Raw genomic sequence first — 72,089 nt, forward strand, 5'->3', positions numbered from 1 at the left:
TGTCATGAGGGAACTTCAAAGGCCCCCTCCCCCATGTCTACAGTTTGCCTATCTTGACGTCTGCTTTTATTGTGCACCTCCAACTTAGCTTAGATGCTCCTCCATCTGGTGTAAAGGCCAGTTCCAACATGAAGCTGTCCCTGCTCTTTATCAGGAAAGATCTTTTCTTAGATAAAATACAGCATTTTGCTCATTCTTTATCTTGATCAATTTGACATTACAATAATGATTGTGTTGCTGTGAAATTATAAAATATTTGTTTCACACAATCACATAATCAGCATTACAAAGGGTTTCAGAGACCATCTAAACTAGCCTGTACCTGCACAATGATGGTTCTCCAGCATTGCTGCCATGTGGTCATTGAGCCTTTGTCTAAAGACCTCAGCGAGGGGAAATCCATTAACTCCTGAGGTACTCTATTCTACTTTGTGATTTCTCTAAATATTAGACAGTTTCCCCTAATATCAAGACTATATTTATCTCTTTGGAAATTCTACCCCATTATTCCCTGGATAAGACTTCATACTTTTTCACAGAACAGTCCTTCAAGTGATTGCAAGCAGCTCTCATGTTCTCCCGAAGGCCTTTTCTTTTCCACACTAAAATCTTCATTTCTTTTCTCTGAGCCCAATGGGACCTCAACTCCAGGCTCTTCACCATGTTGGTTTTCTCTGTTCTCACAATGCCGTACCCAGAATTAAATGCAAAATATTCCAGGTCTGGACTGAACAGGATAGAGTATTGCAGCACCATGACCTGCTTTGTTCTGGGATTATTCCTCCGGACATTTTACCTTTGATTATGCCTTGTGTCTCTCACACAAAATTGTCACCTTAATGAATACAGAGGTCACTTGCAGTTATTGAATAGCCTTGCTCCACATCTCTCCCTCACACAACATAATTCTTAGTATAAGGTCAGTTCTATAACATCACGTGCATGATACCCTCTTCTCTATTACCACTATTACCAATCAGCCAATAAACATTTATAAAGTGCCTACGATGTGCTGGGCACTGTGATAAAAGCAGAGGGCATACAAAGAAAGACTAAAAAAACCAAAACAAAACAGTCCCTGCTATGAAGGAGCTCACAGTCTACCAGCACCTTAGGTCCTTATTACTGTCTCCCTGGACTACTTCAATTTTAATTCAACAAGAAATTATCAAGTATCTACTATAGTACTAGGCACCAGGATAGGTGCTAGGGATAACAAAGCCAGGAACATAACAGTCGTTGTCCTCAAAGCTTACAGTTGGCTAGAATTCTACTGCTAAGAGTCTTGCATTCTGTCTCTGATGCATCTGTCATACTTTTGCCAATAATGCAGCATTGTGGGGAAAAGCGTTGGAATCAGGAGAGAATAAGTTTCAAATCTTGCCCTAGGTTGCTAGATTATTCATTTATCTGATCCTCAATTTTACTATCTATAAAATGGGGACAACATTTCTTATAATATGTGATTCATAGGATTATTATGAAGATCAGTTAAGATTACAGAGACAGCTAGATGGTACCAGCCCTGGATACAAAAGGACCAGAGTTCAAATCTGGCCTCAGACACTTAGTAGTTGTGTTACCCTGTGCAATTCACTTGACCCTGTTTGCCTTAGTTTCCGCAGCTGTCAAATAAGCTGGCAAAGGAAATGGCAAAAACCACTCCTCCAACATCTTTGCTAAGAAAACCCCAAATGGGGTCATGAAGAGTTAGATGCTACCACTCGACAGAACAACAACAAAACTGAGATTACGCATTCCAATGTTTTGCAAACTACAAAATGTTATATAGACATCCACTGCTGGGTTTTTTTTTTTTAAATGAAAGTTAGTGGGGCACTGTGGAGAGAATGCCAGCCTTAGACTTAGGAAGACCTGGGTTCAAGTCCATAGTCCAACATACCATCTTTGTCACCATCAACTTCACTCAATGCTTCAGTGCCACAGGCAGCTTTCTTACACTACTGATTAGATGCTGGTGTGTTGATTTGACTTGGGTCAGGGTATTTAGGCTTGGGAATCAGTGTTAAAAACAAACAGCAACAAAAATCTTCTTAACAATTAGAGATGTCTCAAAGTAGAGGAAGAATTTTCTCAAGATGTGATGGTTTTCTTCTCCTTGGAGCTCTTTGAGCAAAGACTGGATGACTCCTTGTGAGTTATGTCAGAGTGGAAAGTCCTGTTGAGTTCCCTTGCAACTCTAACATTCTGTGCTAATTGTTTCCTCAGTGTGATTCCTCTACAAAAATCGATCTCTCTCTCTCTCTCTCTCTCTCTCTCTCTCTCTCTCTCTCTCTCTCTTTCTGTCTCTCTGTCTCTCTCTCTCTCTTCTCTGTCTCTCTCTCTTCATCTGTGAAATATCTTGGTCATAGCACCATACCATTTGTTTTGTGTCAGAGCAGGCGGCAGATTTCATCTTGGGGTTTCAGTTAAAGAATCTGGAAGTCAGGAGAATGGAAATGAGTTTTGTAGCACAACTTGAGAAACTCAGTAAAGTCTAAGTCAAATCCTATTGCCTCCAAGAGTCCTTTCCCTAGTTTCCTTGGTTAGTAAACACTTTCCCCTTTGGAAGTGACATATCATTCTGCTTTGTACCTCTTATGTGTGATAATCTTGTAATACCAAGTTGGTCTTATCTGTTCTACCTGACTGTAAAGTGCATGAGGATGCATGCATGGGAGCATGATGTAGGGATGGTAAAAAGCAGCATGGAGGCCTGGTTCCTGGCAAGATGAGGCTCTCCTATGAGAGTTGGTCAATCCAGGGAACATGCCTTATCCAAACTTTATACTTTGCCCAGCTATTAGAACAATGCGCTATAAACAGTGGATGCTTAATATGTTGTCAGGGAAAAATGGAAAACCTGGTATTCATATGAGTCAATAAAAGGTAAACATGTATTTCCTTTTGTGCTCAACACCCCCAGGAAATAGAGAGCTCTCCAAAAATGTCACCTAGAGTTGGCCTCTACACTGGTCCTAACTGTTCAGCAGCCACTTAACCGTAGTCTGTTTTTACACTTCTTCTTGGACACCTTTTAAACTAGACCAGGGAAAAATAAAGTGAGAAATAGAAATCACAGGGTAAAGTATCCTTCCAAATAGACTGAGAAAACAGACAAGAATGAAGAAAATCATGCAACGTTCCTTTAGCCATCTCATTTTTCTCAGACACTATTCTTTTCTGAGGTTGATGGACTCTTGACTTCAAAACTTCTGGGTATTTACTGTGGCCATATGATCAGACTGTTTCAGTCCTGGATTTTTGAGACAGTTTTTGCCAACTGTTGTTCACTGTCTTCTGTCTTTCCCAACTGAGGAACAACCCCTCAGTAGTGAGGGGTTTTGGTTTGTTTGTTTTTGTTGTTGTTATTGTTTTACCTCCACAAAAAGAGCTGCCATATTTTTATGCATATGGGACACATTCCTCTTTCTTCAAGGACTCTGGGCCATTGGTGGTATAGCAGGGAAAAAGGCATGTACTGTTTAATGACTGTTTCATGTATGATTCTAAACTGCCTTCCAGAATGATCCAGAATGATCCATTCACAGCTCTACCAACAAAGGATCAAAATGCCTTCCCCACTCCCACCCCTGGCTTTTCAAACATGTCATTTCCCTTTGTTGTCATCTTTTTTTTTTAGATCTATAGATTAAATAAGGCTGAGAACTGTGTTGAGTTGTTAGTCCTGGTCTCTTACTAATTTTAACTTTTTTCTAATTGATCATTAGAGCATTATCAAACACCTTCAATGCAATAAGCACAATGTTAGGTGCTGGGAATATAAATACAATAAATGAATAACTCTTACAGGTGGGACTTTTAAAATTTTATAAATGCAAAAGTGATAGCAGATAATAGGTGTGATTTTCATGGACAAAAATAATATTCTAATTTCTTCCAAAAAAAAATCCAGTTTTCTAAAGGTTGTAGCTTATTTCTGCCAAAGTGGGGGGAAAAAGTCATTCTGGTGTTATCTAGATATCCAAATGACGAGGCCACAGAATCATATAATTTCTCAATTGGAAGGGACTTCAGCCACTATCTAACTCAACTTATAGACAAGCACCTATGTATACTACAAAATACTCATACAGGTCAACACTGAGTCTTTTGTTGAAATCCTTCAACGAAAGAGAATGAACACCCTTCTGAGTATGGGTTCCAATTCTAGGGATCCCATTCCACTTAGAGATAATTCTGTTAGGAATTTTTTTTTCTCTATCATCAACCACAAACGTGTAATTTCTTTATTTCCATTCAGCTGATTTGATCTCACAAAATCCTAGAGTTGGAAGAGACCATGGACACCATCTAGTTGTGGCCATTCTTGTAGAAGGAAGCCCCTCTACAACACGCCCTTCAAATGGCCAATCCAGTCTTTGCTTGAAGATGTGAAGTAAAAGGGGTAAGAAAATGCCATGCTCTACTTCTCAACACAGCTTATTACAATTAGGCAAGACTCTAATTACAAGGTAGGTTTTTCCTTGCCTTAAGTTTGCATCTGCCTTTCTGTACCTTCTGCCTGTCATTCTTAGTTGTATTCTCTTATCCTGCTCAGAGCAGATATAATCTCCTTCAATTTATTATTTCATTTTTATAACATATATTAAAAAAAGACACATTTATTAAGTACTTACTATTGGCAAGGTATTATACAAGGGTCCACGGACACAAAACCAAATAGTCCCTGTCCTTAGGGAGTTTGTATTTCTCACGATCATCTATTGAATGTTTGAAAATAGCTATCATGTCCTCCATAAGTATACTTTTCTTCAAATGAAATAGCTCTGTTTGCTTCAACTAATCATCAGAAGACATGATCTCGAGCCCCTTCAACTGCCTAGTTTTTTACATTTAAACATTCTTCAACTTATAATGGCCACCTTAAAAAAAATACACATCCTGAAGGTCACACTCTAAATGTTGTATAGCCACAGTCCTGAATGGTACATTGTGTCACTATAGTGTATCACAAGGATCAGCATAGTTTTGCTTCTTAATATTTCAGAACAATGGTCAGAGTCATAATAGTTAGAAGTGGATCCAAAGAGGGAGGGAGGGAAGGTGAAAGAGAGAGATATTGTACTTTCACCTCAGAATGAGAGCACACCAATCTATTTATCAAAGCAAATAACCTTTTTTACTGCTTCCCCAACTTCTGAAACATATGTATATATATACATATATATATTATATATATATACATATATATATAATATGTATATATATACATATATATATTATATATATACATATATATATTATATATATATACATATATATATTATATATATATACATATATATATTATATATATATATATATATACATATATATATACACACACACACATATATATATATATATATAGACCCTGCTCGCACTGTCAACCAGTTAAGAAATCATGGATAAAATATGAATGAGAAAATAGCCAAATTCATGGGACTGAAAGTAGAATTAATCTTCTTTTATCCTACAACGATTCAGAAGGTTTTGTGGTCTGTGCAGTTCATTTTAAAAGGTCCACTATCAGAATAATTTTGGGAGAAGCCATATTCCTTATTTGCCCTGCGTAAACATGTCAAACTATCTCACTTTCTTCTTGCACACCATTTAGTTCTTTTTTTTTAGTGGCTTTGTGTCCAAATTCTATTAAGGATGGCTGACATCACATTAGGTGCCCTTTGCATCACTTTAGAAAACAAAGTGACAAAGACCATTGCACATGTTAGGAAAATGTTTCACTCTCATTTCTAAAGCTGGCCCTGAGTTGACAGCAGGTTGTCAAAAATCTTCAAGAAGAGTTTCAGAGCCAGATGGATTTTCATCTGTATTGTAATGCAGTGGATGGAATGGAAAAAGCTACAGCTGGTTACTCTCTAAAGTAGAGTTTTCAGGAATTAAAATTCATCGTTAGCAAGCAAAACATAATGTATCTGGACTTCCAGTGCCTAGCATAGCACCAGAGGCATGATAAATGCTAGCTGACTTACTAGCTTCCGGAGAAATGGTGATTCCTGCATGTTACTTTTCCTTGGGAGCAGCTTGAAAATTGAATTTACAGCTTATCCGTCCTAGGAAAGGCCAGCTGACAGTACTTGAGGGAACTGTTTCCATGCAACATTTACTCAGGATTATAATGTCCACAGAATTTCTACATCTGGAAGTGTTCTCAAAAAATATCTAGTTCAACTAATACATGAACAAGAATCTTTTGTACAGTATTCCTAATAAAAACTTATTAAGTGTTTAGAAATGATAAATATTTATAAAGATCTGACCACCTCATGCTTCGAGTTGTAGAGAATACAACTCAGAAAAGTAACATAATTTAGTATAAAGAATGTTAGATCTAGGGCTCCAGAAATCATAGTTCGGTACTGCATATATACTGTGACAGAAGCAGAAAGACACATATATAGCATGCCATGCACACACACATATACACATGGGTTGCATCTGGGACAGTCAAAGACTGTGTTGACTTCAGCATAAAAAAGATACTTGCTATTTCTGGACCTAGAAACCAGGTTGCCAAAAGAAAACACCATTTGGAAAGTGCAGGGCTTCATGTTTTCTCATTATATTCATGAGGAATCTCTGCTTCTCTTACCTATCCAAACCACTCAGTAAAATACACTGAAAGAAAATGGCAGCCAAGTAACTTCAGTAAATATGTGATTTCCAGGGTCCCTGAGGGCTCCCTCTGCATACACTTTTATGTTTCAGAACAAGCCATTTTAAAGCAATCTTTGATGCTTTTTTATTTCTGCTTCATTTTCCTCTTTTTTCAGTAGCATCAAAGTTGGACTTCCAGTTCTGTGGATTTCATATAATAATGTCTTATTCCACTTACTATTATTTTGCTTTTGAATAATATGATACAGAGGACAGCTCTTCGACCAACCTCAAAGAGGGGAGGACAGGATGAGAAGACAGAGTTTGAGGGGCATTGTGGCATAGCAGATGTAGTGCTGGATTCAGGGTCAAGACGGTATAGATTTCAGTCTTCTGGCATTTATAAACTGTGTGGCCACTGACAAGTTACCTAATTTCTCCAGGCCCTCATTTTCTCAGTTGTATAATGGAGATAATGACAATCATGACTCTACATGTAATACCTACCATCCTTGTAATGAGACTCAAAAGAAGGAATGTATGTCAGTTTGTAAATCTTAAAGTGCTATATGCATGTCTATTATTATTCTTAACAGTGAAATCACTGAGTAACTCACAGCCCTTATACTTCATTACTTTTCCACCTCCACATCTAAAATGATCGTTTTGCTTTTTCAAGGAATGTCAGGATTACAGATATTCATGCAGATGAGTAAAAAACGCAACAGAGGCTCATGCTAAGCCTGACTTTTGGATATCCTTGTAGGGGCCACACAACGGATGAGGACATATTATTACAAAACCCCCTTCTTTTTTGAAAAGGGAGATGAAACTCATTTGCACAGGGTCAGACTGTGGGAGAGTAGTGGATTGTGATGCTTCAAGGTTCCAGTGTATAAATACCACACTGAAAGATATATCCTTTCAGAACCCTGGCAGTCCTTTCATCCAACAGTGATAACAAATATAGCACTTTGCAGGAGAAATTGACTACAGTAATCATTTGATACTCCAGCTTTTGGTTCACGACCAAAAGGGCATGTTTGATTAGGTTCAGTATTTTTGAGTTTTGCTTCCTCCATGAACTTAGATGGAAAGAGGCCATACTTGCATACTGGCCCAGTTACTATTCCACAAATTCTGTGCTCCATCTCCAACATCTGGGCCTTTGAAGACGCTTTTCTATGTCTACAATGTACTGTCTTCCCCACTGCCTCTTGGAATGGGGCCAAAGCCTCTATCTAAGGCTTAACTCAAGGGCCACCTCCTGTGAAAAGCCTTTCCTGACCCAACCTTAGTCGTTAGTAAGTGTTCTCTTCCTCCTCCAATTATCATGCTTATATTGACATCCCACAGAATATAATATGAGCTCCTAGGGGACTATTTTTTCTCTTTGTCTTTGTAGCTTGACACCTCACATAATACCTTGTACATACAACATGTTTAAAAGAAAATGTGTTTTAGATTAGTTTGCATTTTACTGAACTGTAGAACATGCAGACAGGACTTTCATTCTGTTGGAGGAGAATAACCAACGCACATTTGTATCATAAGGAAAGCAGCCTGCAAAATTGAAGGTGCTTTACAAATATAGTTATTATTAACATTACTATAATTATTAGTAGTGTTATGGGTTGGTGGGGGAGGGTCTCTAAAACTTGGAAGTGGGTCTACTGAAATAGGCACAGACTAATAATGAGACTAAACATTTAAAATTTCATTAGTGGCTTAGCAGCTTAGATTTAATAATAATCCATTCAACTACGAGCTCCTTCAGAGCTGAAACTTCTCCCTGTCTTTCTTTGTACTCTTATGGCGTAGCACAGTTTCTGGCACATGGCAGGCACTTTCAATGCTCTTGGCCTTAACATTCAAACCTGAAAAGGACATTAGAGATCCATCAATTCGAACCCCTCGTTTTACAGGGGAGGTGCTGAAGGAAGCCCAGAGAGATTAAACATCTTACCCAAGATCACACAGGTAGGTAGTCATTGACGGAACCAGGATTCTAAACCAGATCCATTGATTCTAGGGCCTTTTCCACTGCAACACAACATGTGTATATGTGTGTGTGTGTGTGTGTGTGTGTGTGTGTGTGTGTGTGTGAGAGAGAGAGAGAGAGAGAGAGAGAGAGAGAGAGAGAGAGAGAAAGTATATACACGGAAAGGCCTAGACTTTTCCATTTAAAATTTTGTAGCAAGAACATTTTATAAAAAAAACAAAAAAAAACTTCAAAGATTATATAGAATACACACACACACACATACACGTATATACACATATACATATATACACACAAACATATATATACACATATATACACATATATACATATACATACACATAAACATATATACATACACACACATACACACACACACACACATATATATATATATATATATATATATATATATATATATATGTATGTATGTATGTATGTATATAGTTAAGCTTGGCTTCTGTCCACTTTGGACCAATAATGATTCACTGCTATCCATGGCCTTTTCTTCCTTTAATATATTTGGTAATTCATTCTCAATATTCTAAGGGATATACTGCATGTAACTTTGCATGTAGCTGATCCCTAAGGTAATTTTTTTTCAGGTCAGTTTCTACTCTCTCAATGCCTTATAACTTATCTGTCTGCTTATCTCCCCTAACTGCTAAAGGGAATTTATGCGTTTAGAATAAGTTCCTTGAAGAAAGGGAAAGACATATTTTGAACATGTCCAGAATGAAAGGAAAATGGAGAACCTGCAAAAACAATAAGAACTAGTCTTAGAGGTACCCCTCTCCTCTGACCCCCACTCTTCACACTGAAACTTGCCTGCTATTTTTTGAGACAGATTTTGGCGTTTTTCTCTGATACATAGCTTTGGAATATATTCGGTGCACAGGACATTTGAATGCATTGACAATATATAGCAAGGCTAATAAGTGCATTTTTTTCCCCTGCAGAGCAGCAGATACGTTTGCTGTTTCTCCTCAATAATGCCCAGCAATTAAAGAAAAGGAAGGGGATCGGAGTGGGAGAAGCTTTTCCCAAAAGTCAGGGAGAGGAAAAAGAAGCAGAATCCTTGTTCAGGTACACTCCTTTGCAATGCCTTACTTATATCTCCTCTAGATGACCTTCCAGCTAAGTGCCACTATAAGTGATGCTCTTACCAACTCAGAGTCCAGGCTTCCTTCTCAGCACAAGGACATGGGATCAAAGATGTGGAGATGGGAAGGACTTCAGAGATCAACCTGCTTATCTGAGATTAGGAAGTCAGAAGAATTTTTAAGCAAACCTTAGGCATCCGAAAAGTTCACCAATTGCTCAGTCACAGAGGTGTTAAGTGCTGAAGGCAGAATGTAGCCCTTAGTCCTTTGACTCCAGAACTAGTACTTTTTCTATTCTGCTGTGCTCAATGGAACATGCCTGGCCATTTATGAAGTGAAGATCCCTCAAAACCTACTAAGTATATATTCCATTATAGTGAGGTGATGGAACATTTTAGTTGTAATATTGGGCTGGGAAAAGGATCTGCTTTGTTTTTTTTCTTAGACTGCCCATGAACTACTTAATCTAGAACTCAATTCTTTGGTGGAGTAGATGTCAGAGGGGCTGGATTGTACTGCTTCCTCTTCTCCAATATCTTTGCTGGGCTCTAGAGAGATAGCTAGAAGAGAGATAGGAGGATTACAGATTTAGAGCTAGAAGGGACTTTAGAGATAATACAGTCCAACCAAGTGAGGAAATCAAATCCTAAAGGGCATATAGCTGGCTACACATGTGTGTGTATACACATGTATATGTATATGTATATGTATATGTATATGTATATGTATATGTGTATGTGTGTGTTCAGTTGGCAAGTTGTGGAATCAGGATTTGAACATAGGTTCTATGGCTCTAAATATATGATCTTTGGATTTTAAGTTTAGCTCTTGCTACAGCAGCATATCATATCCCCAGGGATAAGATTAATCTAAGAAATACTTCCAGCATTTTGGGTAGATCCCTGGTTACAATTTAAATAAACATGGATGAGACATGAATGGCTAGAGATCTATATTTTTGGAGAGAAAACCTACATCTACAAAATGTAAACTCCGTAAAGTCAGGACCTTTGTCTTCCCAGCATCTGGCATAGTGCCTGGTATACATTAATACGTGCTTGTTAAATTGTACTGAGAAGGCACAGGTCCACTGTGATACTTGAGTACACCATTCATTCATTCCTCGAACATTTATTATGGGCTATTCACCACAAGAATGTAAGCTCCCTGAAGTCAGGGATTGTTCAATTTTTGCCTTTGTATCCCCAGTGTCAAGTACTGTGTCTATTTCATTGATAAATATTTGTTGAATGAATAAATGAACTTTCTTCAGAAAGAGGGGTAATTAGGATATATTTTTAAAAAAGTGTAACCTCAGGTTGTTACATTTTCACCTATTTCCCAGAGCCCCCTCATTTTTCCTGAGTCATCCTTTTCTCATTTGCCACACTGATTTTCTATCGTCAACAAAAACAACGACGATAATGAGGTATTAGAGTTTTAACATTATCTCCAAGTGTGATGCATTTGTCATAAGTCATCCTCAACTCACAAAAACCAAACATTTGGAAACACATGAGTTGTCCTTCCAACGCAATGTAGACTAAGAGGATTGGAGGTGTGAGGGGAAGAAGGGCAGCATAAATGAAAGGCATTCTGGTGGCAACAACTACCTTGCAATTTTCCAACAGTGGTTTTAATAATGCACCTTCTCTATTACATTCAAATTACCTTCAACTAAGTCACTGTAGATCATACTGCCAGCCTATGTTTCTAGGCTGATTAACACATTATTCCCTGTCATTCAGTCTATACTCCTGTCAAATTGGCTTTCTTGCTACTTTTTATACACGGAATTTCATCTTCTGTTTCCATGTCTCTGTACATTCTTTCCCTGATGGATGGGATGCTATGCCTCTACTCCTCCTATTTCCAAGATCCTTAGCTCTTTTTAAGGTTCAACTCAAGCACCATCTCTTATGAGAGCCCTTTCTTTATCCCCCCAATGTGTATCTTACCTCAAGAAATTTTCTTGTACATATTAATTTGTATATATTATGCATTTGCTTATTTATGTTGTTTCTCCTAAGTAGAATGTAATTGCCTTGATGGCAGGGATTATGACATTTTTCTCTTTGTATCCCCAACACCAAAGACATTGCCTGTTTCATAGCAAGGGTTCAATAAATGTTTGTTAAATTGCCAAATTCTGATGAATTTTAAGTGGTCTGTATCAGTTATCATTTAAAGACCTCTGAGACCCAGACCTTAGGTCCAACTTGGACTTTTCAATGCCCAACCAAATCCTGCCATATCCCTTCATCCAACAGGGTGAATTTTACATTGGCTCTGAGGAATTTCCTTGAAGTTGTTCATACAGAGTGGACTTCAATTGAACTCCATGTGTTTTTTGGCACCTTAATGCTTACCAAAGCCTACTGATGGCCCTAATGAAAAGTAAAAATACCACAGCCTCCCCCCTAAAGGTTCCCCGGCTCTAGGAGGAGTCAGCAGCACCAGTCCCAGATACTGAGGAAAATAAGATAGCATGGCCGAAGAATACTGTAATATTTCTTTTCCAAGGGCATGAGGAGACACTCTAAACATCTTCCAGTATTTGAGCCACACTTCAAATAAGCTCTGTCCAGGTACAGAAAAAAACCAACAATATTTTATTTATAACCTTATTTTAGTTTTTTTTTTTAAACTACAAATTCTGGTTCTAGAGTCATTAAAAGATCATGGGATTTATAGATTCTGACATGTAAATTAATCTCTTATTTGTTTTTTTTTTCTTTTTTCTTTTCCACAGAAGGGTCCTCCTGGTAAATACAGAACAGGTCATTACATGAAAAATATAAGATTTTGCATTGTTTTCCTCTTTCTCTCTTATAAATCTATGTCTAATACTGCATTTCCCTGTTGGAGTATTTCATAAGGGCATGAGAAGAAGAAGAAAAAAAAAAAAACAGAAGAGACAAAATAGACTGAACCTCACCACTAGAATTCACCATAAAAATCCCAAAGTATAACAGAATTCTTACAAAATTTCCTAGACCAGTTCTTTAGGGAACTGAGATCTCTTATGAAAAATATGGCAAAGAGGGAGGGAGAGGAGCAAGGGAAGGGAGGGTAAATAAATGCAGCAAAACAGGTTCTGAGGAATACACATCATTTTGTCTGCTTTAGATCACAATAGAATTTTTAATAAATAAATTTCTTTTCTTTTTTGTTTTTTTTGTAAAGACACTTTTTTTGAAACAGTAGATTTAGCCCAGTCATTTGTGTCATTTTTTTTTTATAAACCGTCTGTTGTTTTTTTTTTTTCTCTGTAACTTTTGTAAATGTTTTAGATTTGAGTCTCTTGTACATTGTCTTTCGAGTTCATTCGAATCAACAACGGTTCATGCACTGAACTGTGTATTGAGTTTATTGTGTTAACTGTTGTGTGGTTGAAGGGAGATTTGTAAGAGTTATAGTGATTTAGGTGCTCATGTTCTATAGCAGGCATGGGCAAGTGGCTCTCTATGGGCGTGTCCCCTGTAATCTCATCATCCACATTAATGATCTCAACAGTCCGCGTGGGGGCGTGGTGGTTTTGCCGATGGTGCTGTTTCCTCATCTTGTAGAAGATGACCAGCATCACCGCTGCCATGAGAGTGATGGCCACAAAGCAACCAATGATAATCTTAGTGGTTTTCATCACCTCGTCGATTCCCGGGATGCCATTGTTTATATCGGTCACAGGGATGGTAAATGTTTTTTCGGTTGACCTTGTGCTCTGGGGCGTGAGAGAGGTGGTCACATTGGTGGTCTCCCAGTCGACGACTGGTGTGGGCCCCACATTGTTCTCTGTGGTTCGGGCCTCGTCCTGAGAAGGTTCCATAGTCTCTACGGTGACAGTGGAAAAATAGGAGAATGGGGTAGTGGTTGCTGCGGTCACATTCAGGGTGGCTGAAGCTGTGGTATTCCCGACAGAGTTACTCACCATGCATGTATACATGCCTGTATCTTGTATAGTTACATTAGTAAAATTTAATGTGCCATCACTGAGCACAGCAATCCGGACCTTGTATGCCCCATGTGTCATGACCGTCCCATTGGGAGTAATCCAAGATACAGAGGTCAGTGAGGTGGAGGCCCGACACTTGAGCTCTGCAGCCATGCCCTCTGTGACATTGAGGTCCGCGGGAGGCTCAACAATCACAGGAGCATAACAGGTAAAATAATTCTGGTCCAATTCCCCAATGTACCTGCCTTTCAGGTTTGAGGGTGTATTACAGCGGGCACAGCATGGCAGTATTGGAGGGCGCCATGTCCTTTATCCACCAGCTGAGCCACAGAATATCACAGTTGCAGTTCCAAGGGTTGTGATGCAGATGGATCCGCTCGAGGTGATGGAGGGGCGTGAAGAGGTCATGGGGCAGTAAGGTCAGATTATTGTGTGCCAGGTTGATCTCTACCAGTGACTGAAGGTTATCAAATGCATTCCTTTCAATCACTTGTATCTGTGACTGGATCATCCACAATTTCTGAAGGTGCATCAAGCCCTGGAAAGAGCCCGGCCTAATGGCGGACAAATGGTTCCCAGAAAGATCCAGCTCATCCAGCTTGATGAGCGGTGTGAGGTTGGGGATCTCCCGCAGATTGCACATGGCAAGGTTCAGATACCTCAAGTTGGAGAGACCTTCAAAGGCCCCTTCCGAGATGTACGAAAGCCTCTTCAACTCTCCCAAGTCCAAGCGGCGCAAAGACGGGATTCGGTTAAAAGCATAAGAAGGGATGCTCTCGATGGGATTATTTCGCAGCCAGAGTTCCTTCAGTTTCGACAGGTATACAAAAGCTCCATTGGGGATGGTGGTCAACCGATTGTCAAAGAGCTCCAAAGTGTTGAGGTTTGCCAAACCATTGAAGGCCCCGATTTCAATGGTGCGGATGTGATTCCTGCTCAGCTGGAGGATCTCCAGGTGTCTGAGGTGTTTGAAGCTGTTCACCTTGATAATCTGAATCTGATTCTCGTGGAGATTCAGGAGCCGTGTGTTGGTAGAGATGCCGTCAGGGACCTCTCTGAGGTTCTTCCGCACACAGATGACCTTGCTGAACTGGTTACTGCAGGAACACACAGAAGGACAGGTTTGGGCCCTCACCAGACCAGCCACCACGAGAAGTTGGAGAGCCAAGAGCACCACAAGCAGGGGGTCAAATAGGGCCCTGTTAAACCTAGGACCTATCATTATCTGCTGTGGATGTAAGATCATCTTGTTCAACATTCATAATTTATCTGGGGTCGGGCCTTCTGGAGTTCAAATAATCTGAAAAAAAATGGAAACAATGAACATGTTAGATCTCTGACAGATATTCTTCTTGTGATACTGTCATTGGCAGAGGTTTTATGTTCAGACTCTCCATTCCCAAAATGAAGAGAATAAATAACCAGTTATCCTTATGGTGAGCTATACTATTTGCAACTGGTTGTGAAACGTGCTCTGACCCAATCAGCACATAGTAGCAGTTCAAGTAGGAGCATAAGAGAAAAGCGCAAAGAAATGGAAGAGAAGAGTGATGGGCCTGCACACAATACCTCAGCAGCCACCTCAAGAAGTGAAGGGACCGTGATATTTATCAGAAATGCCTCAATGTCATCTTAAATGTCTGGATCATTGGATTATAGATTGAGAGCAGCAAGTTGGTTTTAGGTCATCTAGTCTAAATCCCACCTGCTATAGATGAGGAAAATAAGGCCCATGCAGAGGGAGTGGACTTTCCCAAAGGCACACAGCTAGTGACCGGCAGAGTCAGATTCTCTGCTTTAAAGCTAATCCAATTTAAATTACGCCAATTCTTATGAAGCAGCTACGATGTGCCAAGCATTGTGCTTGCTACTCATTAGGGACACAAAGAAACACAGACTAAACTTGATCTGATTTGTTTTGTTGTTTTTTTTTTCTCCAGAAGATTTTTTTTCCAACTAGGAAGCTGAAAAGAGGCAAGTTCATGTCTGATTTCTAGAAAAGCTCCATTACACTCAGATGACTCCCAAAGTGGAAGGGGACCTCTGCAGGTACCAATATTGGCTCTGGAGGCAGTGGATTCCCCCTTACTGAGAGTCTTTAGGAAGATCAGGTGATTGTTTGCTGGGGATATTGTAGAGTTAAGGACTGGGCTGTGCACCCAAAGAGTTCCCTTGAAAATCGTGAAATTTTATGATCTTTTTTTTTTTTGGTTGGGCAATGGGGATTAAGTGACTTGCCCAGTGTCACACAGCTAGCAAGTGTTATGTGTCTGAGACCAGATTTGAACTCAGGTCCTCCTGAATCCAGGGCCGGTGCTCTATCTACTGCGCCATCTAGCTGCCCCCAAATTTTATGATCTTGAGTGACATTTTGCTTCAACATTGGACAGACTGGACTCAGGTCCACTTATTATTTAAGCATCTTTTATGTGAACTTGCCAACAACCCCTTAATTTTTTTCCTCATAAAACAGCCTCTCTTTTTTTTTGTGGGAGGGAGGGTGATCCCACATGCAAATACTGACAAGTTAATATCTAATAATGAAGTCTTTAATAACATTTGCTTCACTATGACAACTGAATATAATAGTCCTGATATAAAATGGATACCTTAGAAGACAGGTCATAGGGGCTTAGATTTAGATTTGGAAGGAACCTTAGAGACTAGCTGTAGTTTCCTTTTAAGAATGAGATAACAGAGGCTCAGAGAAGTTGTGATATGCACAAGGCCACGTCGGGTGGTGGTCCTCTGAGGCCAAAGCAGCATCATTTTTTTACTACGGCAAACTGTTCTGTAATAGAGAAAAAAGGAAGGGCACAGGACTAAGGTAAAAGCGTGATACATGCATTAACCATCAGCTTTAATTCACTTGTGGAATTCTTTTCTAGGAAAAAAACTGTTTCTCAAATAGGCTTTGGAATCAGAGAAATTGAGCCGAAAACTACATCTGATGCATAGTACTTTAAGTCACCCTGAGTAAGTAATTTATCCTTTCTGGGACTCCGTCTGCACATCTATAAAATGACCTCTAGGGTACCTTCCAGCCCTCCAACCCATGTTGCTATGACTATGACCTTGTGTATGGAGTAGATATCTCACTTCCCTGTAGGCTGCTTTTATTACTAGCTGTAAGAGCTTTCCAAACCTTGAAGCCTCATCTACTTTAAGGCATTATTATCTTTGCCAGCAATGTCCAAAGTACTACAATCTTCTAGGTATTATAAGTTTCAATAGCTCCACTACCTGTAGGTAATTAGGATGTAATCATCTTTTGCTTGACATTTCAGGCCTTGACAATCTAGGTCTGTTGTGCTGGAATTAATGAACCTTGCTTGTTCTCACGTCCTTTAAGTTTTAGCCCAACTAGTTCTATGTCTCATCTCTGAGTCTTTGTGTAGACTCTTTTCTAATAATGTAATACTATCCTTCTCCTTACCCTGTGAAAGCCCTGCCTTTTAGGATCAGCTCAGGTGCTGCATATGGCAAGAGGTCTTTCCTGGTTCCTCAGTCACCCCTGTCTCCCACTCCCTCCCTCCCTTCCCCATGAAAAATACTTTTTAAAAACAATTTAAATGCTTTTTGTATTCAGAGATAGCTGGTATAGTGGATAGAGAAACAACTTTAGAATTGGGAAGATGTAGCTACAATTTTGACTCTGGTGGATTCTACTGACCTTGAGCAAATAATTTAACCTTGTACTTCCTCCCAGAAATTTTTTCAAACTATAAGTAACAAAGCATGAGCAGATCTGTAATGGTAGGAGGAGTTTCCTCAATGTTAATTCCTGACACCAATAAACCTTGCTCTCTCGCTCTCTCTCTCTCTGTCTCTCTCTCTCTTTCTCTCTCTGTATTCTAGACCTGTGATCCATCCATTTTTGGTTATGTGTGTAGATTTTGTTTCTACTAGCAGAATGTAAGCATGTATGCTCCTAAAGAGACAGGTTTCCAGTTTTCTCTTTTTTTATCCCCATTGCCTTGTAAGGCCTCATTAGTAATAAGTGCCTAAGAAATATTCATTGAATTTAACTTAATTGAGTAATCCTACCCACTGTAGTTCTGGAGGGGCATGGGGCACCAGAAATGCAACGGAACCATCCTTTCTAACACCTCTCAGGCCATGAAGTCACCAAATAAAGATCAGAACATGGCGATTTAAAGTCATTTACTTTTTTTCCACATCTCATATCATATTTATTCTCATTTCTGTCCTTGTGATGACAAAGAACCTTGCTTAATATGTTGAGAGTCAAAATAGCAAATGACTACTTAAATCTAACTCTGCATAGAGATCTGTTTATAAATAATAATCTCACAGCAGCAGGGCTAGTGTTGATCATTACTGCCCTAATGATGAGGCTGTAATGTTGACCAAATGCCAACAATGCGTCTGGCATTCTTCAGATACCATATTCCTTACAGTCCCTTCCCAGGGTAAATGTCACCGACGCTCAAATGCGCTGATTTGTGTGTGTGTAGCTCCATCCACTCAGCTTCTTCAAGGAAGATGGGGAGGAAAGGACTGTCTGGGCTTCCCCATGATCATTGCCCGTTACTATTTTTCCCTGTTGGGCCACAGTGCCCTGCCTTCCTGGTGACTTTTTTCTTCCTTCCTTTCCAGGCTGTGGTGCATTTTCTATCTATTGCTTTACTGCAAGGTCTCTCTGGAGTAGCGATTAATGAAATTCCCTATAAATCAGCCATAAGTGAAGTCTTATGAATTACAGCTGGCTCAGAGCACATTTATAACATAGAGCAACTGAATGCATAATGAATGGATCGACTGGAGCAAACTACCCTCCCAGACAGGTTTCCCACTCTAAGTTCCAAATGGTTTCATTTGGCATCAAAATGCCACGTTACGATATATGAGTGTATAAAAATTTATTTCTCACATCAAAGTGAAATCCATTTAAATATATTCAATCTTCAAAATGATATTGTCAGACAATGTATACTTATGAATTTATTTTGGGAGGTTTTATATTTAACTGCTCCTACACTTAGAGTCGCTTCCCAAAGGATGCCCTGTTTTCCTCAATACAGCTTTCTCTTTTCTTTGTCTACCAGTGTTTCTGGGACGCTGATAAATGGTACATGGGTAGAAGAATCAGAAAGGTATAGCCAGAAGGGTCACTAACAGAATGTGTGACTACGTAGTATCATTTCACAATTTCCTACGTATCCTGTACATAGCTTGTTTTGCATCGACTTCTTTGTATGCTGTCTTTCCTATTAGATTGCGGGTTCCTTGAGGGAAAGGACTGTGTTTTGCCTTTTTTGTATCCCCAGCACTTAAACATAGTAACTACTTCATAAATGTTTATTGATTAAAATGGTTCTATGGTTGTGCTGCAAAGAACTCTAGGCTTGAGGTTGGACAAACTGTTCAAATCATGCTTCTGAAACTTATTAGATATCTGACATTGGGCTGTCCCTATGGCAGTACCTCTGAGATTAATATGAGTTCCCTTACCAGGCACATGCAATGGACACAGAATAAAACTGTTTGCTGAAAGGAACCAATCAGGAGCGGGCAGTGAGCCAAAGTCTTGCTCACTCCCAGAAGCCTTTGCTGATGATCCCTGGCTTACCTTGCGGAGTTGTTTCCTTACCTCCCTCCCCCCAAAGTGGCCCAAACCAGCCTTGCTGTCACCTGTTCTTGCAAACCATCCTGCTTCTGTGTCTATCTGTTCCTGGGAAACACTGTCCACTCTTTTCCCCAACCCCTCCCTGAACCTCCCTCTTCTGGTTTTCCAGCATAAATCTCCCCTGCCTCTCCAGGGCTTTGTACTTTGTACTAGGGGCCTCAGTCCTAGGGTTTGACTTTCCCTTTAACAAAACTTTTCTGTTTTCAACTCCGTTAGAACTCTTCTGTATTTTTAGAGGTAGGCTTCCCCTGGTTGACATCATTGAATACATATGTGTCATTAAAAACTTCCTAGAACTTGCCATACATACAAACTGGTGATATGCATGGTTGGAAAAGATGAAATTCAGTCAATAATTGGGTTATCTTGCAACAAATTTGGTAGCAAAATCCTGTATGTCCTACTTGGACATCTCGAACTGCATACCTCATCATTTAAACTCAATGTGTCAAAACTAAACTCATTATTTTTCCCTCCCAAACTCTCCTAGCTTTCCTCTTACTGAGGAGGGCACCACCTTCCTCCCAGTCATCCATTCGTGGTGTGTCATCCTCAACTCCTCACTCTCTCTCACCCCTCATATCCAATCAGTTGCCAAATCCTATTTATTTTCCCTTGGTAATATCTTTCTTCTTTCCTCTGACACTCCCACCACCCTGGTGCAGGTCTGCACTAATTCATAGCTGGACTATTTCAAGAGTTTTCTGGATGGTCTCCCTTCTTCTAAACCTCTCCCTTCTCCAATCTATCCCTCACTCATCCATGAAATTGATTTGACCATGGCACTATAGTATTCAATAAATTGCAGTGGCTCCCTATTACCTCCAGGATCAAATATAAAATCCTCTCTTTCTCTTTCAACATTTTTCATAACCTGACCCCGCCTCCATTTCCAGTGTTCTCACGCTTTACTCTCTCCACTTACTCTGCAGTCTAGTGATATTGGTCTCCCTGTTTTTCTTCATGAAAAACACTCCTCCTGAGTCAGGGCATTTCCCCTCACTGTCTCCTATGTTTCCTCATCTCTACCTCCTGGCTTTTTTCCAAGTGTCAAGCAAAGTTCTATCTTCTGCAAGAAACCTTTTCTGTTCCCTTTTAATGCTTGTGTTTTCCCTCTGTTGATTATTTTCCATTTAACCTGTAGATGTCTAGTTTGTATGTTCTGTCCCTCATTAGACTGTGAACTCCCTGAGAACAAAGACTGTCCCTCCCTTTCTTAGTATTCCCAGACCTTAGCACAGAGTAGGTACTTAATAAATGCTTACTGATTTGATCTATTGAGCTCAATGGGGAAGACTGAATCAACAGAGGGGAAGTTCTTCTTCAAGGTCATAAGGAGTCTGTTAACACTATGGATGTGATCAATTTAAACTGGCTAGACTCGTAGAGTGGACAGACGAGAGCAGGATACACAGGTGGCTCCTGAGAGTGATCTAGAATCAATGATTCAAGGTAGGGAATAAAATCAAAGTCTAAAGATTGACTACAAGGTCATGTACAGCAGAGGGGAAAAGATTAAGTCCCCCTTGGGAAAGGCATTATGGTAGTCAAGCGTCCTCTCTGGTATTGTAACAGAAAGTCTTCAGGCCTACTTAACCAAAAGTTATGGTGGAGGGAAGTGGGGCCATAGCCATGGTATCACTCTCAGAGGGCAAAATGACTTTTTACAATTCATGAAAACCTCAGGGTCTTTCCCTCAGCCATTAAAGAATTCTACAATACTAACATAAGAAATCATCAAAGCCCAAATACTCTCCTCTCATACTGGACCAAAAGCAGATCAATACTGTCATTACTCTTGCAAATGGTGTATCAATCTACTCAACATGGTTCTAACTCCACCCCTATTATTTGTTGTTTCCCCCTATATAAGCTCCTTCTGGGGAGGAACTCTCTTCCCCCCCCCCTTTTTTCAATTTATACGCTTAGCAAATTTCTTCTTCATTCATTTATGACCATCACACTTTTATGGAGATAATCCTAGTAGAATTTAGGTTCTCTTTATGTATGGAGAAGAGGCGGTTGGATTTAAAGGTCTCTTCCTATATATTTGCCTCTAAAGACTTTTTTGTTTGTTTTTTCATGGGAGGAAGAAGAAGTTGTGACTTAAGATTCCAACAGTGTAAGATTCCAACAGTCTGTTGGTTTTCTCCACAGGCGTGCTTCTGTAACTCATCAGAAATATCAATGAGTTGCTTGGGAGGCTGAGGGGCTAGGACTTGATCATATCTCACTGTTAATAAAAGTCAGAATCCACATCTTCAGGGCTCCAAGGTTGGCCCCCCATTTATTACACCTTGCTGTCTGTTTCTCACAAAGATACAAACCAGTTATCTTAAATGGTTCCTTCTTGTCAACTTCCTCCTTTGCATTTACTTACATTATTAAAAATAACAACCTTGTTTCAAGTCTAGGCTTAACAACATCCTCTACTAAATGTCTTAAAAGAAAGAAAAATCCGCAGTTGGCACAGTAATCTTCATGTAGACCACATACAAATGACTGTTTCCATTCATTCATTCTTTCATTAGCAATTTTAAGTGAGTATTGTGTGCAAAGCACTGTGCAGTGAAGGAGGACTAGAGATGAAAAGATAATTAAGACATGGTCCCTGTCTTTTATATGCACACACATATATATATTTACATGCATCATCTATATTTTTCCTTCCTAGACCTATGATTCAGATGAGGAAAAAAGCCTGGACCAAAATACATTGGCAACTTTTCTACATTTTGCAATGTAAACTATTATTACGCTTAAAACTACACTAAGACTTTGGGGACACCTTGTCTTAGAGAAATTGCCAAGAGACATTGAGAGGTTCAGTGACTTTCCCATGATGAACAATACTGAGGACACAAATGAAAAAATGTGGAATAAAATGAGCAAAACCAATAGAACAGTTTCTACAAAAACAATAACATTGTTAAGACAGTCATGAAATCTGTAAGAACTGTGATCAATGCAATGGCCATCCATAGTGATGAAATAAGCTAAGTAACTCTTAACAGGGAGTGAGTTGTTGGATTCAAGATGCAGCATGAAAGGTATGGTCATTTTGAGCATGGCCAATTAAGGAATTTGTTTGCTTTATTATAAACATTTTTTACAAAGAATTTTTTCTCTCAGTCTCTCTCTGTCTCTATCTCTCCCCAACCACTTTTCTGTTCCCTATACTCTTCTCTCTTTTTAACTCCTCCTCCCCCTCTCACTCTTGCTCCCTTCCCCGCATTGGGGTAATGTGGGAGAGAAAATACATTTCTGTCAATTTAAAAAAAAAGGGTTTTGTTTAATATTTCTGTTAGTACAAATGCTTGATATTTTTGCTAATTAAAAAATACTTTAAAATGGAGAGGGTTGGGGGGAGCTTCAGGTATGTAATGTTACATAACACTTTCAGATGAGGTCCCTGTACTGTTAGTTTTGCTTACTTGTTTTCCTGTTACCAGAGGTGGAAATAACCTGGAAATATTTGTAATGTTAAAACACAAAACATACTAATAAAATTTTTTTTTAAAGTAGGGGATGGGGAAAACAAATAAACAAAGGAGTTGCCCTATCCCAGGGGCTTTATTTTATCCTGCAATTTCTCAGTAGCACAGATGAGTAAACATTCACATGGCATGTATGGATACCTTCCTAAAACCAACTAAAAGTTCTATTTCTTCTAATATTTGGTTAGGGATTAAATCAATTTGATTTCCATGAGACTGCATTCAACACAATTAAAGCCAACAAGCTTTCACTAAATATCTGCTATGTGCCTTAATATACTGTGCTTGCATTATTAAACACCAACTACATGTTGTGCATTGTGGTAGGAGGGGAAAGATACAAAGGACAAAAGAACTAAGCAAGTCATTACAGGGGAAGGGTGGATGGGTGGGTGGGTGGGTAGGCAGGCAATGGGACAAGAACAGCAACAGTTATACATAAAATACCTATTATGTGTATTTAAAGTAATGGGGGAAGAGGTGAGGAGAAGGCGGAGCCTGTTGCTTAAGGATCCCCAGATTAAGGTGCTTTACCCCAATAGAATATAAGCTCACTGAGGGCAGGGGCTGATTCATTATTGTGTTTCTCTCCCCCCTAGTGCTTGATGCATAGAAGGTGGTTAATATACGCTTTTTGATTGCTTGATTAATCAATGCAGGTGGTAGCACTGAAGCTGATACTAGAAGAAGCTGGCAGAGCTGCAACTTCTTAGGGAAATAGAACCACGGAAGATCACCCCTAATTCTCCCAGCCACAATCCACAGGAATGCAATATTATGGTAGAGAGAAAGAAATAGGAAAAAAATATAAATAAAATACCACTTTATAAACTGAAACTCAGATCCAGAGGATCTTAAAAACCCAGCTCTAAAATGCAGCCACAACTTGGCGAGGCTAAAAATAAAATTAATTTGTTTTTCTTGCTGTTTGCCTTCACATCATGCATCAAAAATAAGCAGACTTCGTGGAGGGCTCTCACGGTGCCTGCCTGCTTTTGATCAGTCACTTTTCCAGGTTGATTATTTATGAAGTTATGAAATATACATGGCCAACTTGTTACCTGAATGAAAGGGTGGCGCTGGGAGTTTTCTGGGTCTGTGTTTGTTATGTGATGCTGGGTGCTTGTCATCCCTGCATCTTAGCATCCCTAGCTTCTTTCAAAGCTCAATTCAAGCCTCCACCTCCAAGAAGCTTTTTCTGATGTCCTCCTGTGGCTAATTCTTCTTACTCCTACAAGAGATCTCATATGAACTGTGACCATCTTTTGTACTGATTCAGTCGCCTCCTAGCTGTGTGACCCTGGGCAAGTCGCTTAACCTCCGTTTGCCTTAATCCATGGGAAAAGGAAATGGAAAACCACTCCAGTATCTTTACCAAGAAAACCCCATGGACAATATGCTCCATGGAGTCACAAGGAGACGGATAAGACTGAAATGACTCAATAGTACATCTTTGGGATACATATTCTTTCTGCCATAGAATGTAAGCTCCTTAAGGGGAGGGGTTGCTTCTTTTACTTTTTTTGTTTTGCATTTTTACCCTCAGGACCTCAGTGCAGGGCCTGGCACATGACAGATGCCTAAAAAATATTTGAATGACTGGTTGGTTAGTAGTAGAGGTGTCCTGGAGCTGACTGTTAAATTTTCAGGACGAGCATTTACACCTCAGAAATCAGAAAAAAAGCAACAAATCAAGCCTTGATAACATTGTTTTGCTGATTGTCTAGTCTTAAGGAAATGATTGAGAAAACGTTAATGCAGATTTAAATTAAAAGTGCATCATCATATAAGCATATACATGCACATGCATGCATACACACATCTATATATACATGTATATGCCTATATGCATATTTACACACACATATTCTGGAGAGCTTGTTGTTAAACATTTACCAGCATGCTCCTGGTTAGTTGTCATGAAACACTGAAAATGGGAAATAGCTTATGATACCCTATTTCATATGTGTTGCTGAACTTTTAATACAAAAAAAATCTTGAGATAAAGTTAAGATTCTTGATGACCAGAAATGGAAAGGTTGTTTTTAATCCTGGAGTCTAATGCATGTAGCCCTGTGCATCCAGGTGGCTCAGTACACAGAGCGCTAGGCCTAGAGTCAGAAATACCCAAGTTCAAACCTGGCCTCAGATATTGGCTAGCTGTGACTCTGGGCAAGTGACTTAATACTGTGTGCTCCAGTCTCCTCATCTGTTAACTGAGCTGGAGAAGAAAATGGCAAACCATGCCAGCAGTTTTTCCAAGAAAACACCAAATGGGGTCACAAAGAGTTGGACACAACTGAAAAAGAGACTTATCAACCTACTATTCAGGGCAACTTGACCTTCAGGCTCCAGTTGAATTCCTCAAGTGGTAGGGTACCCACAACATCACGGGGTATACCATTTAATTTTTGTGTAATTTTGATCTTTGGTAGGATATGTAATATAGTATATAGATTCCTGGACTTGGAGCCAGGAAGCCCTGGGTTCAAATCCTGACTCATATACTCATTTTCCACTGTCGGCCTCAGTTTACCAATCTGTAAAATGAAGACAGTGATAGCACCCTGCCTCATAGAGTTGTGTAGATCAAATGAGATAATATACAAATTAATATGCAAATTTTATGCACTCTATAAATAATATTAATAATAATATTACATAGCTTTTATAAAGAAGGTTTTTTTTTTGGTAAAACACTTTGTGTATATTATCTAAATGTAGCTATTATTATATTAAGACGTTATTCCTTATATGGAGCTGGAATAAGCTTTCTTGTGGCTTCCAGATCTTGTTTTTGTCTCACTTCAGGTTCCAAAGAGAATAATGCCATCCTTCTTTCATCTGGCAACTCTTCAAGTATTTGAACGCAGCTATTAGGCAGTCCAGGTCTTCATCTGCTTCAACTGATCCTTCCTGATATATTTTCTAGTTCCCTGGACATCCCAGTCTCCTTCCACTGATCGTATTTTGATTTCCATCATCTGGACATGTTTCAGGTTCTCCTTTCTAGAACGTGATGCCCAGAACTAAATAAAATATGCCATGTGTCATCTGATTAGCACTGACCTCTCTGTTGGTATCTATCAGTTATCTATCCAAACACATTTGATCAAGTGCTTACTTCTGTGAGGCACTGCACTTGGAAAGCCACTCGCAATGGCTACTAAGAGAAGTAATACACCTAGAAGAAATAACGCAAAGGGATTGAATTCAGGTCAAAAGTAGCCATACTGGACACCGGGCTTCATCCCATCTTTTCTCAAGTGTAGGTTCTGCAGCATTAAATACAAGGAGAAAGAGTTGGCTTTACTGAAAACAAAGTGTCTTTAATAATTCTAAAGTTCTCCCCAGTGAGGCAGCACTGGGCCTAGAGTCAGGAAGACTCAACTTTCTGTATTCAAACTTGACCTCCGACACTTACTATCTGTGTGACCCTAGGCAAGTCACTTAACCCTGTTTGCTTCATCTATAAAATGAGCTGGAGAAGAAAATGGCAAACCACTTCAGTATCTCTGCCCAAAAAACCCCAAGTAATATTGATATCTACCAATGGAGTAGAACCAGGAGTCATGGAATGGTAAAGGCTCTAAAAAATCAGAAATGATTGTCAGTCAGAGTATAATGGAGAAGCAAATGGTGGGCATGAGCAGGCTGCAACACATAATGAATAAGGGGCTATAAAAAAACAAATGGAGTAAAGGATGTCATCAATAATAATATTAATAATAAATATACTGCTACTACTACTACTACTAATGATGATGATGACAAAAGCCAGCATTTATATATCATGCTAAGGTTTGCAAAGCACCCTGCATATATTATCTCATTTTATCTTCACAACTCTGGGAGGCAGGTGCTATTACTATCCCCATTTGATGGATGGGGAAACTGAGGCACAGAAAAGTTAAGTGATTTGCTTAAGGTCACAAAGCTACGGTAGTATTTGAACTCAGGTCTTCCTCATTTGAGGGCCGTACATACTGTACTATGTACCCCTTGAGTGAAAGTGAGGCATACCAGTTAGCCCAAGTGATATCTTTTTGATGTTCCAAGAAAGCAAAGAAGGTCCTCATATTGTGAAAATGAGCCAGGCATCCACCAGGTAAGAATGAAGGCAGGGATGGTTTTTATATCCATCTCTCTATCCATTAGCATGTCATTTAGCATGATGCTTGGCCCATAAACACATAATAAATGCTTATTGATAGTAGATTGAGTAGGCCATGGATCAGAGTTGAACCAGAGAGCAGATATGGATGGGCTGCAATCTGCAGCACTGGAAGGAATTTCTACATAATGGAGATCACATGGGAGGTCCCTAGAGTCTGCCAAGGCCAGATTTGTCAAAATCTTTCTCTTTTTATTTTTGTCCAAATTTCAAGCCAAATGATCCTAACTTAGTAGAATAACATAAACCTGAACTGTAAAAGGTTTGCATACTACCTACAGAACCCTGAGTGATGAGTGTTGAAGGGCAAAATGCTGATCTGGGGAATGAAACCTGAGAACAACTGGAATCAGGTGGAATACAGGATTATAAGTTAATATACACACAGACAAAAATATACACAGGCACATACACATATGTGCAGACATAGATATATTATATGCACACATACACGTGTACAGACACATATATACATACATGTAAATGTTGCCAATATATACATGCATGCATACACATAGGTTTGTAGACATATACATGCATGTGTTTCTTCACATCCTTGGGCACAAGCACAATATAAAGTGGTCATACAATTTGGCAATTCAGAATGTACAATGAGATATTCTTTGAGTCTAACAAAGGGGAGAAGAGAGTTCAGGTACACAGGCCTGAACATCTCAAATGAGGTATTACCAGGCATTCAGAATATGCAAAATCATATTCCTACTTGCTCCATTATTCTCTCATCCTGTGAAAATCATGCTCAGTTATTTATTTTTTTCTTCGGGCCCTGATATTGCTTCCCTTCTCCTGCCTGTAAGGGTAAAAGAAAGGATAAGCTACCATTGAAAATCATAGGATAAGAGATTTAGTGGGGGGAAGAATTTTCAATGGCCTACTAATCCAACTCCTTCATTTGGCAGAAAAGGAAACTGAGGCCCATAGAGGTGATGCAACTTGCTCAAGGTAGTAGAGATAATAAGTGGCTGAGTCAAAATTTGAATTCAGTTCCTTCAAATGCAAACAGGGCACCACCTTTCTCTGTTGTCATTGCTTCCAGGGATAACATTCAGGAAATGTACAAACAGAAAAGGAAATGGACAAATCAATGAGTAAAAGAAAAGGACAAGCTACACATAAGCCATCATGGATCAGGTCTCACAAATCAAATCCAATTATATCAATTAGGCTCTATGAGGCAGGTTTTAAATACTGTGGAGTCAAAGAATAAGCAAAAAAGCAGCTGGCCAAGATGGGATTTGAACTCACGTCTTCCAATAACAAATTCAACATTCTTTCCACTGCTCCTGATCCAATAGGCCTCTCTGAACCTCCAGGCAGGCAAAGAAAGGGATGCTTTGAAAAGGTTGGCAGTGCTGTTAATGACCTTGGGGCCCAGTGTTTTCTCTGGATTGATGACTGGCTGGGAGGAGCTGATGGTCATTAACCTCCAACTGCTCATTAATCCCGGGAAGGGCTCTGTGCCAAGGTCATCATTGCTGTTATAGGGTGAAAACCAACACACCAGCGATAAACCAAAACAAACCCTATGGATTTTCACTTAAATGAGCGATGACATTTCAATGGACATGTTCGAGGGTGCCTGAGAGAATGAGTGCCTTGCATACGGCCAGTCCTATTTGTCAGATCCCTGCTAGAGGGGCTATCAAGCGCTTGCCTCCCCCATCACGTATGGTCAGTACACAGGCCTGAGTTCCCAGGCCAAAGGAAAATTCACAAACATCTTTGTTCTCTCAATTCAGGTTCCCCCACCCCCAATCAGTCGGTCAACTGATGAAGAGATAGACATTGAGAACCCTCACTATATGCTGCATGATGAGAGGTAAAGCAGCCAAGCTGATGTGGTTGGGATGAGAAGCAATGTGGTACAGCAGGAGACCTGGCCTCAAGGCAGCCTCTCAGTGCTTTAGCTGTTCTTCAGTCAGTGCAGGCGTGCCAGACTCTTCATGACCCCAGTTAGGGTCTTCTTGGCAAAGATCCTGGAGTGGTGTGCCATTTCCTTCTCCAGCTAATCTTACAGATGAGGAAACTGAGGCAAGTAGAGCTAAGTGACTTGCCCAGAGTTATACAGCTAGTAAGTGAATGAGGCTGGATTTGAACTCAGGAAGACGACTCTAGGCCTGAGGCTTTATGCACTATGGCACTATGGCACCACCTAGTTGCTGTAGGAAGCTCTCTAAGATGATACATTTAATAGAAAGTGCCAACCTGAACTGGTAGAGGGAGTTTCCTTACTTGGTCAGTGGTGTTTCTCTGTACTGTTATTCATCACTTGTTTGTATTCCCTGACCTAGTAGAAACACCCTAGTCTGCTTAGACCTTCCCTATTTTAGAGGCCCTCAAATTGTGTCTAACCTCTTAAGAGACCTCACTTTCTTCCTGCTTTGACTTTGTATAGCTTTCTGATCCTTCAAGGTTATATCAATCCCTTCTTAGGTCATACTACCTTCCAATCTGGTATAAACCGATTTGCCTTAGAGTCTGAAGCCATTACTAGAAATGGGCGGAGAAGAATCCAATACGAAAACCCCCTAATTGAGCTTGTGTTTATGAGGACTTGAGAAAGAGAAAGGAAAAAAAAATGAGGCCTATTAGTGTGATTTCTAGTCACCCTCACATAATCAGAACACAGATAACAGGAAGAGCCTCCTAATTGGGATTGGAAGAGAGCTTCAAGTAATATATCAATGATGCTAAAATTGCTTAATGAGGAAACCTTACTGAGGACATGCCAGATAATAGAAATCAATGGAATCACCAATTTGCCATCTCTTGTCACCTTCCTCTTCAAACCATAACCTGAATGACTTTCTATAAAACAAACTAACCAAAAATCAACCACCTTTTCTTACCTACATGCCATAACTTCCTAGAGCATGCTATCAATAAGTCTCTAGATTTTATATGACATCACAGGTGGGCTAATGGGCTTTCTTACTATTCTTCGCCACCAGCATTCCATGTCCCATTCTATGCTGGGAATATTCTTCCACATCCTATCTCTTTGAATATTTAGTTTTCTTCAAAGGTAAGTTCTAGTACCACCTCATTACCCCCCTACTGCTATAGCTTTACCCCCACAATGACTTCATTATTTATTTTGTTTATATATTGTCTATATCAATATGGGTACATGTTATATCTCTCTATGGTATGTAAACTGAGACTGTCCATTTCTATAATCTAGTATCAGAGCAGCTGTAATATAATTGTTTACCAAATGCTTCTTGATTGGTTTATTATGGCAGGTGGCACAATGGATGGATTGATGGACCTCTGGAGTTGGGAAGACCTGGGTTCAAATCCAGCCTTAGATGTTTGCTAGCTGTGTGACTCTGGGCAAGTCATTTAATCTCTGTTTACTTCTTTTCCTTATATATATGAAATGGGGATAATAATAGCACTAGCCTCACAGGGTAGAGGTGAGGATTAAACAAGATAGTACTCTAAAGGTCTTTGCAAAGCTTCTAAGTAATATGTTCATTTTCTTCAAATTTTCTGGTAACATCTCTCTTTATATCTAGGTCACGTATCCATTTTGACCTTATCTTGGTAAATGGTGTAAGATACTGGTCTGTGCCCAATTTCTGCCAGACTGCTTTCCAGTTTTTTCAACAATTTTTACCAAGTAATGAATTCTTATCCCCAAAACTTAAGTCTTTACACTTGTCAAATACAAGGTTACTATATTTATTTGCTGTTGTAAATTGTATGTCTACTCCATTCCACTTAAATGCTAGCTACTGCTAGTATTACCTAAAATAACAATTATTATTTCTTCCATGGGTACCCACATTCACAGGACAAGCTGCCCCAGGGCTAGAACCAGAGACATACTTTGCCAAGATGATTCATTTCTTCACCTCCTCCTCAACCCACTGCAATTAAGCAACTCTATGATTAAATCAAAACAGGTTAATCCAAGATTACAAATGATTTCTTTACTGCTATATCAGATAGCCTATTTCTCAGATCTCATCTTTCATGACCTTTCTCCAGCTTTTGAAACTGTCAGTCTCCTCTTCTTCCTGGACACCAGCCTCTCTTGACTTCTGTGATCCTACTCTCTTAATTCCCCTCCTCCTGCCTCTCAGTCCACGTTTTTACAGTTGCCTTTACTGGATCATCACTCATCTTAAATGTCCCTTAACCGCTGCACCTACTTCCTGAGCATTCTACACAACTCTGCCTCACTGAAATCCAATTCATGCATAAGTCAAGACCTCATCCTTGTGATGTCACAGATTTCAAAAATGAAGGATGGAATGTATATATAGAGCCTATATCAGATTGCACGCCATCTTGGGGAGAGAGGCAGAGAAAATTTAAAACTCAAAAGCTTATGGAAGTGATTGTTGAAAACTAAAAATAAATTAACTAATAAAAAAGAAAATGAAGGATGAACAATGACAACAACAAGAAGTTATGACAGATGAGTTTAAAAAAAAACTTTTTTTTTTCTCGCCTAGCTTGTTGACTTTAGTAAGGCTGATTTTCTGTGCTGCAATATTCCAATCAGTAAAATGGAAACATATCTATATCACAAGATTCTTGAGGGGGATCAAGTAAGAGAACGGATATAGAAATGGTATGAGAAATTTAAAACATTTACTCTGTAAAGGTAAATTGGTGTGACTGTTCCTTTTCCCACCCCTAGAACTAGGGACTTTAGGGTAAACTGAATGAGATGAATGAAATCGAAAGAATTGTATTAGAAGCCCTTTCCTGACTGGTTCGGCCATTCTAGGCTCTCAGGTAAGCTAGGTAGGGAACGAATTCTCATCTCAATTAGCAAGAGCGTGACCCACAGACAGGGCAGAATAAACAGTCAGTGATGGTACCATGACGTTGCATCATATTGCAGTGAAAGTAACCTTTGAGTTCTAATCCCACCTTTTACATATGAAGGGACTTTAGAGGCCATCCAAAGAGGAAGCTGATGCAAAAAGAGGTGAGATCATTTACCCTGGGTTACAAAACTAGAAAGTATCAGAGACAGGATTTACCCTGTTCAATGGTCCATGCTATTTCTTACTGGCTGCATGCTAATGGGCAAGTCATTTTTTAATCTCTATTGGTCCTAGTTTTTTTTCCTTCCCATCTGTATAATGGGCATAATAATCCCTATAGTATTCCTCCCAGGGTTGTTACATGCATCATATTAAAATGTAAACCTCAAAATACTACATAAATGTCAGTTATGGTTCAAATCAAAGTCTTCTAGCCAATAGCTCCCCACTCTAACCATTCAACAATGTGATTTCTCTTATTTTTGGCTCATAAAATTAGGAATAAATGTCACACAATAATGATGAGAATAGAAAATAATTAGGTCACACACTTTGCCGTGTTGTTTCCTTGTTCATCAAATTGTAGCCTGAGTATGTTTTAAAGATATATGAGAGCCAGCATAGAATGATGGACAGGGAGTAAGCCAGCTTCAAAGACAGAAAAAAAAAAAAGGCTTAACCCCCTGATCTAACATATACACTGGCTGTAGGAGCCTACACTCAACCTCTCAGTGTCCTTGGCCTATAAGTTGGAGAGAGGATTCCATCATGCAGTGGGACAGGGAGTTGCCAAATTTGATAGTTCACAATAATTCAATTTAAGCTCTCTGTCTGTCTGTCTGTCTCTCTCTCATTTTCGTCCTATGTAGAATAATTCATTTGGTTTCGATAACCACGAAGGTTTCTCCCAGTCCTAAATTATAGGGTCCTATCCCATCAAGCTTTAGGGATACGCCTATTTCCCTAATTTTATAGCTAATCCTAGAGACTAGATGGTATAATGAACAGATAGGGTGTAGATTTGGCATCAGGAAGACCTGAGGGCAAGTGCTGCCTCAGAAGCATTTCCTAGTTGTGGGACGTCAGCCCCATCATTTAAATTTGGTGTGCTTCAGTTTCTTCATTGGTAAGATGAGAGGGCTGGCCTTGATGGTCTTTTCTATCCCTCCTAGCTCCAAATCTGTCAACTATGATACATTCGGGCCAAAAAGACCTAGAGTCACACTTGTACCTGAACGTAATAATAAGTGGTCATCAAGAATTTGCTTAAAGACCTCAAGTGAAAGAGAGCTCACTACCTCTTCAGCCAGCTGATACCTCTCATGGATCATTTCAGTTGTTAGAAAGTTATTGGCTTTGTTTGTTGGTTTTCCCCCCTTACATCAAGGTTAAGAATGCCTCTTTGCGGGGCAGTTAGCTGGCACAGTGGATAGAGTACCAGCCCTGGATTCAGGAAGATCTGAGTTCAAATCTGGCCTCAGACACTTGACACTTACTAGCTGTGTGATCCTGGGCAAGTCACTTCACCCTGATCGCACCACCAAAAAAAAAAAAAATCAAAATCAATCAATAAATAAAAGAATGCTTCTTTGCAATTCCCCCCATTTCTCCTTGTTCTTCCCTTTGGAGCCAAGAAGAACAAATGAAATCCCTCTTCCACTTCATGATCTTTCAAACTCTTTGTTTGTTTGTTTTGTTTTTGGCTAGGCAATGGGGTTAAGTGACTTGCCCAAAGTCACACAGCTAGTTAAGTTTCAAATGTCTGAGGCCACCTTTGAACTCAGCTCCTCCTGAATCCAGGCCAGTGCTCTATCCACTGTGCCACTTAGCTGCCCCAATCCCTCAAATTCTTAAAGACAAACAGCTGTCTTATCTTCCCTAAGCCTTCTCTTCTCGAGGTTAAATTTCCCAGTGCTTTTAATTGATTCTCATATGACGTGGACTCTGGACCTGCCACCATCCTCCCCGCCGTCCTCTGAACGCTCTATTATTGGCACCATCCTATAGCACGGCACCCAAACCCCAGCAGAGGAGTTATTAATGCTGACTATAATGACCACAATGGCATCATTCCAATGGGTGACCACAGTTCCCTCCTCATTCACTTGGACTAGTTTATTCAACTTCACTCCCTATTCTTTTGTTTTTGAAAATAACCATTTCCAGCTAATAACACAATTACACTTAAGTATCCGAGCCCATTTGAGTATTATTGCATTCGTGGAAGCTGAGTCCAAATTACTTCCTCATTGTTAAAAAGAGAAGGCAGGAGGGGAGGGGGAGGGGAGGAGGGAGCAGGGCAGAATGGGGAGGAAGGGAGGGAGCTAATGCTGCAGATAGCCTCAAGTCCAGTAAATGACAGTTAAACTTCCTGTCCATGGTTACTATGGAAACCTCTTAAGGTAAGAGTGAACACAGACATTCTGTGGGCCTGCAATTTACAAGCTGTTTATTTAATTATGATGGAACATGAGACAGTTAGGGACAATACAATTATCATACTGATAGCATTTTGGATACAACAAATAGGTACAGAGGAAGAAGTTATTTTTCTTTGGGGAAAATTGTTTGCATGATGGGAATTGCTTGCAAATACAATGCATGCCTTAAAAAAAAAATTCCGGGATTCCATATTCTCCCTGCCCCCATCGGTGCACCCCAAATGTGCAAAATGACGTCCTTTAAAGAAAACCCTCGAACAGTTTCTCGCCAATTACCTCCCTTCCTTGCCTGGCGAACAAAACCAAGGTCACGGTGTATTTTCAATTAAACCTGCAGCAGCCCAGCGCAAGCACAGCTGGAAAGCCAGTCCATTATTGCTCGATAGATCACTTCTGAGCCATGAATAGGTCTCCAGTGTTTTTCTGCTTTGTCGACATTTGAATATAAAAATAAAGAAAATCGCTTCAAATGAGCTCTTGGCTTCCTTTTGGGGAGCTACTGGGGGTGTCCAGAGGGAGAACAATTGGCCCCTTTTTCTTCCCCTTAGTATACAGGCTTCTTTGGGGTGGGGGTGGGGGTGTTGCAGACGTTCTTTCAGAGGCTACTAGCAAACCATTGCATCTGAGGCTCGCCTGGATTTATTAATGTTCTCCCTCTAGACACTCGAGTGATTGTCCAAGGTTGATTCAGATACTACGTAGGTCCAAACAGCCTCTATGGAACCAAAAGTCACCGAGAAAGAGAAAAAAGTCAGGATTCAGCATGGCTGAGTTATAACTCCAATTCATAAAATTATGAGTCTAGAATTGGAAGAGACCTAAGGCAGAGTGGGATAGTGAAAAGAGTACTGAACTTAAAGTTATTAATTTGGGATGCAAATGCCAACTCTGCTGTTTATTACCTGTGAGACCTTGGGTAAGCATCTTTACCTCCCTGGGCCTTAATTTTCTCTTCCATAAAATGGGGGGATGGGGCTAGATGCCCTTTAAGGGCCCCACCACTTCTAGACCTATGATCCTATTAATCTAGGATTTTAACTCAGTTCCTCGTTTTTTAGATTCAGGATTCCTTCTCATGTACCATGTCGCTCCAATTCTATAAGCAGTAAGAATCACTATCAGGTGCTGTCCTAGGTGCTGGGGACACACACACACACACACACACACACACACACACACACACAGTCCCTACAAACATTAGCTCTAGCTAGGTTCTGATAAAAACATAGGACATTAATAAAGACCTCCAGAGTTCAACAAGATCCCATTTGTGAACTATTCACTTCAGCTAAAACTTCTAAAATTATAGACTCATAGAGTTACCTATTTTCTGAGGATAATTTATTCAGTTTAGCGAGAGTTAATTATTCATTATATTTTGTTTTGTACTAGGAAAAGTACAAAAGATAATAAAGAGCAAGTTAGACTAAAAGGAAATGGTGCCTTTAAGCTGTGTGTGTGTTTTTTCACTGTCTCTCCATAGGTGGTAGTATAAGCTGTAACCTTTGTATGATTCAAAGTCAGGCAATCTATTTATTGTTCAATTAAATAAGAGTGCGTCTGTGTGTGCGTGGGGGGGCACTCTCAGCATCTAGGACACTGACTTGCATTCAGTACATACTTAACAAATATTTGTTTAGTTCAATTGGAATTTTCAGGTAACTCTAAACTTCTCTCTACACCACTGATGCTCATCCTATTCTTAAAATATCTTTGATCCATTAATTATATTTTTTGGGGAGGGGTTGTAATACTGATCTCACTGATTTAGGAAACTCCCTTTATCAGTGTAAATCAATCAACCTCTTCTACTGAACTCAAAACTTAATTGTTACTTGGAAGGAAAAGAAAGGAAAGGAAAGGAAAAAAAGGGGAAGGAAGGAGGGAAGGAAGGAAGATGAAGGAAGGAGGATGGAGGAAAAGAAGGAAGGGAGGATGGAAGGAAGGTAGGAAAGAAAGAAAGGAAGGAGGATGGAGGAATAAGGAAGGAAGGAAAGGAAAGAGGAAGCAAGCATTTATTTGGCATTTGCTATGTGCCAGACAATGTGCTAAGTGCTGGGATTTAAAATAAAACCAAAATTAAAAACAGTTTCTGCTTTCAAGGAATTTGCAATATAATTGGTGCATATTCATTGATCACAAGAGAGCTTAATTAACACTGAAACCTCTTTGGAGACCTGCTAGTAAGGCGGTGACTGCTGATGCAAGGACAAAGGGAACCATATACATACAAGTTACAATTGTATTTGTTATGTATTCTACCATACCTTTTCTAAGAGAGACTCAGTATGGTATAGAGGATAGAGTATGCAACTTGGAACCAGAGCAGCAAGATGCATAACCACTCTAGTTCCAATGCTTACTAGCTATGACCTAGAGGCTAGGTGAACAAGCCACTTGGCCTCACTTTGATCACCTGGATTTTAAGAGGTAAATACCTCCTGTGATCATTTCAGGTGTTCCTTTGTTCACCACTGACCTCTGTGTAACTCTAACATGTTTTATGAGGCTCGGCTGAAGGAACTGGAGAGGAAATTAGCTTGAACAAGAGGGAAAAAAGTATAAGGATATGAGTGCCATCTTCAAGTCTTTGGTACTGATACCATGAAGTGGGGAATAGACTTGGGTTGCTTTTGGTTGTGTGGTGGGTAGTATTTGGTCCGAAAGGGCAGAACCAAAAGTGATAGTAGAAACTGGACCAAAAGGCAGATTTAAGATTTATATCCGGAAACCAAACCGAACTAAACAAACAAAAGGCTCACCTCTGAATAACTGGGGCAAACTGAAAGTGAGATTAGGATAGAATGGTTCCTTCACTCACAAGTAAAGCCTAGAGAACCAATTTGAGGGATGTCATAAATGAGATGTCAGTTCCTTCTGCCCCTACTCTTGAATTTGCCTGGTATTCAGGATCATTGAATTATAAATTTGGTTCCAGAAGGACCTCAGAGGTCACGTGGTCTATTCATCTCATTTTAGAGGTAAGGAACCAAGCTCAGGGAAGTGACTTGCCTAAGGTCACACAAGTCATAAGTGCCAGAAGTGGAATTCAAGCTAAGTTTTCATGACTCACTTTAGTACTTTCTCCATTTCACCAGAACATTGTGTGTGCATATGTTTATACATGCATGCATGTATCTGCACATGAACACACATGCTAAGTAGCTGTTTGCCCTCATACGCTGTAAGCTTCTTGAGGACAGAAACTGCTTCATTTATGGCTTTTTATCTCTAGTGCCTGGTATACAGTAGACATTTAATAAATGCTTGTGGGTTGGTGCTACTCATTTTCCAGATAAGATTTAAACTTCCAACGTTCAAATTCTATGCTCTTGTGTTCTTTTAAATGGGGATTAAAAAAATATTTGAGGCAGCTATGTGGTACAGTGGATAGAACCCTGGGCCTGGAGTCAGGAAATCCTGAGTTCAAATCTGGCCACTTACTAGCTATGTGACCCTGGGCAAGTCACTTCACCCTATTTGCCTCAGTTTCCTCATCTATAAAATGAGCTGGAGAATAAAATGGCAAAGCACGCAAATATCTTTGCTAAGAAAACCCCAAATGGGATCACAAAGAGTTAAATGTGGCTGAAAAAAATGAATAACAACAAAATGCTTTCATGATTTACATAATCAGGTTACTCTAGGACAGTCCTTTAGTAAGCTGGGGAAAAAAAACAGAATATGGAAGTGAACATTTATTATTGTTTTCTCAGAATCAGTGGTGTCTTACAGCAGCAGGTGCTGTCACAAAGTCACTGGTGCTACCACGTCTGTTAGCTGCCATTACTGAGTTTGACAGGGAGCCATTCTGAGTTCATTGCTGCCAAAACATTCAACATACTGAGGAAAGGACTTATCGTGAATCATTCACCACTTAGTTCCCCATTGTGGTCAGTACAGCACAAGGAATCACCGGATTTTCCCATGTAAAACAGCCCCCATGGAGAATTCAGGGAAGAGCTCGGGGCATTTCTCTGTTTGCTGCCACCACCGCCATCATCATCGATGACAATATTTATTGGATGCCCACTGGGTGCTTAGCACTGTACCAGGCAGAAAGCCAAAGTAGCTCTTTTAGCCACTGGTGGTTTTTAATAATACACTGGCTGTTGCCAATATAGAAATGCACTAATTGTTGCCGAATGAACTCAGTGAAATCTATTCTTAACAGAACTTAATGACTTGGATGGACACACTGGGACTTGCTACAGCAGGAATCTTTCTTGTTCCCCTAACATAAAAAATTAAATAGTGCTCAGTGGAGGTTGTACCATGTATTATGTAAATCCACAACCTTTTGCCACTACATGGGCGCAATGATTTAGGGACATGGGAAGGAAAGTAGAATGAGTGAGGGAAGAGCTTGAAATTTGGAGTTAAAAGACAGAAAAACTAGGTTCAATCCTGGGTTCTTCGCCTAGTGCCGCTGTATGACTGATCAAGTCATTTCTTGATATGACTTTTTTTTTTTATATAGAAAAAGGAAGACTTGGAAAGTTGGCCTAGAACAGAGCCTTTTTGTGTGTGTCTTGGACTTTTCAGAATCATGTGTATAAATGTATATAATAATATACATAGGATTACAAAGGAAACCAATCACATTGAAATGCAGTCTATATCTATATATAGTACAGGCATATGGATATATGCATATATATGAATTTTGTTGTTGTTCAGCTATTCTTCAATTGTGCCCAACTCTCTGTGACCCCATCTGGGGTTTTCTTGGCACAGACACTAAAGTGGTTTGCCATTTCCTTCTCCATTCATATCTGAACTCAGGAAGACTCATCTTCCTGACTCCAAGCCTGGCATTCTAACCATTGTGCCACCCAGCTGCTCTTCATATGAATATATTATATTACACACATATAAACATACACATATGTGTGTATACCAATCTACATGCATGCATCTTCATGGAACCCTTGGACTAGATGTCTAAAATACTTTTCTGAGCCTGAGGAAATATAACTAGAAATCTGAGTACCCCAAGTAAAACTCAGAGGCCTGTGGCATGAGGGGCTACCTTTATCTTTTATCTCAATATAGAGAGGTGCGCTTACTTATTCTGATGTGGCCTTCATGCTATCTGAAAGCCCAAGGTGGCCCAGACCCACAGACTGGCCACTGCTATAATCAACATAGTACCTGACTAGGGCAAAGGTCATCTCTGAATCTCCGTTTTCTAATCTTTAAAATGAAAATGTACAAATAGATGATTTCTAAGGTCCTTTCTAGATCTCAGTTCAGGTAAGGGACCAAAGGGCAAACAGTTTTAACCTTTACTGTATCATAAATCCCTCTGGCAGTTTTGTAACTGCCATGGGCCACTTCTCAGTACATTTTTTTAAACTCATAATAGAAGGAAATGCTAAATTTGAGTTAGAAATTTGTGCAAATAAAGATTTTTTTTTTCTTATCCAAGTTCACAGACCCCCTGAAAACTCCTAAGGAGCCCTTGGGAATCTGTGGGTCACAAGTCAAGAGCCTGGTCTAGGAACACAGAGAGAGACGGAGAAGGCTGAGACCAGATAGGCAGGGCTGGGAATTCAGTGTTAAAAAATGAATTCGGCCAAGGACCTAGGCAGACAGGTTGTGATCTGGAGCCAGGTGAAGAACATAAGGCTATGTAGCCATGATAGGTGAGAGCTGAACTGTGGGATTTTTCAGAGAAACAAGGTGTAACTGATCAAATCACTGAATGTGAGTCAAAAAAACCTTGGCTCAGGAGCAGCTAGGTGGCACAGTGAATAGTTCTCTGGCCTTGGAGTAAGGAGGACCTGAGCTCATAATCCAGCCTCAGACACTTAACCCTTACGAGCTGTGTGACCTTGGGCAAGTCACTTAACCCCCACTGCCTCACCAAAAATTAAAAAAAAAAATTTAACAAAAGAAAACCTGGGCTCAAATCCTATAGTCACTAACTATGTGACCATCTCTTTCGGGCTCAGTTTGCTCATCTGTAAAATGAGGATAATGCCTAACATGTTTACCTTCCTAGGTTCCTGTAAGACTCAAGTACAAGTATGTCTAATAGGTACATACAGGACTTTAGTGATATCACTAAATATCACAAAATTTGTATCATGCTTTAAAGTAGATGCTATTACGAATATAGCCATATTTAAGAAGAAAGAAGTGAAGTGTGTTGTCCATGGTCACAAAGTGTGTAAGTGTTAGGAATGGGATTTGATCTAAGGTCTTCCTGACTCTAGTTCATTAATTCTCTCATTAAGTATTATCACTTGCATAGGGGAGTTAACAGATAAAGCCCTGGGGCCTGGAGTCAGGAAAACTTGAGTTCAAATCCAATCTCAGACACTTACTAACTGTATGACACCAGATAAGTCCCTTCACTTCTATTTGCCTCAGTTTCCTCACATGTAAAATGGGGAGAATACTAGTATCTACCTCTCAGGCTTGCTGTAAAGATAAAATGAGGTAATACAGGTAAAGCATTTAGCACAATGACTGGCACACAAGAAGTGCTATATAATTAGTTGTTACTGTTGCTACTGTTGCTGCTGTTATTACTCATGACAAAAGACTTTTCTTGCTCCAACAGTAAGTTTCTGAGGTAGGATTACAACCAAGGTCTTCCTGACTCAAAGTCCAATTATCTATGCACTGTGCTAGGTTGTTTCATTCATGCCAATTACTATGATTTTACTCGTGTTCCCAAATAGAATTTCAGTGTCTAAAGTTCTGGGGTATCCAGCAATTAGGTTGGCTATCTAGATCAGTCTTCACATTTTATCGAAAGGTGAAAGAGCTGTATTCGTTAAAAATCTGATCATTTGCATTCTCTGATTTGTTTGTAGTTGCCAGTACTTAGAAGAACACAGTGAGAACATGCAGTTCTGAATTAGGGAAAGAAAAGGCCTTTCCCTCTCCAAATTCAAAAGTATGTCTCCCACCTCAATCTCGTTACTGCACTTTGTCTGGATATATACCTTGCAATTCTTTCAGTAAGCCTTCTTCCTCCCCTGTGGCTCTACTTGCATTATATGTGTAATTTGTAATTTTCCAAATCAAAAATTTAGAATTTTCAAATTATAAAATTTTGAATTTTCCAAATTTAAACCCTACCATTCTCTTATATGTGTCTTCATTCCTCTATGAGAATGTTGGCTCCTTCCCAAAAGGCAGGGGTTTTCTATACCTTTATAATTTTATCTTCATCTCTCCATCCCTTAGCACACTTCTTATAACATAACAGGCATTTAATAATTTTCTTTTATTCATTCATCCAGCCAGCTATCTATCCATCCATCCATCAATTCATTCACTCATTTATTGTACATATGTCCAAATGATCATAGTACCCTTGTTTTAAACCAGGAAAGGACCTTAGAGCTCAGGTTCAACCACTTCATTTTATAGATGAGGAAAATGAGGCCCAGAAATGAAGAGTCACTTGTCTAAGGCCATAAAGAGAGCAAATAGCATAGCTAGGAACAGATGACTTGCTTAGGCTCATAGAGATCAATCAATCAATCAGTAAATGTGTATTAAGTTGTTACGGTGTGCCTAACACTGTGCTAGGTCCTGGGAACATGGGAACACAACAATAAAACAATTACTAGTTGCATGGACCTTCCATAGTAGGCTCCCCAAAAGTAAGGACTCTTCTCTGTGGATCCCCATTGCTCAGCACCTAGCTCAGAGAAGTTATTTAACAATGCTTTGAGAATTAAGTTGACATCCTATGATCCTATAAGAGCACTATGTTTTAGGATGATCAAAGACCTCCACCCCTGAAGGTCTAATTATTGACTGGTGCACCTAACACATTCACCATAAATGACTAAAACACTAATACTTGAATACATTTGCTGTCTTTACCCTTTATTTAGCTTTTCATGGCACTCCCAGGTTTCCCAATGGATCACTAAACCAGACACTCTCATAACGTGAGAGAGAAAGAGACCAGGACATCTCATGACTATATCTAGAAAAGTCACTGCAACCTTACTTCAGAGGACCATGGGGCCAGCACACTGTTCTCATCGATTGCTATCTTCAGTCAGAGAGGATACATGATAGCTGTGGTCTCTGTTAATGTGACATTTATCTCCATGAGCTTGGTGATGAAGGATGGCTTGTGAATGGTACAGTCACGAATGACTTATCCCATCTCTCTTCACAAGAGAAGATAAATGACACACAAAAAGCAGCTATTGTGTATTCTATGTATTTATCCCACAGAGACGCCTACAGATGCAAGCACGGAGTAGGCCCTGGTCTTCACTTGGGTTGTTTTTATTCTTGGAAATTTATTCCCCCCTAGTCAGTAATCACAGAAAAAAAAAATGTTAACGAAAAGACAGATGAGGTGTACAATGCTGACGCAACTTTTAAGGGACAAAGTTTTCTCTGTGAGGTAACAATGGCAAAAACATCCAAGTAGTCCCAAATAGAGTCACTTAAGCTGTGCAACCTGGGGCAAATTACTCAACCTTTCTGAACCTAATGTCAGAAAGGTTCTTGGAATATATCCCTCATAAAGTATTAAGAGTTAGGCGATACTGAGTAGTTAGGTAGAAGCCTGACTCTGTTGGCAGCAGAATAAGTGATGAGCTACATTATTGTGGCACATATTCCAAAGTGTCAAGTGTCTGAGGACACATTTGAACTCGGGTCCTCCTGACTCCAGGGCCAGTGCTCTAACCACTGTGCCACCCAGTTGCCCCTGAAGATTTCTATCTAAAGGAAAGATCAGATTCTCATCCTAAGAGAGTCACCTCATCCACTCCCTGCCTGGAAATTTCTAAAATACTCCAATCAATCAACTGACATTTGCCTCCTCACTGTGCCAAGTGTATGGGATACCCCCCCCCCAAATAATGGCAAATGATAGTCCCTGCTCTAAATAACAGAAGTTGGGGGTGGGGAGGAGGCTGTTGGTGGATTTAAGTTAAATAAAACCAGCCTACTATGTGTTAAGCACCATGGTAATTTCTGGGAATATGAGATGAAGATAATACAATCTCTTCCCTCGAATAGTTTACATTCTCCTGGACACCTCACTACTTGGATGGCACCCTTGGAAAGATCCAAAGTCTATACAGGATATAAGGTCAAAGATTTAGAGCTGGGGGGGGGCATTCTGAGATGGATAGATGATGAAAGATATGCCAGAAGATCCTTGATTATCATTCACTGTCATAGGGCTATGATCATATGAGCTCTTCCTCTAAGACACCTGAGTGAAGGAGGTAGCTTCAGGTGTCTCTCAAGCTTTTCTTACATTTAAGAGCTCAGGTCTTCAAAATGGTTTTAATTCTCAAACCTCTCTTCATGCAAAATGGTTTTCATTTGGTTTGATTGTTTTTAACACAGGCTAAATCAAGGTTACTAATTCTTCATTTTCCAAAAAAGTAGGAATGACTAATAGCAACAGAAGTAGAACTATGTTTAAAGTGTCAACCAAGGAATATACACCTTTATGCGCGGGATCATTTGTGGGAAGCTTTGTGCCTCCGTGATTAAAGTTATTTGTTAACTAAGAGTTATTAACACTCTCCAACCAGCAGAGGCCTCAGGTCAACTGTCTGGATTCCTGACATTCACAGTCTATTGCCCATAAACAGTCAACAAATTATCCTCTTGGTCCAAATATGGCTTGCCCTTTTCTTCCAATTTCAGCTTGTAGAAAATCTGAGTGCAGCCTATAAATGTTCTCTTTGTTTTCATTCATTTTTATCATCACTGTTCTCTTTGTGAAAGCATGATATAAAACATCTTTATTTGAACTGAAAGAAATGCTGAAAAAAAATCAGGAAGACTATTTTGTAAGCAAATGTGAGAGACGCCTTGGATTAGTGGACAGAAAATTGACCTTGGGGTCAAGAAGACCTGCGTTCAAGTTCTGACTGATGCATCCTGGCTACATGACCGCTACTAAGTCTTTTAGAACCCTTAACGCTCCAGGCAAGTCTGTTAGACTTGCATGGCCTGCTGGTATGCAGCCTACAACATTTTGGTGTGTGGCCTGCACCAGAATAAAATGTAATGTGGAAATATTTAACGAAATAAATCAAAATACAATAAAACATAGATAACATTATATTTGTTAATATGTGGCCCACAGGGATCCTTATGTATGAATTAATAGCCCCTGTTTCTGTTTGACTTTAACACCTCTGATTTAGACTATATGTTAGTGGTGAATCATTGACCGGCATCAATGGAGGAAGTTTCCACACAAGGAGTGACTAACACCAGTGAAGTCACAGATCCACTCCCTCACCTCCCCTCCCCTCTGGAAAAAACAAAAACAAAAAAAAAAAAGAAAAGTAATTAGTTTATTGTATTTGGGTATCTTTATCTGGGTATGTACAAACACACACAATACTGAAATGGGTATAGATTCTAACAGGCACGATGAGCATTCAATAAATGCCAAAATAAAAACAGGGGAGAAAGATAGAAGATACTCATTGAAGAAATACTGAATCTGGTGATAAGAAGGCATCATGAAGAAAGCGAGATTTTAGAATTTGGAAAGCAAATGAAAAAAAGACATCTTGTGAAAGATGTCTGAAAGATGTCTCCAAAACCAGGAATGTGGGTGAGTATGGAGGAGCTTACAGAAAGAAGAGCAGTGGGTACATACGTGAGAAATGTATAAGGAAGAGAGCAGGGTTCAAGATCAAGTGAAGATATATGTTTGACTCAACACATTCTCTATTTCTTTCCCTTCTTTCCTTCTTCCTTCCTTTTCTTTCTTCCCTCTTCCAACCTCCCCCCATCCCTGTCCACCCTTTCAAACTTCAATTGACCATCTTCTGTGTGCTGTGCTAGCTGGGGATCCGACAGAAAGTTTACATAAAACCCAATCCCTTTCCCTAAGGAGGTTAGAGACTAGGAGATTTGGACATGATATTTAAAAATAAATTTGAATATTCATAATGAATAATTGTGTAGCTATTGTATCTAACATATAATTGTATCCACGCATTTCTCTCCCAAACATCCGACTAACATGTCCAATCAAAAATCCATTTATTTGAACACAATATCCCTATTTGTTCTGCTATGATCTGTTCAGAATGAGAGACGGAGACCTCAGAGGCAGCCTGGACTACAACACAGCCACTTCCTCTTTCTCCAACCTTCATTCACCACCTATAGCACCTTTTGCTGTTGTATAAAGGGAAGCTGAACGCCTATGAATACAGATTCTGGAAAGTCATCCATTTCTCCTGACACTTCTCCCCTGAGTTCTACACAGAGAGGGAAGATCCCATCAGGGTCAGAGAGGCCATGCTCTCCTGCTGTTTTAAACATTCATGAATACAAATGGTCAGGACATTGCTTACCCAGCTCAGAGAATGCCACTATTTATTCACTAGTTAAACCTTTGCAGTGATTCAGAAAGGAATCAAAGAAGAAATTGAGGGATCAGTGATATCCCAATTCTATGGTCTCTCTTCTAGGGAAAGACGGTAGCTTGGCCCAACTCATTTACACATGAGGAATCATGGCCTAAGAAGCTCTTGGAGTTTGGCTCCCCTTCTGATATTTCTTGCTGATGGAAAGATACAGATACAGACCTCCATTGCTGAAAAACGGGAATTGAGGCCGAAGAAATGGACAGAAATGGAAAGGGAGATATAAAACAGATTCTAGCCAAAACCCCCAAAAGAGACATTAACTACAGACAGATGCAAATAATAACCAGCTCAATCATTCCTACCGTCAACAACCTAACAGTCCTTCATTATTGGAAAAGGAATCTCCTTTGTGGAATGAACTTATTTTCTATATCATTAATGGAATGTTATTTATAATAAGTATCTCACATTTATATAGCACTTTAAAGTTAGCCAAGTGCTTGTCATACTTTACCTCATTTGAACCTTTCAATAACCATATGATTTAGGTCTATCATTATCTCTATTTTACAGATAGGCAAACTGAGAATTGCCGAGGTCATACTATCACAGTTCTAGAGCTGAAGGGGAAAAAAACCAAACCTCAGAGGCCACCTGGAACAACTCTCTTCTTTTACACATAGGGAAACTGAGACCATCCTTGCTCAGAGTCACACAGCTAGTAAATATAAGGTGGGACTGAACTGGCCATTCCTACCTTTATGACATTGGGAAATCATTCAAACTCTCTGGGGCCCAGTCTCCTCATCTTTACCCTTACAGGATCCACCAAGGAGATGTGGAAGGTTCCTTCTATGATGCTATGTCCCCATGTCCTCCTTACTCCAAATCCCACACTTCTACTGCTACGCCATGTGTGCCAATCATAGAATGAAATGGTTGGCTTGGATTGCTGAATTTCTAAAAGCTTCTAGGCTAACACGGGGCCTTTCCAGATGAGCCAATTCCAGCTTTGCCCGTCTCACCTCATCTCCCTCCCCATTATCCCCCAATCATGTCCACAGCCTATCAATGGACTCCTTGGGTTTCTATTATCATTTTGTTAAAGGGCAGTAACCATATTGCACCCAGTTCTGATTAGGCAGACACTCCATTTGACAGGGAGCCAAGCAAGAATCACTCTTCTAGCAGCCCCCTTAAGCCACTGCCTGGCTATCTTCCCAGAAAGCATAATGAATCATCCCAATGCCATACCCACTATACCATGGGGCCATGGACATTTATTCCCATTAAAACTTCCAGCATCATCTCAAACAAAAATTCTCAATACATCCCAGATAGGATGATGGTTGACTTAAAGACTCAATCTTAATAAAGTCTGGCCTTCACTTAGGCAGTTTAGAACAAAGCATACTGCATTTCAAAAACAGGGAACCCATTACTTTTAATGTCCCAAAACCTTTCTTACACCTAACACAGGTAAGAGTGAACTAATATAATTTCCCTATCTGAGGTAGCAAGATTACGAAAAACTTCTAAGTCAAGGATATTTCATCACAAGACATCTCAGCTTGTAAATTAACCCAAGGTTAATGCAAGACTTTCATGATAATATGCAAGTATTTTTTAAAAATATATGAATGTGTTGTACATATATGCATTTATGTACGTGAATATATGCCAGTGTATGTGCATATGAGTATGTATTTATGTACATGTATGTATGTATGTATGTGTTTGCATTCTATTTGCAAATATATTGCAGATAGCCACCTACATTCTTGGGCTTTGGGAGGAAAAACATATCTTTAAAATAGACCTATTGCTAGCAGGCAAATCATTCCCTTGAGAAGTGTATCGGCTTGGAAAGACAGTCAGACCTGAAGAAATGAATCTTGTAGTCTTCCTGAAAAGTTAGCCATTGCTAGTCATATGGATAATATGTGGGAAGAGAGAATTTTCACAGACATGGGCAATGATAGGTAGATAGACAGATATAGCATTCAGCATAGCATTTAATAAATGTTCCTAGGCACTGTGCTACGTAAACATAGAAATAAGCAAGGCAGTCCTCAAAGAGCTTACATTCTAACGGGGGAAGAAAACGCATAAGGGAAGCAAGAAAGCAAAACTTGGAGTATGTGTTGGGGTGAGTTTGCATGTGCGAAACCAGCCCAGAAAGAGATTGTGGGCCTGCTCCTCAGCGAGATGGGGCACAATCCACTTACTTGGGATGAGGAACCCAGAGGCAGTATCCTGGTCACTGCTGGGGAGGAAAAAGTGATGGTATGAGTAGAGAAGACATGTCAGGGAGTAATCTGAGAAATGAAACACCAATAATAAAAACAACAACAAAAAACAACACCCTGGTTTTCTAAAATTACCACTGTGCACAACCCTTTCATGCAATCTATGACTATCCCAGAAAACAGGCACAGCATCCTACCTTTATGGAATCACAGAGCTGGAATCAATCCAAAACATTAAGTATCTTTATATCACACTCAGCACCGTGTTTGGCATTATTAGTGAGCCTTTACGAGGGCACCTAGGTGGTGCAGTGGACAGAACACTGGGCCTGGAATCAGGAAAACCTGAATTCAAATCCAGCCCCAGACACTTAGTAGCTGCATGACCCTGGTGAAGTCACTTAACCTTTGTTTGCCTCAGGCTCCTCTTTGGTAAAATAACAGCACCTACCTTGCAGGGTTGTTCTGAATAGCAATTGAGCTAATATTTGTTAAGAGCTTAGCACTGCGCCTGAACATAGTAGGAGTTACATAAATTGCCATTCCCTCCGTCCCATTAACACGTACTAGTTGACTGAATGGCTTACCTACATTGTACAGGAATCTTTCAGGGGGCAATGAGGTGTGTGGCAATCTAATCCTATTATTTCACAGGTGCAAGAAACTCCTAATGGGAAAACCACCTCTACCAATGGCAACCAGCAACTGTTCAGCAACGTAAAATCTCAGAAAGTTGTCAGAATGCGGGTGAAGGGGCAAGGGAGGTAATGAAACATTTAAATGACTTGTCCAGGGTCACCCAGTTAGTATGTATCAGAAATCTGAACCCAGGTCTTCCTGAATCTCTATTGACTAGATCAACTCATCATCAATGAATATTTATTAAGTGCCTGCCATGTACCTGGCACTGTGCTAAGCACTGGGGTTACAAAAAGAGGCAAAAGACAGTCTCTGCCCACAATGAGCTTACAATAGAATGGAAGACACAAAGGGCAAACAATTTTATGTGTATATATCTATATATAGATATATATATGTGTGTGTGTGTATGTATTTGTATATTTATATACATGTATGTATGTGTATATATATATATATATACACATATACATACACACACATATATATACACATACACATATATATCACATACACATCTATATCTATATCTATCTATCTATCTATCTATCTATCCATCTATCTATCTATCTATCTGTCTATCTATACACAGGATAAATAGATAATGATTAAAAGAGAGAAAGCACTGGAATTAAGAGAGGTTAGGGAAAGTTTCTTTAGAGACCACAATAACAGCTCACATTTCTACGCAACTTTTCAGATTTACCAAACACATTCTTTTGAGGGAGAAGTTGCACAATGTTCCCCCTTCCCATTCATGCCTCCTATATTCCAGTGGATACACCCAACAATCCTATCTATATGAATACAAAGTCTTTACCTATTGTGCCCTGATCTTCTTAGAGTAAAGAAAAACAAAGGCAGCCTGCACTTTCCACTTTGTCCCACCACTACCTCCATGCACAACTTGCCATCCTTTTTGTCAGGGGGTCAAAAGGGATGCCGAAATGCTAGAAACACAGGTACCAGAATGGCACCCATTTCTCCTTATACTGGTAGCCATAGTCCAGCAAGGACAGAGGAGATCTTAGTGCAGTCATAAAGGCTGGAATCTCCTGGTATTGCAAACATTCATGAATGTTAGCACTTAGCTTATCATTTTACAGATGAGGAAAACAAGGCTCTGAAAGAGTTAAATGACTTAACTAATGTCACAAAGCTACTAAGGCTGAATTCAAATACAGGTCCCCTAGACTTCAATTCCTCTGCCTTGTGCTATCCAATAAACCACACCAAATCTCTCCTGATCCAATCTTATCTCACTTTTAAGACAAAAAGCCCTCGTGAGGAAAAGTGCCACAGAAGAATGATAAAATTATCAATCTAGATGAGAATATAATTTATGTGACAATATGTCACTCATAAAATAAGATGGATCCTTCACATAATAGATGCTTATAAATGTTCACCAACAATGAAAGATGAATCATAAGCTAAATTTATATAAAAATAATAATTAGCATTTACATGGAATTTTAAGACTTTCAAACTGTAAGTGGACATGAGGAGTTAATATTCAAAGTACCCGAATCTACAGGACAGTGCGGGATATGACTCTTTTGGAGTCAGAATGGAACAGTGGAAAGAAGGCCTAAGTTCTTTCCTCACACTGCAGTGAGACATGCCCTGGATTTGGAGTTAGAACACAGAGATTTTATTATCATCTCTGCCACTTACTACCCATGGACAAGTCACTTCATTTCTCTGGGCCCTAGGTTACTCATTTGGAAAATGAGAGGGTGGACCTAGGAAACCTTTAAGGTCTCTTTCAGCTTTAAATCTCTAATCCTATGAATTGTCCCAGGCTTATTGTGTGTGTGTGTGTACACGTATGTGCACACACACACATACATGCACATTCTAAAGCAATTTATCTCCTGAGTCATAAATCCTTACTTGGTTTAAATGTAGAAATGTGTTTCATATTAATTCAGATTCTAATTAGCGCCCACATTGAGATAGACATACACAATACTTTGTCCACATTAGGAGATGGATGTTTTAATAGAGCTCTCTTGATTAAAACATCTGTATTTATGAAGGACAAACCACTAACCTTAATCTGCTTCCTCACCTATAGAATGAAAGAGATTAGATAATCTGCAAACTCAGTAAATTCTGTGTATACAAGGGAAAGTAAGAGGACTGGACAAGAAAGATGACAGCACTTCTTCCTTTTTATTCATTTATTTTTTTGGCAAGGCAATGGGGTTAAGAGACTTGCCCAGAGTCACACGGATAATTAGTATTATTATGTATCTGAGGTTGCATTTGAACTCAGGGCTTCCTGACTCCAGGGCCAGTGTTCCAATCACTGAGCCACCCACAGCTGCCCCACCTTCCTTTCTGCTTACTTGTAAATACTTACTATTCCTCCCTTACTGGTTACTATTTGGTTGATTTGCCCATCCCTCACCATAGAGTTAAAGCAGATAAAGCTTACTGGGGGACTCAAAAAAATGATACCTACTTACTATGAGCTAAGGTCACACAATTAAAAAAAAAAAAAGACTTCTACCTAGGGTTAATGTCTAAAAATAGCAGTGAATATGGGACTCTTCAGGTTGGTTTTCTATAAATGGAGGAGACTTTGCTAATTTGCTTGGCTTCCTACAGACCTAGGCATGCTGAGATTAAATGGCAGCATCTAGGGATTTAGATTATCTATTCAAGACAACAACTTCTTAATGGAGACAGCTGTGAACTACTGGCAGAAATTACCAAAGGAAGTTAAAATTTTTTTTTTCCTTGAAGATCTTCAAAAACAGGGCAGTCTCACAAACATCTAGAGTTGTCTACTTCTGGTTAAAAGAAGTTAAGCCAAGGAATACTGATCAAGTGTCTATGATGTTTACCACGCAATGATAGGCACTGAGGGAGATACAACATATATGATTCATTCACTTTCCATGAAGAGTTCTGCATTATGGATTTACCAAACCTTAGTGACTAGAAAAGGACCTTTGGGTCCACCTAGCCCAATCTCTTACCTAAATTATGAATTTCATAAACAAAAACATGTAACAAGTGGCTACAGGGAACTCATTATCTGATCCATCTCCTGGAAGCATCTTCTACTTTGGATTAATGTTAATTTATTTATTAGGATTTTTTTTCTCATCTCAAACTGAAATCTGCCTCTAAAGACATCTAGTTCTATTGTTGAGAATCAAACAGAATAAACTTAGTATTCCTTCTAGGTAAGAATTCTTTAAGTATTTGAATACAGTGATGACGACCATATTTTTTTTTCTTCTCTTAGTTAAAACATATTCAATTCCTTTTACATTAACCAAATTAGCACAATTTCAGTTTTTTCATGAGTCCTTTTTTCATACATGAATCCTTTTCTGGATTCTCTCTCCTTCTAATTTCCCTTTTAAGATGTGGTTCCTATGAAAGAAAATGGCACTCTAGGTGCAGTCTGACGAGGAAAGATCACAGTGGGGCTCACTACACTATATTAACGCAGTCCAGAGCTATGCAAGTGGCTACAATATCTGACCGGTGACTGCTACTGCGCCCACTAGTGCTCCTAGACTTTTATCCTTGTTTCCCAGATTCAGAACTCATGTGGTTATCGAACCCAAGTTCAGGACTTGTTTTTGTGGTTGTTCCGTCATTTTACTCCCGTCCAACTCTCCATGACCCCATTTGGGATTTTCTTGGCAAAGACACTGGAGTGGTCTGCCATTTCCTTCTCCAGCTCATTTGACAGATGAGGAAACTAAGGTGGGTAAGGGATTTGTTCAGGGTCACACAACTACTAAGTGTCTGAGACTTCATTTGAACTCAGGAACAAGAGTCTTCCTGATTCCAAGCCCAGTGCTCCATCCACTGCACCACCCAGCTGCCCCTCAGAACTTGGTAGTCATCAGCAAGTTGTACCTAATAAGCTTCTGCTCATGGTTCCAAACTATGCAGGCTTTTTATTTTTAATTTCATTTCTATGCATTAGACACTTCCAGATTTCGAACATTTACAGATTTCCTAAGCAGAACACTTGGGACTTTATTCTGATCTTTATTATTTGTGTTATTTGGGGCAAGTCATTCAACTTTTCTGAGCCTCGGTTTTTTCATCTGGAAAACGAGGGGATGAGATTAAGTGGCCTCTACGTTCCTTTGCAGCTCCACGTCAAGAGTCCCATGATACACAAATTGAATAGGACAGGGCTGAAATCAGGTTAAACCACCAGCAACCTCCCTCTAAGCTGACATTAATCCATCAATCTTCAAGTCTGGTCAGTCAACCAGCAGCAAACCCACCTAACTGTACTATCATTTAATCCTCATCTTTTTATCTTGTCTACAAGAGTGATGGGAGACAATCTGTCAAATGCATTGCCGAAATCCAGATGTCCTGTGTCCAAGGCATTCCTGTGTTCTACCAATCTAGTAATCTTGTTAAAAAAGGCAATGTGGTTAGTATGGCATGACTTTTTCTTAATGAACCCATGCTGGCTTATGTAGGAGGCAGAGAATTGGTAGAAGACTTTACATAGAAAGACAGGTCTCTGTCTGTAGGTTTCGGTTATAGCAGTGAAACCTGGAAAGCAGAACTACACGTAACACTAACTTGGCCAGAGAATGACCCCAGCTTGAATTCTGCCAAACAAACTCTTGTTTGTAACTCTCAATGTGATGGATGAGCCTTTGGAAAACTATAGTTGTCCAGTATTTATTGAGTCTTTGGGCAAATGCCTATGTGCCCTAATCTTATGAAGTTGCTACTTCTGGGTGATCTAAACCAGTTCCATATATGTCAAGTCAACAAGCATTTATTAAGGACTTACTGCATGCCAGGTACTGTGATAAACAGAGACTGTCCCAGTTGAATGAGTGAAACTTCTTTCCATATCAAGTCTGTGATCACCAAAATTACTATCTTAGATAACTGCTTCAGAGGGTTTCAAGGATTTTCCCCAGCTACTGTTTGATATTTTTTTAAATTTTTTTAAATTAATGTTCTTTTTGCTATCATGCTATGGTCCCCAGGCCTAATAAGCTCATGATTTGAACCTATGTCCTTCACGGGTGACAGGCTATAATGGTTATCAATTCTCCCACGTACTCAAAAAACAATCTTGGTTAAACAAGATACACAATTAATCAGATTATAAATCTAGAGTCCAAAGAAACATTAAGTGTCTTTAAGTGCAACTTTGTCATTTTATAGAAGAAGAAACTGAGGCACAGTGAGACTAAATGACTTGTCCAGGGTCATACAACCAGTCTGTATCTGGGGTGGGATTTGAATCCAGGTCTTATTGATTCCAAATACAGTATACTATTTATTATTTCATACCACCTCCATATGCATGCATGACCCAAAACAGAAATATGAGGAAGTGAAAAATGGAGTGCAGTTAATACAAAGTTCAGGGAGATGGACTAGAGAGGGTGATAATGTAGAATTCTGGTGCCTGGTGCAAACATGAATTCATAATGGTAATCTCGAGTTAGAAGTCTCTGAGGACGCTCTTTTCAGGGAAGGAAGAAGTATGGGCAGGCCTCAAGATTCCATCTCTAGAGTTTAAATGACTTCATCTTCATGGTGCCATGCATGGCTTTAGTGCAAGCCACTGGGTTTGATATAGTTGTGTTAGGGAAGGGCTTGGCCAGTTCCCAGAAAGTCTGACTGGTCCCCCCCCCCCCACTGTGACTGATTCAACAAAATATGGGGAGGGAAGAGGCAGAGAAGAGGCAGAGGGAAGATGACAGGGAAGGGGATGAGCTACATCTTCAGTCCTCCTTCTTTATTGTAGGGCCAATCGTTTTATGACAGATAGATGACCTAAGTGTAGAGGGCAGTGAACCCAATAAATGCTAGAGGAAGAAGGGTGCTGCTCTACATTTTGGGTGCACCAGGCAAAGTTCTGAATACCTCGCCTTAGTTACATTTCTGGGCTTCTTTATCCTTATTAGTTCCACATTGCAAGTAATAATAGAGTTATAGGCTTCTATAGAACATTCCATATTTTAGAGTCGCAAATAGAGTTGGATGCATTGCCAAAATTTTGGCATGCTTTCGCACTAGCATCCTTACCTTACTGAAAATTACCTATCGTCTTAATTATTTATTCTTTGACAACCAGTCATTAGGATTAAATTATTTAAGATTAAATTACTCTCTAGTTGATTTTTACTTGAAACATACTTTAATAAAAATATTAACAATTAAAAAGAAAAACTAGAAATGGAAAAGACTTTAGAGGTCATTCAATCCAACTTCCTCTTTCTTACAGAAAGAAAACAGAGATCAAGGGAAGTGATGTCAATTGTACAAGATCACATGTCCCTTTAGTAGAAGATTCCAGAGTAACACCTGAGCTCCTCACTTTTAATTTCATGCTCTAGCCAACACTATGATGAGGCAGAATGGCTCACATTGTAATTTAATGATCTCTCACTTATTTTGGTGGGGTGAACACTGATACTTTGGCATTAAGACCATCATCTCTGCACTAGGCTTGCCACTGAATAAATGGCTTGAAATTCAGTGTACCCCAATGGACAACACGAATGGTCACTGTTTTCAAAACCTTTTCGCTTTCTAAAGCCATATGCAGTTTGTTTCCACGACTTTTCTTGTTAATGCTCTTGTGGCAGACGTAGGAAGTGATAGCACTGTGTGAGTATCAGGGAAAATGCCTAATGGAAACTGGGGCTAATTTGCATATTCTAGAAATAATGGGAGGAAGATAATAATTAATAGTTATTTTTATACTCTTTGATTTAATTAATTCCAGCTAGGATGTTTGTAAACATGTGACTTTATGTTTGGATAAATGTGTCAACTTGAATATTAGTCACTAATACTGGGGAAAGATGAGAAAGAAGCTAAAAAAAGGACAGTCCAATTTTCTGTTTCCTACCCAAGATTCAGTGGTAGTAATAGTGGGTGAGCACAGGCAGGCACCCAGTGTTCCCTGGCCTTCAAGAGATGTCCATCTGACTGGAGAGAAGGAAACAGGACACAATCTAAATACTGGAAGCCACCTAGTGCTGGCAATACTACTGGACCAGAGGGCCACCTACACGGAGAGAAAACCTGAGATAATGTGAAGGAATGAAGAAAAGATTTTAAAATAGTGTCTCCACATGCATTTAAAGTAATAAGATAGACTTGAAAGAGAATGTGTGTATATACATATATACACATACATATGCACATCATATGTATTATGTTGTTATATTTACAAACATATACACAAATACACATATATGCATATAGACACATCTATATATAATTATACATACACACATACATATATATTTACATATTTCATGAGATATCTTCTGCCACAGATACTTTCTTTTAGTCCCAATTAAGGGAAGGATGGAAAAGTATTAGAAAAGAATGGAACTAATCAGCGTCCCAGCCAACAAGTGATGGAAACACACCTCTCTTCATTCAGTAAAGGAGGTAAATAGCTGGGCAGCTTTGTGGGGGTGGCTGTGTATGATGGATGATGGATGTCAGACTTTTTTCCTTGGTCAGTTAGTTTTGTGGAACAGTTTTTCTCTGTTATGAAGGAGGGTTCTACTGTGGTAGGAGGGGAAGAGGATTGGATTTTAATATCAGAAAATGACAGATAAAAAGAAAAGAATGAACAAAACAAAAAGAAACAGAAGGGAAGAATAAGAGAAGACAGGGAACTTGGTAGGTTTAAAGCTCTTATATATATAAATATATATAATATATAAATATATATATATATATATATATATATATATATATATACATACACATACACACACACACACACACATATGAGTTGTTATAACTAGGTCCTTAAAGAGAACTGCATCCTGCTCCGTCTTACTCCTTGTTCTGTGTTCTATTCCACAAGAATTCTGGGCCCAGAGCAAGACAAAGAAGGCTTGGAATTAGGCTGCTCTGAGTGACAAGAGGAAGACAGTTTTGTAATTTTGCTAGTGCCTTTAGTGTGGATTCAAATCTCTGAATCTTGGAAGTCAATGAGCCCCTCGCCCCTTGGAATGGCCTCAGCCTTGCTGTCCCCATGAAAAGGGAAGAGAGGACTGAACATTTCCACAGGACATAGTGGACTTCCCTGGACATGATTAACCCTGAGAACATGGTGGCTAAAAGCTTCCTTCCTTGAGCTCAGCCAAATGATATGGCTCTGGGGAGGGTCAGAGTAAGAAAAGAAACCTCACAACGAAATTAATGAGTATGGCCAGCTTCTGCTAATTAGTGCCACTGACTCATGGGGTGTGAAAACACAACTTAAAAGGTTCTGTGCCAGCTGAGACCTAGGGGTCGAGGGGGAACAAGGAGGGGGGGAAATCCTTTTTTATAGGAGGAATGAAGGGGAATCTTTAATTTTCCGTTAATCTCATCTTTGTTATTTATTATTTCAGAACAGGAAGGGAGACAAAGTGAATTTTCCCCTGCTACATCACAGGGTTTTCCCTTTTAATTAAAAGTCACTTCCTTCTCTTTCCCTCTCTCTCCTATTTGCATAGAATCATGTAGAGAAAATCTCAAACTGAATTTTTTTCTTTCCTCTTCCCTACTCAAACTAGGAACTGTAATACTGAGCAAAATATTTATCAAAAGCTTGGGTTGCCAAGAAATGAGAGTATGTATCCCTGGCACCAGGCATCGTGTCTGACAACCTGGACTCTTCCTGCCCGGATTTCTAACACATAATTCTCCTCCATCCATTTTAGGATCGGCTAGACTGCCCTACTTTCTGTTTCTCACACATGACACTCAATTTCCTCACCCTGTGTATTTGTACCTGCTGCCCTCCATGCCTGAAAGGGTCTCCTTTCTCGTCTTCAACTCCTAGCTTTATTCAAGCCTCTGCTCATGTATCCTTCTGCAGGAGACCTTTCCTCCTGTATCCCCAGCTTCCTATCCTCTGAGAGTACCGTTACTGTATAAACCTTGTGAGAAATAACTCTTTGCACCCAGTTCCTTACATGTTGTCTCCCTCACAGGAATGTAAGCTCCCTGAGGGCAGGGACCCTGTTTTTGACTTTTTTTTGTATCCCTAGATACTAGCACAGTGCTTGGAACACAGTACCTGCTTAATAAACACTTGTTTATAGATTTGGAGAGAGCAAAAACATTAGAGGTCATCAAGTTCATTCCTCTCCTCACTTCCATTTTATAGATGAGGAAACTGAGGCCCAGAGATATAAAATCACTTGGCCATGGTCAAGCAAGTAGCAGTCTTTTGACTTGAAAGTCAGTGCCATTTCCGTTGCATCTTGGCCTAATTTAACAACACATTTTTTCGGGGAACATATGAGAGTGTGTGTATGTGTTTAAAGCTGTTTGCCTCCTAAGTCATCATAAATCCTTGCTTTGTTCTAATGCAGTCATATGTTCCATATTAATTTGGATCCTAATTATGCTCCAGTGGTAGGCACAAATACACAGAGCTTTGAAAATCCAAGGAGTTACTTTGTAGAACTCCCTCGGTGGAAACATCTGCAGTACCTATTTTTAAATCAAGGTCCCAACATTATGTCTTCAGTGAAATTAAGCTACTCATTGCAGAGTGAACTAAAAGGGCACATTCTTTATCAGCAGTGCTGTGTTGAAAGAGGAAGAGGGAGAGGGGAGTCAAAGCTCAGCAGGCAATGAAAGGAGGACAAGAGGCAGAGATGTGAGGGGAGAACTGGAATGTTTACAAAGCATCCCCCTTGCCACCAACCCAGAAGGTAGGCAGTACCATGTCATTGCCCCCATTTAACAGGTGAGAAAATTGAGGCTCAGAAACATAGAACAACTTTCCCAGGATCAATCCAGCATTCAACAACATTTTTGAAGCACTTACTCTGTGCCAAGCACTGGGTTAAGCACCTTGTTGAAGAAAAAAAAAAGAAAAAAGAAAAAGAACCCACAAAACAAAGAAGCACTCCATGTTTACTCCATATGCCTATTGGTTTTTCATTTTTAAATGTTTCCTCTGGTTTCCCTGCCCTCAAGGACTTCATATTCTTTTGAGAAAGACAATATGTAACTAACTAGGTACATACTTGATATTCATGAGTGGAGGGAAGGTAATCTAAGAGGGGAAGGCATTGGCAAACTGGGGATCCTTGGAAAGGCCTCCTGTAGAACGTGGTACTTGAACTGTCTTTTTTTTTTTTTCCCAGCTAGGCAATGGGGTTAAGTGACTTGCCCAGTCTCACACGGCTAGTAAGTGTTACGTGTCTGAGGCCTCATTTGAACTCAGGTCTTCCTGAATCCAGGGCTGGTGCTCTATCTACTGCATCACCTAGCTATCCCCTTGAATGAAGTCTTGAAGGAAACTAGGTCAACTAACTAATAAACAAATTTCAAACTCAGGCCTCCTGATTCCATTAGATTGTAAGCTCCCTGAAGACAGGAACTATCTTTTGTCCTTTTTTTGTATCCCTAGTATTTAGCACTGTGCCTGGCACATAGTAGGCTCTTAAGTATTTATTGATTAATTGACATCAAATATAGTTCACTTTCTACTCTCATCCAAACCCTGTCGTTTCCCCCCCGCCCCCCCATTCATCTGTAAAACAGGGAAGGGAAAGGCACATTTCAGAGATATCTCCTGGGGAAATTTCAAACCAATGTCTTCAGTGAAATGTTAGCTATCTCTGAAGTTGGAAGTGTTGGCTTCTAATAAATGTTGGTAGAATTAAATTGATAGAGATAGGAATGGACATTCTCTGAACAAAGTTCTTGTGCCAAAAGTTACTGCCCTGACGGCGGAACGTGGCAAGCCATTAAGTGCTATATAATCACAGCCCTGGAGGTGGAAGGTTTCTTAGAGGACATTTGGTTAATTGATCTATTTCTACTGATGAGGAAACTGAGAACTTAGGGAAGCAACAAGATAGAATTATAGAACATTAGATGTAGGCCCAGGGCAGCAAGGTTTGGCACTGTGCAGAGAGTGTCGGGCCTGGAATCTGGAAGACTCATATTCCTGAATTCAAATCCAGCTTCAGATATATACTAGCTATTTGACCCTGGGCAAGTCATTTAACCCTGTTTTCCTCAGTTTCCTCATCTGTTACATGCTTTGGAGAAGGAAATGGTAAACCACTATAGTATTTTTGCCAAGAAAACCCCAAAGGGGGTCAAAGAGAATCAGACACAACTGAAAAGAGTAAAGAACAAGGATTTGGGCCTAGAAAGGACCTGGAAGATCACCAAGGCCCATCCCCCTCCATTTGTAGACGAGGGCCTTCAGACCCAGAACAAGGACAGCTACATTTCTCTTTGTTTCCCCAGCACAAAGCAACTTAGTGTTTTGCATTTAGGAGCCACTAAATAAATGTTTATTAAAGTGGATTTTAAAAACGGAATCCATGATAGCCTGGTGATAGTCTGGCCCACCTCTTACTACATACAAGAAACACACAATCTAACTGAATCATATTTAGTCATTTCTAACCACCACTCTTTGAATTCCTAGTTATCTTTCAGACTCAGCTCAGCCTTTTTGATCCATCCCTGTCCCAATTTCGCTATTGCTTTTTCCCCAAATGACCCTGTGTCGAATGTGTGAGTGTGTGAGTGTGTGTATGTGTGTGTGTGTGCACGTGCCTGGATATGTGTGTTAATTTGTTCCCTCAACAGATAAAATGAGAAAACAAAGATTATAGTAATACCAATGTGGTAGCCTTGGAGAATTCACTTACCCTATCTGTAAAGTAGGGGGTTCAAGACTCTATGTTTCTAAATATCTTTATTTGCGGCAATTCTCCTCTGCTCTCACAGGCCATTCACACACACACACACATACACACACATCTGTATATACTTATATACACTTATCCTGGAAGTACTCTATACTGATGAAATTTATGGGTGCTTTGCTCATTTACCTATATTTTCTTTCAACATATCTAACCACATGCAAGTCAAGACCATACCTTCATGATGTTATTGGCCTTCTTTGACAATGAAGGACACATAACAACCAGTGGGTACCACCTACAGACACACCTGAGTATATTTTCCAAAAAAATATTGAGCAAAACTATACCAACTATACTACAACACATGGTTACAGACCTGTAACTTCTTGTTAAAAAAAAAAAGACTGTAGCTTTTACAGGAACAAGGTAGCACCTAAATTTTTCTACCTGTGTTATCTTCAGACACATAGTTTTAGCGTGGCGTATATGTAATTATTTTGCATTGGCTTTTTTTTTTCACTCTAGGTCACAGAATTGATCTGTGGACTTAATTTTGGTGTGTGCTAAGTATACCAGACCAGAAATTAAATGAGCAATGACCAACTTATTCCCAGGGAGATCCACTGTGACTTTCCTGTCTATCGAAGCCACTGTGTACTTTGAAATATACGGCTTGCTGGTGGTGCTCCAGAAGGGGCATAAAATCAACTTACATGACAGCTAGTATTTCTATGGTATTTTAAAGCAGGAAATGAGCTCCACACATACTATCTCATTTGATCCTCACAATAATTCTGGGAGTTAAGGGACATTATAATCCTCATTTTAACAGATGGAGAAACTGAGGGTTGGAGAAGTTATGTCATTTGTTCAGGGCCACACTACTTGTAAGTATCAGAGACAGGATTTGAACTCATGTCTTCTTATTTTCAAGTCCAACACTCTATCCAGAGGATGCTCAACAGAGCACTGCCACACTACTCACCCGCTATTGCTGGCAAATGAAGCATTCTGAATGAGCTAGCTACTAGATTATCAAAATGCATCTCATTTTTAATTGTCACTCCTCTTTTAATTGTCCATTATGGAAATTTTAATAAAATGAAATACATATTGACCATATGGCTCACCATGACCAAAGAATCCACCCTCAGTTGTGTAACCTACTGGTAAATGAGCCAGTTACTACTTCTGGACTTGGCTAGAATGGGTAACAATCAGTATTGTTGGAAGGAATAGCCACAAAACTGATATGGTAGATCAAAATTATCTAATTGTTACAGCTTCCTTTCTATGTCAAATAAAGAATGCTGAACATAATTTAATATTTTCTTGCTGACTCAAGATCACTATTTTCTGAAGTCCTTTCCATCTCTGAGGTTCTATGATCACTTATACTCTATTATAACACATGTGATGCCATAAAGAGTTATTGGAGTGTTTCCTCTACAGTAAATGTCAATAGGTCAACAAGCATTTGTGAGTGAGGCACCTAAGTCGCACCAGACATAGAACACTGAACTTCCAGTTAGAAAAACCCAAGTTCAAATTCTGCCGGAGACACTTACTGGTGTCTACTCTATGCATTAGTTTCCTAATCTGGCAAATGAAGAAAACAAGAGCACATGCCTTGCACACTTGTGAGGTACACATGGAGCTCTTTGAAACCTTAACTGTGCTATATAAATGTTATTATTTTTATAAGCCAACTCTGTGTTAGATACTGCTGTTTCTAGTAATTATTCTATTCTCCTTGTCTACCTGTCATTTGATTCTTTTCACTGTCAGAAACTAGATGCTTCTAATTTCCTGCCTAATTTAATCTATAGTTTTGTGGGTGGTGGCCTGAGAAAGGATCTTGCCTTTAGAATGTGGCACTGGACTTCTGATAGGCTGCATTTTTATTAAGTATCTACTCAATACTCCAAGACATTTTTTGTTTACTTCTAGGCTAATGGATATAGTCCATGTAGTCAATGCTGTCTCTGAATAAGGGAGAATGAGGCAAATTCAGAACTGGCCATCCAAAGATTTGCATGGATTTTTTAGTGTCTGCTTTGAAGGAAGTCTACAGGTATATGTGTTTCTCTCTGTACTATTTAGCATTTTTTTAATTTAAAAAAATTTTTTTTTCCATATGCTTTTCAGTTGAAAATTTTTTCTCCCTTTTTCTCCCCCCCACCCTCCCCAAGACGGCGCACAATCTGACATAGGCTTTACATTTACATACCCATTAAACATATTTTCACATTAGTGAAGTTGTAAGTAAAAATTAAAACCAATAGGAGGAACCATCAGAAAGATGAAACAAAACTCAACTGAAGGTAAAAATAAGTGAGAGCGATTCGACTTCCATAGTCCTTTCTTTGGATGTGGACAGCATTTTCCATCCCGAGGCCTCTGGAGATGTCTTAGATCCTCATAATGCTGAGAAGGGTTCAGTTTAACATTCTTAGTCATTGCATAACGTGGCTGCTATTGTATACAAAGTCCTCTGGGTTCTGCTCACTTCGCTCAGCATCAGACCATATAAGTCTTCCCACGTTTTTCTGAAGTCAGCCTGTCCATCATTTCTTATAGAACAATAGTATTCCATTACATTCATATACCACAACTTGCTCAGCCATTCCCCAATTGATGGGCATCCTCTCATTTCCAATTCTTTGCCACCACAAAAAGAGCTGCTATGATATTTTTGTACATGTGGGTCCTTTTCCCATTTGTTTGATCTCTTTGGGATATAGCCCTAGAAGTGCTATTGCTGGATCAAAGGGTATGCACATTTTTGTAGCCCTTTGGGCATAGTTCCAAATTGTTCTCCAAAATGGTTGGATCATTTCACAACTCTACCAACAATGTATTAGTGTTCCAATTTTCCCACATCCTCTCCAACATTTATCATTTTCCTGTTTTGTCATGTTGGCCAATCTGATAGGTGTGATGTGGTACCTCAGAGTTGTTTTGATTTGCATTTCTCTAATCAATAATGATTTAGAGCATTTTTTCATATGACTATAGATGGCTTTAATTTCTTCATCTGAGAACTGCCTGTTCATATCCTTTGACCATTTATCAATTGGGGAATGGCTTGTATTCTTATAAATTTGTCTTAATTCTCTATATATTTTAGAAATGAGGCCTTTATCAGAAAGACTGGTTGTAAAAATTATTTTCTACCTTCCTTCTAATCTTAGTTGCATTGGCTTTGTGCAAAAAATTTTCAATTTAATGTAATCAAAATTATTCATTTTGCTTTTTAATATGTTCTCTATCTCCTGTTTGGTCATGAATTCTTCTGTTCTCCATAGATCTGATAGGTAAACTATTCCTTGTTCTCCCAGTTTACTTATGGTATCAGCCTTTATATCTAAGTCATGAACCCATTTTGACTTTATTTTGGTATATGGTGTGAGATTTGGGTCTATGCCTAGTTTCTGCCATACTCTTTTCCAGTTTTCCCAGCAGTTTTTTTCAAAGAGTGGGTTCTTATCCCAGAAGCTGGGGTCTTTGGGTTTATCAAATAATAGATACTATAGTCATTGACTACTGTGTCTTGCATATTTAACCTATTCCACTGATCCACCTCCCTATTTCTTAGCCAGTACCAAGCAGTTTTGATGACTGCTGCTTTATAATACAATTTAAGATCTGGAATTGCTAGGCCACCTTCCCCTGCATTTCTTTTCATTAGTTCCTTTGATATTCTGGCCTTTTTTTTTCCAAATGAATCTTGTTATTATTTTTTCTAACTCTATAAAATAATTTTTTGGTAGTTTGATTGGTATGGCACTGAATAAGTAAATTAGCTTAGGTAGGATTGTCATTTTTATTATATTAGCTCAGCCTACCCATGAGCAACTGATGTTTTTCCATTATTTAGATCTGATTTTATTTGTGTGAAAAGTGTTTTGTAATTGTGTTCATAGAGTTCCTGGGTTTGTTTTGGGAGGTAGACTCCTAAATATTTTATAATGTCTACAGTAAGTTTAAATGGGATTTCTCTTTCTATCTCTTGCTGTTGGGCTTTGTTGGTAATATATAGAAATGCTGATGATTTATGTGGGTTTATTTTATAGCCTGCAACTTTGCTAAAGTTGTTTATTATTTCAAGTAGTTTTTTACTTGATTCTATAGGATTCTCTAAGTATATCATCATGTCATCTGCAAAGAGTGATAGCTTTGTTTCTTCTTTGCCTATTCTAATGCCTTCAATTTCTTTTTCTTCTCTTATTGCTAAAGCTAACGTTTCCAGTACAATATTGAATAACAGTGGTGATAATGGACATCCTTGTTTCACCCCTGATCTTATTGGAAATGCTTCTAGTCTGTCCCCATTACATATAATGCTTGTTGAAGGTTTTAGTTATATGCTATTTATTATTTTAAGGAAGACTCCATTTATACCTATGTTTCTAGTGTTACTATTTAGCATTTTTAACAGTGTCTTAATGCATGGACTGTGTGCTGATCAAATTTGTAAATGGAACAATGTGAAAAAGAAGAGCTAACATGAGGGATGGCATTCAGGAACCAAAGATATCCAGACAGGTGAGAGTCAAGAGATAAATCTGAGAAGATAAAATGTAAAAGTAAATGTAAAGTCTTGCACTTAAGTTAAAAAAAAAATCCTTGCAATTTTAAGATAGGTAGATGTGGCTAGACAGCAGTTCACCCGGAAAATTTCTGGGGAGTTCCAGTGAACTGAAAGCTCAGTATGAGTCAACAGGGTGATCTAGCAGCCAGGAGAGGTAATAAGATCTTAGGCTAGATGTCTGTGACTAGGGAGGAGGTAATCTCTCTATAATCTGTCCTGGTCAGACCACATCTGAAATCTCATGCACAATTCTGGGCACCATTTTATGGAAGGAATTGATCTTTTTTTTGTTTGTTTGTTGTTGCTTTAATTTTGTTCTGGACATATAATATCATCAGTGTTGAGCAACTCCATGTATAGGAAATTCTTCGACTGAGGCAGATCATAGAATCATAGATCTAAAGTTGGAAGAGAAGGTAGAGGTCATTGAGTCTTTATTTACAGATGAAACTGAAACTAAGGGACTTTGATGTTTTGCATGCAGCTAGTTAGGTGGCAGGTAGAGTGCTGAGCTGGAGTCAAGGGAAGATCTGACTTTAAATCCCATCTCAGATACTTACTAGCTAGGTGACCCTGGGAAAGTCACTTAGAACTTGTTTGCCTGTTTCCACATCTATAAAATGAGAAGGAGAAGGAAATGGCAAACCACTCCAAGATCTTTGCCAAGAAAACAATACAACTGAACAACAATAACAACAACATGAAGCTAGTGATCGAGGCAGAATTTGAGTTAAGGTTTTATTGATTCCAAGCCCAGAATTCTAAAGTTTCTTGAAAGTGCTAAGGGGATAATATCACTAAACTAGGGTCAAAGAGCCAGAATATGCCATAGGCAAAATTTGAACCAGGTTGTCTTGACTTTTAAGGCAAGTTCAGCTCACTTCTATGTTATAATGCTACTCGTTTTGGAAGGAAGGAAAGGAAGGAAGGAAGGAAGGAAGGAAGGAAGGAAGGAAGGAAGGAAGGAAGGAAGGAAGGAAGGAAGGAAGGAAAAAAACATTTATTAAACATTACTATGTGTCAGGTGCTATACTGAACTAGGGATATAAATACAAACAAATGAGTTGTTGCTACTATGGTCTCAGACTCTATGATAGAGTACGACCTGCAATTGATACACGGCTTCAGTCACCTGGGAAGGGTATGGGACTTTTAATAAACGCCAAGCTGCAACGAAGAATAGTACAGAAGCCTATTTCCCAGGACTGATGCCATCCCCACCTGCTCCAGTGCACACTGATTTCTCCCTCCTCTGAATCCTGATGGCACTTATTGTCTGTACCCCACAATTTTGCACTTGATTACATAGTATCTTGCCTCCTTCTCTAGTTGTTGTGTGTGGTTAAGTCTTGTTTCCCCAACAAACTTTGTGAAGGCAGGTACAATGTATTTTCCTTCAAGTGTCAGCCTCAAAACCCATGGCTCAGTCTTAGCTCTGGTAACCCAGTGCATATAGCTAGGGAATGATGAGCCATTTCATCACAATACGATAAGCTTTTATCAAATGTGATCCACAGGAAAGGCACTGGAGATACAAAGCCCGAAGGAGCTTCTATGAGGGGTGATGGGGGAGGGGAGATAACATTTATATAGATGTAGTTTCCCTTCAGGACCTATAATGTAAAGAGGAACAGATCTATGAAGCAAGAGGGAATCTCATCAACTTTCTAGGCCAATGCCTTCTTTTTATTGATGAGACTGGAAGCTTGCAAGGCTTAGTGACATCCATACTGTTACATAGGCAATAAGCAGCAGACCCAGCATTGAACGTAGGTCACTTGATTTTTGATTCTAGTGTGCTTTTTTTTTTTCCCTGAGAGGAATTCCTAGAATAGAAGTTTCCTCTCACAACATAGGTCATCCACTTTTAGGTCCTGGAGTGCTACAACGCTTAGATGACTTGTCCATTCTTCAAAGCTAGTCTGGGTCAGAGGGAAATGTCCAGTATACCACACTGTCATCCCATTTACACAGATACATAATTGCGGTATGGTTTGAGGAAGGAAAGAGAAATAACAATTGGGGTATTGGGGAAAAGCTTTCCGAAGTAAGTGACATCTAAGGTATATTTTGAAGGAAGCTAAGGATCCCAAGGAACAGAGGTGAGGAGGGAGGGAAGTAGTGAATCCTGGAATGAGGGATGGGGGGAGGGAAGCCTAGGCAAAGATACACAGATGGGGATGTACAGCAAAAAGCAGGCCAGTGTGGATGTTATGTATGGTATATAAAGGAGAGTAAAGGGAAATAAGACCAGAAAGGTAAAATGAAAACATACATTAAGGTTTTTAAAAAGCAAACTGAGGCATATGCACATATATATACCTGCACATATGCATACATACATACACATATATAATACCATATGGGTACATATGTACATAAGTTTACATATTATATACACACATGCCTGTATATATATACAAGTTGTGCTGTTATTTAGTCATTTTTCAGTTATGTCTGCCTCATGGGGCTTACTTGGCAAAGATACTGGGGTGGTTTATTTCCTTTTCTCAAGCTCATTTTAAAGATGAGGAAACTGAGGTACACAGGGTTAAGTGACTTGACCAAAGTCACTTAGCTAATAAGTGTCTGAGGCCAGATTTGAACTCAGGAAGATGAGTCTTCCTAACTCCAGGCCCCAGCCCTCTATCCATTGTGCTATATCTGTGTTTACATATATACACACATATATGTGTGTGTGTGCATGTATGTATACACACATATTCATATATACATATATACATATATACACGCATATACATGTACGTACAGATACACGTATAGATATAGATACAAATACAGGTATAGATATAGTGCATATGTGTTATGTCAGAGTTCTTTTTAATTCATTATCCTGGTATGGAGAGACCCCAGCTTTTTAAAGGTTTAACCAGAACAGAGTAGCTCTGGAAGGTGCTATCAAACTAGAAAGACTTTAAGGGTAGGCTGCATATTTGTCATCTGAGGACCAGTCTAGCTACAGCTGGAGAAACTTATCACCTGGTTGGCTATAGACTGGTAAGTTTTTGGGCCATGGAATTCTACCAAAGGGTCTGCCAAGTTGAAGAAGGGGGGATGTGATTTGCATATGTGATAGAGATTGAGGGTGGGAAACAGATGAGAGAGTTACTCTTCCAATGGAATCCATGTATCATTGAGGTATTTAAATTAAAATAGAATTTTAATTATTTTAATAAAATAATGTAATTAATAATTATTGATTAAATATAATTATAATCATAGCTTATATAATTTATATATAGATGTAGTGTTATATAATTTATAAAAGTATATAATAAATAAATTATATAATTATATTTATATTATTTATTATGTGTAATTATTAATTAAATTAAAATTTAAAATTTAAATTAAATTAAAAGATGCAATATAATCACAACAATATAAGCATATACATAATATATGTATCTCTGGCTATCTACACACATGAATAACAGTAACAGTTGGTATTTGATACTCTCTTCTAGAATATGCAACTTTAGCAATGAATAATGACTGATTACATAATTATACCAATAAATTGAATAAACTGCCAATTACCAGATTCCTCCAAAATGTGACCTAAGCAAAACAGCTACTATTTTCTGAAAACTGATTTTCATAAACTATTATCTATTATTAAAACTAATGTTGCTGTATAATACAATTGCATTTAGCTGAGACAAGTGAGGTTTCCTGTGCCCCCAACCTCTGAAATAATATACTTTAATATAACTCTAATCTGAATTTTATATGTAGGAAAATCAAAAGAAATCTTTTCTACCAACAAGCTGATTAACTCCAAAGCCCAGCTGACGATGGGGTATATTTTTTACATGTAGGTGAACCTTAATGTTTGCGGACAAAAGATAGCTAACATTTTTCAGAGAATCATAAAATTTTAAAACTACAAGAGGATATATTATACAGAATATCAGAATTGAAAGGGACCTTAGAATACAATTTACAAATATTGGAAGGGATCTGAAACAACTGAATGTCAGAACTGGGATGTCAGACCTAGAAGATTCTTCAGCACATAAAACATAAACTATTAGAGCAGGAAAGGTTCCCAAAACACAGGATATCAGAGGTGGGAGGGAACCTTATAACAATAGAATATTAGATCTTAAAAGCTACCCCAAAACAAAGAATATTAAAACTATAATGGCATTTAGAATATAGATATTACTAATGTGGAAATATGTTTAATATGATTGTACACGTATAGCCTAGACCAAATTGCATGCTGTCTTGGGGGGGAAAGGGAAAAGAGGGAGAAAATTAGAACTCAAAATCTTATAGAAATGAATGTTAAAAACTAAAAATAAATACATATTTAACATTTTAAAAACCATAGCTACAAACATATGTGTATATATATTATATACATATATATATATCAGTGTTTATATATTTTGCATATGTATTTTATCTGTGTTGTATGAGAATGTGTCCAAAGATAGCCATTCATAGCACCTGACTCTAGCTAAACTCTTAACCCCCAAGACTTTTAAGGAATGCCACTATAAAGATACTGAACAACAAAAAGTCATGGGATTCAGTTGTCATAGATTGCATTGCTTTTTTGGTTTTTGTTTTTGTTTCTCTGGGTCCCAGTTTCCTCATTTGTAAAATGAGGGGGTTGGATTTAAAGGCCTCTACTGATCCTTTTAGTTCTGAGTGTATGATCCCATGAAAAAGAACCCTACCACCCTTTGCTGCGCATTTTCAACTACTTTTAAAAATAGGTTCTCACAACTGTTAGTCTTAAAGTATAAAGCCGCTGACTTTTTTTTCCCCTTGTCTTGATCCCAGGGAAAATATGAGTAGGAGAATGTAAAAGAATAGCACCATCCTTTAAGAGTAACATGAGGAAGTGTCCTGAACCAGAAAGTTAAGGACAACACTGCTAAATCTATATTAGGGGAAAGAGGAAAATCAGGAAGGGATACTAAGATCGATGGCTGAGGTGGATGGGATAATGGTAACAGGGAACTAAGAAGGGGAAAAGAAAACAAACCAGCGCCACGTGACTCCTCTTCTGTTGTTGTTGTGTGCTCTGTAACTAGTCACACACTCAATCACAGCATTTGGGAGCCAGAAGGAACTCAGCATTCTCTAATCCAGTCCATACACAAAACGAATCACCTCTAAAACTATTAAGAAGAAACTTCAGATTGGGACAGAAGAAATGAAGAAACAAACCAAGAAATTTAGCAGAGAATGTGACACACTCAGAAGACAGCACTAGGTCATCCTCACTGAGCACAAGCAGAGATGATTATTGGGTGGGCAGGTAGAAAAGTTCTTAGCAATATTTGAATAAATTATGTAGAAGAGGAGAAATGCAATAAGACTGAAAAAGCCCAACTCGTTATTGTTGTTGACTTGTATCAGTTGTGTCCAACTCTTTTCAGGGTTTTCTTGGCAAAAATAATAGAATGTTTTGCCATCTCCTTTTCCAGATGAGAAACTGAGGCAAACAGAGTTAAGCGACTTGCCCAAGTATCCAAGGCTAGATTTGAACTCAGGAAGATGAGACTTCCTGGTTCCAATCTCAGTGCTCTATCCAGCCTGCCACCTAGCTGCCCTGTGAAAAAGGCCAAATGTGGTCCTAAATTTGAAAAAGGGAAAGGAAATAGATTTAAAATTATGTGTCAATGAACTGGGCTGCAAAATTATGAGAACACATGATTAAAGAGATGGTGTGTGAGTACCACTGAAGGGCAGCAGTGAGCATTAGAAGCCAATATATAACCGTTGCATTCATAACAAGTTATGCCCAACTTACCTTTTTTGATAGGGGAATTAGATCTATGAGATAGAACAGAAGAATGCTTCAGACACATCTGAGTTTCACTATCGACAAAAATCTCTCAAGAAATTATTACGAATGAGCTAGAGACGTGGAGGCCAGATGACAGTGGAGTAAGGTGAATTTAGAACTGATTGAGCCAGAGAACCCAAAGAGTGGATAAAATATACACTCTTTTTGGGACTATTTAAATGCCTACTGAATGAATAAAAGGAAGAGACTGATAAATTTATATTGAGTATAAGCCACTTGGGAGGTGGGAAGGTCTTGCTTTTATATTTATGTCCTCAGTACCTTGCACGCTACCTGTCACATACTCAAATGGGCCTAGATTTTTATTCATTAGGGAATTCCTGTCAATGATGGAGATTACAACCCATCCACTCAGGCCCGTCTGGTGAGACTCTTATCTATGCCCTCTTAGATGTCCTCTGCATAGGGTCTCCCCAACGTGCACTTAATTACTGCTTATTGATTGATTGATTAAGTGCCAGAGGAGCTATCCTCAGTGCTATTCTATTATTTTATCAATGACTTGGTCAAGGGAATAGACTGAATACCTATTCAATGTGTGGTTATCCCTGCAATCGGGTAAGACAGCTAATGTATTGTATCAGACGACAGAATTGGGATCCAAAAATATGTCAGCAGGCTAAAACAATGGGCCAAATTTGAGGGGATAAAAAAAAAATCAAGACTTGCACTTAGGTTAAAATAAATCAAGTGTACATGTACAGAATGGGGTTGGAGAATTCATGTAAAAAAAAAGTTCCTTGAGGTTTTATTTCATTCCCAGTTAAATATGAATCAATAATATAATAAAGCAGCGAACACTAACAGGAGGCTAGGCCACATTAGCACCAGAAAAGCTTTCAGAAATGTGGCAGTGAGAGTCCTACAGGGTTCTGCTTGGGTCAGAACCTCTATGGAGTATTGGGTTCCATTCTGGGCTTACCATTTTAGTAAGGACATTGAGAAAGTGGAACTCATCCAAAGCAAGGAAACTGGGATGATGAAGACACACCAGACCATGGCCCAGATAGATAAGCTCAGGGAAGTGGGGAGGCTAATCCTAGACAGCACAGATTTTGGGTGGGCATGTCAGCTGGCTTCAAATATGGGAAGACTTGGCACACAGAAGAGGGATTTGATTTGTTCTGCTCCCCAAGGACAGAAATTGGACCATTGGGTAAAAGTGATAGAGTGGCGGAGTTCAACTCAATACAAAGGAAAATAGAGGCAGTGTTACATAGTTAAGAGAGACTTGGCCTCTGAGTGAGAAAGACCTAGATTCCAGTCACATTTCTGACACATGCTAGCTATATGACCATGGACAAGGCATTTATGTTCTTGATGCCCAGGTAACACTTCAGGACTACCAGGTGTTAATCTAAATTGGTAGAGGGAGCTTACTCACTACCAGGGTTTTTCTACCCAATTGTATTACAGCTCTAGATATAAGAATCAATAAATGGTATTTAAAAAAATCATTAGATTTACATAACATCATGCAATTTTAGAAATGAAAAA

At 39.2% G+C, this 72,089-nt stretch overlaps 1 protein-coding gene across 1 annotated transcript; it reads right to left on the reverse strand.

The window, feature by feature from the left end:
- Positions 1 to 12,850: 12,850 nt before the first annotated feature.
- Positions 12,851 to 47,886, reverse strand: LOC110224041 (leucine-rich repeat-containing protein 4C). Its single transcript, XM_078148232.1, is given in 3 exon segments — positions 12,851 to 13,960; positions 13,962 to 14,978; positions 47,822 to 47,886. Coding segments are annotated over 2 exon segments (1,920 nt in total). The 5' UTR covers positions 14,937 to 14,978; positions 47,822 to 47,886; the 3' UTR covers positions 12,851 to 13,015.
- Positions 47,887 to 72,089: the final 24,203 nt, after the last annotated feature.

This window comes from Phascolarctos cinereus, unplaced genomic scaffold, assembly GCF_003287225.1.
Source record: "Phascolarctos cinereus isolate Bilbo 61053 unplaced genomic scaffold, phaCin_HiC Scaffold_9;HRSCAF=440, whole genome shotgun sequence".
Classification (NCBI taxonomy): domain Eukaryota; kingdom Metazoa; phylum Chordata; class Mammalia; order Diprotodontia; family Phascolarctidae; genus Phascolarctos; species Phascolarctos cinereus.